General features: G+C 48.2%; 2 non-coding genes across 2 annotated transcripts; both read right to left on the reverse strand.

Annotated features, from left to right (window-relative positions):
* Window positions 1–37,541: 37,541 nt before the first annotated feature.
* TRNAF-GAA (transfer RNA phenylalanine (anticodon GAA)) lies at window positions 37,542–37,614 on the reverse strand. Its single transcript has one exon. It is a non-coding gene; the product is annotated as a tRNA-Phe (tRNA).
* Window positions 37,615–38,029: 415 nt separating this feature from the next.
* Window positions 38,030–38,116, reverse strand: TRNAS-GGA (transfer RNA serine (anticodon GGA)). The gene has a single exon. It is a non-coding gene; the product is annotated as a tRNA-Ser (tRNA).
* Window positions 38,117–72,089: the final 33,973 nt, after the last annotated feature.

The raw sequence follows: 72,089 nt of genomic DNA on the forward strand, positions 1-72,089 counted from the left end.
TAGAACATTCAGCAACAGTAGTAGCATTATCACACTCAATGCATTTAAGACATGGTGGTTCAAATCCTTCCTGAGCGGAGCTGATCTGTTCGGAGCGAAGTGACTCATTTTCCTTTTGAAGATCTTCATGAGCCGCTCTCAATTTCTCAAGATCTTGCTTCCTTTGAAGATAATCATAGGCAAGCTTTTCATGAGTTGTTGAGAGTGTTTCATGATGACTTTCAAGTTCCTCATACTTAACGTGAAGATTTTTTTATGTCTTCAATTAAGGACTCAGAATGAGTCATTTCAGCGCCTAACATATCATCGCTTTTGTCTAACAGTTTTTGAATATGTTCCATGGCTTTTTGTTGTTCAGTTACAATTTTAGCAAGTGTTTTGTAGCTGGGTTTTGAACCACAATCAGAGTCATCGTCACTCGATGTTTGATAGTGAGTAGTGCGTGTGTTTACCTTGGCACCGCGTGCCATGAATCAGTAGGTAGGAGCGGAGTAGTCCTTGTCATTTGCATCGGTGTCGGTGATGAAGTCATTGTCTTCAGTGTTGAAGATGGACTTGGCAACGTATGATGTAGCCAGACTTGTGACGCCAGAATCGGAGTCCTCCTCAGACTCCACCTCCGCCTCCTCAGAAGCGGACTCCTCCTCTGAATCCATTTCCTTGCCAACAAACGCACGTGCCTTGCCAGATGAGCTCTTCTTGTGTGATGAAGACTTTGAGGAAGACTTGGAAGAAGACTTTGAGTATTTCTTCTTCTTTTTGTCGTCGGAGTCATATTCCTTGCTCTTCTTCTTCTTCTTGTTCTCATTGTCCCACCGCGGACACTCAGAGATGAAGTGGCCAGGTTTCTTGCCCTTGTGACATGTTTTCTTCTTGTAGTCATGAGCAGACGCTTCATCATTCCTTGAGCTTGATCGGGAAGACTTTCTGAAACCTTTCTTCTTGGTGAATTTTTGGAACTTCTTCACAAGCATAGCAAGTTCCCTTCCAATGTCTTCAGGATCATCCGAACTGCTGTCAGATTCTTCTTTAGATGAGGAGACAACTTTTGCCTTCAAGGCATGAGTTCGCCCATAGTTTGGACCGTAGATATCTCTTTTCTCAGAAAGCTGAAACTCATGTTTGTTGAGCCTCTCAAGTATGTCAGACGGATCGAGTGTCTTGAAATCAGGACGTTCTTGAATCATCAGGGCTAGGGCGTCAAACGAACTGTCAAGTGATCTCAGTAGTGTCTTGACGACTTCATGCTTGGTGATCTCAGTAGCGCCAAGGGCTTGAAGCTCATTCGTGATGTCAGTGAGTCGATCAAATGTGAGATGGACATTCTCATTGTCATTTCTCTTGAAGCGGTTGAAGAGGTTGCTAAGGACACTGATTCTCTGATCTCTCTGGGTTGAGACGCCTTCGTTGACTTTGGAGAGCCAGTCCCAGACTAGCTTAGATGTTTCCAAAGCACTCACGCGGCCATATTGTCCTTTGGTCAGATGACCACAGATGATATTCTTGGCAGTAGAGTCTAGTTGAATGAACTTCTTGACATCAGCAGCAGTGACACCTTCTCCGGCCTTGGGAACACCGTTCTTGACGACATACCATAGGTCGACGTCAAAGGCTTCAAGATGCATGCACATCTTATTCTTCCAGTAGGGACATTCAGTTCCATCGAAGACGGGGCACGCAGCGGAGACTTTAATTATCCCTGCAGTCGACATAGCTAAAACTCCAGGTGGTTAAACTGAATCACACAGAACAAGGGAGTACCTTGCTCTGATACCAATTGAAAGTGCGTTATATCGATTAGAGGGGGGGGGTGAATAGGCGATTTTTATGAAAGTCTTCAAAACATGGAAGTTATGAAGACAAACGATAGAAATAAACCTATTACCCTGCAGCGGAAGGTAGACTACACTAGGCAAGCCATAGTCAAGTATTCAATGGAGTGAAAGCACAATGGCTAATAGCAGCAATGTAGTAAGGATCAGGTAGGAAGATATTATGAAGCCAAACAGAACACGCAGTCACTCAGTAAAGATAAAAGATAGTGCAATCATACAATGACTTCACAAGGACCAACAGTAAGTATAGGGAAGGAAAGGATGAAACCAGTGACACGTTGAAGACAATGATTTGTTGGACCAGTTCCAGTTGCTGTGACAACTGTACGTCTGGTTAGGGCGGCTAGGTATTTAAACCTGAGGACACACAGTCCCGGACACCCAGTCCTGAACACGCAGCTCAGGACACCCAGTCCTCACCGTATTCCCCTTGAGCTAAGGTCACACAGACCTCGCCCAATCACTCTGGTAAGTCTTCAAGGTAGACTCCCAAACCTTCACAGACTTCATTCACCGGCAATCCACAATGTCTCTTGGATGCTCAGAACGCGACGCCTAACTGGCTGGAGGATTCACAGTCCTCAAGTGTAATAAGTCTTCAGATCACACAGACAAGAAGACTTAAGTGATGCCTAATTCTCTTTGGCTCTGGGTGGTTAGGGCTTTATCCTCGCAAGGAATTCTCTCTCAAAGGCTTTGAGGTGGGTTGCTCTCAAACGACAAAAGCCGTACACTAACTCTGTGCAGCCAACCATTTATGGTTGTAGGGGGTGGGCTATTTATAGCCACTAGGCAACCCGACCTGATTTGTCCGAAATGACCCTGGGTCACTAAGGAACTGACACGTGTTCCAACGGTCAGATTTCAAACTCACACGACAACTTTACTTGGGCTACAATCAAAGCTGACTTGTCCGACTCTGGACAAGATTCGCTCTCATAGTCTTCACTCGAAAACATAGGTTTTGGTTAAGCATCACTTCAGTCATTCTGACTGGTTCTCTTGGACCCCACTTAACAGTACGGTGGTTCCTATGACTCAACAAACAAGAAAAAGAACTACGAAAGATCTAAGTCGTCGAGCTCCATAGGCTTCATGCGATGTCTTCTCTTGTCATAGTCTTCAATGTGAATATCTTCATATACCACCTTTGACATCAATGTCTTCATACATTTTTAGGGGTCATCTCTGGTAGGAAAACCAAATCAATGAGGGACTTCCACCTGTGTTATCCTGCAATTCTCACAAACACATTAGTCCCTCAACTAGGTTTGTCGTCAATACTCCAAAACCAACTAGGGGTGGCACTAGATGCACTTACAGTGCCCAATCAAAAGTTTCCCAAAGCACAGGTTGCTACCCCAACTTGAAGAGGAAGCATTAAAGTCTGCGCTTCCAGCATATGATGCAGCAAACTGGCCACCTCGTGGCCGGGACAAAGTGGCATACAAGCCCGAAGTCCAGCCTGCACCCCGTCGCCAGTCAAACAAAAACAGCAAGGCACGAGGTAACACGCAGGACCTGCGAGACGTATTGGAAAACAAAGCAGAACACAAAAGATCGATCTTCGGATCACGAGGGCGCGCCCCAACACATGACGACGACCGTCATGCCGGATATACCAAAAGCAAATCCGGCCAGGCCGAACGCAGCAGACAAGACTCGTACGATCTGCGTTGTGACATAGAGCGGCACAGAGGCGCCGCACACCCCCTATGCTTCACTGAAGAAGTAATGGATCAGGAATTCCCAGAAGGGTTTAAACCCATGAACATTGAATCATACGATGGTACTACTAACCCCGCAGTATGGATCGAGGATTTCTTCCTCCACATTCACATGGCCCGCGGGGATGATCTACACGCCATCAAGTATCTCCCTTTGAAACTCAAAGGACCGGCTCGGCATTGGCCGAATAGCTTGCCAGAAAGCTCCATCGGAAGTTGGGAGAACCTGGCAGACGCATTCCTGGATAACTTCCAGGGCACATATATGCGACCACCGGATGCTGATGATTTGAGTCACATAACACAATAGCCCGGAGAGTCAGCTAGGAAATTCTGGACCCGGTTCCTAACCAAAAAGAACCAAATTGTGGACTGTCCGGATGCCGAAGCCCCAGCATCCTTTAAACATAACATCCGTGACGAGTGGCTCGCCCGACATCTCGGCCAAGAGAAGCCAAAGTCCATGGCAGCCCTCACGACACTCATGACCCGCTTCTGCGCGGGGAGGATAGCTGGTTGGCTCGTAGCAACAACACAGCAAGCAACACTGGCAAATCAGAGGCCAGAGATAGCAACGGCAAACCCCGGAGCAACAAACACAAACGCCGCAAACATGGTGAAAGTGCCGAAGACACGACAGTCAATGCCTAATTTAATAGCTCTAAGTCCGGTCAGCGGACAGGGCCGCTCAAAAATGACAATTCGGATCCGTCCAGTTTGGACCACATACTCGACCGTCCATGCCAAATTCATGGCAAACCAGGAACACCAGCCAATCATACCAACAGAGAATGTTGGGTCTTCAAACAAGCTGGCAGGTTAGGCGCCAAAAACAAAGATAAGGGTCTCAAAGCGATGACAGCGACAAGGAGCCCAGATCACCGAATAGAGGAGGACAAAAGAAATCTCTCCAAGAAATCCAAACGATGAATATGGTAAACGTCACCCACACTCCCAACCCGGACCGGATGCACACCCTTAGGGTTGTTGACCTAACGAAACCAGTCAGCCCACAATACAAACTAGGGCCGATCACCTTCAACCAAATGGATCATCCGGTCAACACCACACAGCAATCCAGCCGCACTAGTCCTCGACCCAATAATTGACGGGTTTCACCTCACACGAGTCCTTATGGACGGAGGCAGCAGTCTAAATCTGCTTTACCAGGACATAGTGCACAAGATGGGCACCGATCATTCGATGATCAAACCCACTAAAGCCGCCTTTAGAGGTACCAGGCGTGGGGGCCAGCTGTACCAGCTCCATTGCCCTCGAGGTAGTCTTCGAATCACCAGACAATTACCACACCGAAGAGTTAATCTTCGACATCGTCCCCTCTTGCAGTGATTATCAGGCACTGCTCGGGCGAACTGCGTTCGCTCGATTCAACATGGTGCCACATTATGCCTACCGTAAACTCAAGATGCCCGGTCTGCGCGGCTTCATCACGGTTAATGGCGAGGCCAAACTCTCCCTCGGTACCATAGAGTACGCCGCCGCTTTAAACAATAGAAGCAATGGAGGGCGCCTTTTAGTCAAATCTTGAGTCGACGGCCAAACCCCCGGACACATTCAAAGTAGTCCGAACTACTTCATGGTAGGATAGCCCGGTTTGTCCAGGGCTCGACTAAACATTCCGGCGAAGTCCAAAACATGCCACATATCGCGGCTCAACCGCTCTCCGGCACACAAATATTTCTTACATTTCCTTTGCAGGCTCACCTTTGTGCAGACCGGAGCTGGTGACATGGTAACAGCTCGAACGCACCAGGGAATCTTTAGATATTCCTCGCGACGTCCATCTGACTACACTCCGGATCTGCACACAGCTTCTTCCTCCCTGGTCCCAGTAGGTTCCATAGTCATATTCCCCTTTTTATCACATTACCCATACTCATACGCATCGACGCATCATTCAAATACAACATGTGGATTTATATGACGCTTATTTGCTGTTATTTCTCATTGAAACTCTTTTGTTAAGTGGCATCCGTACACCGCGATATGCCTTTGCAAGGGGCTTCATTTTACCCATAAGTCCGAACACCTTCATGGAAGTTCGGCACCCCGAACTTATAGCATTAGCACTAGCTCCGAATCATGTCTTTGGTCAAATGTTGGGTTTGCCCGGCTCCCATGTTTTGCTGCCTTATGTTCCGCTATATCGGCTAAGGCGGCACAGGGAGAACTACTGCGAGTGTGTCCCGGTTCTTCCGGACGAGCACCTCAGTAGAGAAAGCCAAAAACTGACTGTCATGATACGGCGAGAGCTGGTCAGCTATTCGAGAGGTTGTAAAATCTTTAAGGATTTCTCCCGCATAATGCCATAACCAATGCAGCGTGTGATGGATCGGTTCTTCTTCCGATCAGGTGCCTATAGGGCCCCTCGTGCGGTCTTCCGAACACCAGGGGCTATGCCTACCTTCCTAATGCTCCTATGGCTAAGTGAGAATGATAAAGCCCTATAGTCCGATTGCCTGGTTCACTCTGTTGAACACCTCCTTCAAAGGACCCAACACTGGGGTAAAGAGTGATCAGGTTTATCCCGAACACCCCCGTATTTCTTACAAGGGGGCAGAAGCCGATGACTGACCAATTCTCAGGTTTAATATATAAAACGGCCGCGCAGGAGAGTAAACTTTTATAACATGCAATAAATAATAGAAATGACCTTGTTCACACATTACAAAGGACAACATGACTATATTCATGGAAATATAATGTCCTTGGTGCATTGCTCCGCCGCAAGACAGGATCCTTTGAGGACACTTTCATAATACAATTCGGGCTTACGGTGCTCCTTTCCCTCTGGCGGTCCCTCGGTCATCAGCTCTTCAGCATCCATCTTCCCCCAGTGCACCTTTGCATGGGCAAAGGCCATTCGCGCACCTTCTATGCAGACCGACCACTTGATGACGTCAAGTCGAGGGCAGGCACTAACAAGTCGCTTCACGAGCCCGAAGTAGCTACTCGGAATTGGCTCGGTGGGCCATAGCCGGATAATTAAATCCTTCATGGCTAGTTCGGCTGCCTTATGTAGTTCGATCAGCTATTTCAGTTGATCGGTAAAAGGCACCGGATAATTCGGTGCCAGATACTGCGACCAGAAGAGCTTATCCACAGTATTCCTCTCTTCGGCTCGGTAGAATTGGGTGGCATCCGATATGCTGCGAGGAAGTTCCGCAAATACCCCTGGAGAAATCCAAACTTAAAATTATAAAATATAATTTTTTCCTCAAATACTTGCTTTACATGGAAGAAGGCCATACCCGCCGTCATCTCCCTCGCCTCTTGGATCTACTGCAGGGCGTCTTGGGTTTCCCCACGGGCATCGCACACAGCCTGATGAGCCCTGGTGAGTTCGGATTCTTTCTCCGTTAAACTCTGCTCCAGGGTCTCGCATTTTTTCATGGCCTCTTGGAGCTCTCGCTTAGCTTCCACAACCTTGGCCTCGTGCTTCTCACGAAGAGCCTGCTCTGCGGCTGCCTTTTCCTCGGCCTCAGCAACAACCTTCTTCAGAGCCTCTACTTCGGTCGCCACCCCTGGTGCAAATCATGACACATATTCTATCATACTAAAAATTCGTTCGCACTGAACCCAAACAAGATTTGTGCATACCTTGTTGATCTTCCATCTGCCGTTTCAACAGGCCAAGCTCCGCTTCGGCCCGCTCCAGACTTTGATTCAGTCTAGAAACCTCCGCGGTATGAGCGGCAGTAGCCACTACAGACGCGTGCTTACAAAAGAAGAGAGATAGATGTCCTCAAATGAGTCTTCCTGCGAAAAATATAGTTGATCCTTTGTCCAGTTCTTTCGTTCACCGGATAGTGTATCAGGGGCTACTATCCATACTATGACACTCTTTGAAACCGTATAAAACATACCTCAAAACCTCTTATAAGGTCGATACAGGCTTCATTCAGTCCATTTTCAGTGGACTGAATCTTCTCAATCACCGCACCCATAAGGGCACGGTGTTCATCGAGGATGGAGGCGCTCTTCAGCGCCGCCAATAAAGCACCCGGCACCTCTGGTTGGACAGAGGTCACCGGTGGAACAGGGACGCCCTCTCCAGCCGAGGAAGGCCGCCTGCTTGATTCCGGAGCCGTATTGGTCTCTGAAACTGTGTCCGACTGGGGGCCGAATTCAAGATGGTCCCTGTCGTCGACTCCTGCGGGGATCTGCTCCCCCATGTCTCCGGCCCATGAAGTTTGACCTCCAGGCACCGCCTTCATGACTTTCTCTGCCCCTCCTTGGACGGAGTCCCTCTGGGACGAAGCCTCGGTGTTGATCACATGTATGGGGGGAGGGGCCTTCGGAGGCGTCCCGCTCTCCATAGCATCCGAGCTCAGCAAATCCTCGGACGAGGATTGCTTGGAACGGGACCCCGTGGGACTACAAAAAATATGGCTCAGGTTAAAATATTATGCCATGATGGGTCCGGACACATGAACGTGTTCGGATTTTATATACTTACGAGTTCACTAGGGGCTGGTCCCTAGGATCCCACGCCGGGCTGCTATCAGCGACGGTAGTGGACTCTTCCGGAAGAAGAGTTCTTCCCTTTTAGGCGACTCGGCCTCCAAGTGTACAGAGGCCGTCCTCTTCTTTCTTTCCCCTGCTAGGGACTCGTCTTCCTCCTCCTCGTCCTCTTCGGAGGCGGGTCGGGCACGGTGACGAAGGCCGCCTCGGGTCTTTTTGGCCTCCTTTTCGGTCTTCTTTTCGGGCACCTTGTAAGGCGCCGGGTCCAACATCTTCGTCAGAAGTGGGCCGGCCGGTTCTTCGGGCAGTGGGGCCGGACATTGGATCCGCCCCGCCTTCTTCGTCCAGCCCTAGGAGAGTTGTGTAAAACACATTAAGCATTTCCCTTGAGTTATGCGAATAAAACATATGGTAACTTACCGAGCTTGCAGGGCGGGACAGTTGGTACCCGCGGTCCTCGGTCGAGTCCTGCCATGATTTGTCGGGCTTAAAAAGCACCTTCCAGATGTCTTCGTGCGAGGAGCCAAATAGCTCTCACAGGGTATGGTGCTTGGCCAGATCGAGTTCCCATAAATTGCAAGTCCGGTGTTGACAAGGTAGGATCCGACGGACTAACATCACCTGGACTACATTGACAAGTTCGATATTCTTGTCTTCCATACCCTTGACATGCGTCTGGAGAGCCAACAGTTCATTGGACGAAGACCAGTCCATGCCCTTCTTGAGCCAGGACGTGAGCCGCAAAGGGGCTCCGGATCGGAACTCGGGAGCAGCAGCCCACTTCGCGCCGCGTGGCTCAGTAATGTAAAACCACTCCTATTGCCACTCCCTGACAGAATCATTGAAGGTACCTGTTGGCCATGTGACGTTGGGCATCTTGCTCACCATAGCGCCCCCGCACTCAGCGTGCCCACCGCCCACTACCTTGGGCTTCACATTAAAGATCTTCAGCCATAAGCCGAAGTGTGGTGGAATGTGGAGAAAAGTCTCCCACACGACAATGAATGTCGAGATGTTGAGGAAGGAATTGGGGGATAGATCATGAAAACCGATCCCGTAATAATACATGATGCTGCGAACAAATGGGTGGAGGGGAAACCCTAGCCGGCAGATAAAATGAGGGAGGAATACGACCCTTTCGTGGGGTTACGGGGTAGGGACGATCTGTCCCGCCGTCGGGAGACGGTGGCCGATTTTCTGGGCTAGATACCCGGCCTCCCGAAGTATCTTGATGTCCTTCTTCCGGACGGTAGAGGCCATCCACTTTCCTCCCGCTCTGGACATATTTGGAGTGGTTCTTCGGAGAAAATGCAAACTTTGGCGCTAGAGCTCGAGTACGCGAGAATGGATGGGCAGGAGAGAAGAAGGCGTGGGTAAAAAGGTGGAACCCTTACCCCTTTATAAGGGTGGAAGAAACTATGCGCCTCCCCACCTGCCTGGTAAATTCGCTTATTCCCCAAGCGGCGCGGTTGGGTTACCCACACCTGTATTGATGAGAATCCCATGATAAGGGGACACGATCTCTGCTTCGACAAGACATGCCAATAAAACCGCCTCGCAACACGTGCAGTGGCGGGCAGGGAAAAACAGTTCGAATAATGACCGAGGCCATGGCGTGATGTCACATTATGAAAAGTTGTCAGCAGATTAGATTTGTGGAAATATTATACTCTCTATGGTGGTATGTGGAATTTGTTTTGCAGAGCCGGACACTATCCTTGTGTTCAAAATCTTCTATGGAATATTCGGAGGAACCCGCCTTGCAATGCTGAAGACAATTTGCGTGCCGGACTCGTCGTCATTGAACCTGGTTCAGGGGCTACTGAGGGAGTCCTGGATTAGGGGGTCCTCAGACAGCCGGACTATATACTTTGGGCAGACTGTTGGACTATGAAGATACAAGATTGAAGACTTCGTCCCATGTCCGGATGGGACTCTCCTTTGCGTGGAAGGCAGGCTTGGCAATTTGGATATGTAGATCTCCTCCCTTGTAACTGATACGTCTCCAACGTATCTATAATTTTTGATTGCTCCATGCTATATTATCTACTATTTTAGACATTATTGGGCTTTATTTTCCACTTTTATATTATTTTTGGGACTAACCTATTAACCGGAGGCCCATCCCAGAATTGCTATTTTTTGCTTGTTTTAGGGTTTCGAAGAAAAGGAATATCAAACAGAGTCCAAATGGAATGAAACCTTCGGAAACGTGATTTTCTCATCAGATAAGATCCAGGAGACTTGGACCCTCCGTCAAGAAAGCCACGAGGTGGTCACGAGGGTAGGGGCGCCCCCCTAGGGCGCGCCCCCTAGGGCACCCCCTGCCTCATGGGCCCCTCGAAGCTCCACCGACATACTTCTTCCTCCTATATATATCCACGTACCCCGGAACGATCGGGGACGGAGCCAAAAACCTAATTCCACCACCGCAACGTTCTGTATCCACGAGATCCCATCTTGGGGCCTGTTTCGGAGCTCCGCCGGAGGGGCATCGGTCACGGAGGGCTTCTACATCATCATCCAAGCCCTCCGATGAAGTGTGAGTAGTTTACTTCAGACCTACGGGTCCATAGCTAGTAGCTAGATGGCTTCTTATTTCTTTTTGGATCTCAATACAATGTTCTCCCCTCTCTTGTGAAGACCTATTCGATGTAATCTTCTTTTTGCGGTGTGTTTATTGAGACCGATGAATTGTGGGTTTATGATCCAGTCTATCTATGAATAATATTTGAATCTTCTCTGAATTCTTTTATGTATGATTGGTTATCTTTGCAAGTCTCGTAGAATTATCAGTTTGGTTTGGCCTACTAGATTGGTTGTTCTTGCCATGGGAGAAGTGCTTAGCTTTGGGTTCAATCTTGCGGTGTCCTTTCCCAGTGATAGAAGGGACATCAAGGCACGTATTTGTATTGTTGCCATCGAGGATAACAAGATGGTTTTTTTTATCATATTGCATGAAATTATCCCTCTACATCATGTCATCTTGCTTAAGGCGTTACTCTGTTTTTAACTTAATACTCTAGATGCATGCTGGATAGCGGTCGATGAGTGGAGTAATAGTAGTAGATGCAGAATCATTTCGGTACTTGTCTCGGACGTGATGCCTATATACATGATCATACCTAGATATTCTCATAACTATGCTCAATTCTGTCAATTGCTCAACAGTAATTTGTTCACCCACCGTAGAATACTTATGCTCTTGAGGGAAGCCACTAGTGAAACCTATGGCCCCCGGGTCTCTTTCTCATCATATCAATCTCCATCACTTTATTATTGCTTTGGTTTTACTTTATTTACTTTGCATCTTTATACCAAAAATACCAAAAATATTATTTATCATCTCTATCAGATCTCACTTTCGTAAGTGACCGTGAAGGGATTGACAACCCCTAAGCGCGTTGGTTGCATTGAGCTATTGTTTTTGTGTAGGTATGAGGGACTCGAGCGTAGCCTCCTACTGGATTGATACCTTGGTTCTCAAAAAGTGAGGGAAATACTTACGCCACTTTGTTGCATCATCCCTTCCTCTTTGGGGAAATCCAACGCAGTGCTCAAGAGGTAGCATAACCGGCTCTGTGTAACTCTAGCTCCCTCCGATGTCTATATAAACCGGAGGGTTTAGTCCGTAGGAAGACAAAAATCATACCATAGGCTAGCTTCTAGGGTTTAGCCTCTCCGATCTCGTGGTAGATCAACTCTTGTAATACTCATATCATCAAGATCAATCAAGTAGGAAGTAGGGTATTACCTCCATTGAGAGGGCCCAAACCTGGGTAAACATTGTGTCCCCCGCCTCCTGTTACCATCCGCCTTAGACGCACAGTTTGCAACCCCCTACCGGAGATCCGCCGGTTTTGACACCAACAACGGCTCCATGAGGATGGCATGAGATTCTCCCAGCCTATCTCGCGCCTTGATGATGCTTCTAGCATCATTGAAAGGCGTGTGGAGGTTTGTCTTCTTCGGAATTCACATGATTCGGTCGACGTTTGTCTTCTTTTGACTATGTTCGTATGTCCGCATGTTGGATCCAATTTATGCTTCTCTTTATGTGGCGGTTGTTGTTCTGGTGCACTGGTCCTCTGGGGGCTTAGCACGACTAATTCTCGATTGCCTACTACAACAAAATTTGCCCGGCTCGGGTGATGGAGGGGCGATGACGGCGGCGCACCTTCGGCTCGCTTTAGTGCTTGTAGTCGTCGCTAGATGATGTATAGACCTGGATGTATTTTTTACTTCTGGTGTTTGTACTACCTTGATAGTTGATGGATAGATTGGAAGTTTTTCCCAAAGAAAAAGAAAAGAGGACAAAATGATTACCACTTTTTAATGTATAATTAATTGAGAAGAATAAGGGGAACAATGCACTGGCAGCCTCTACATGTGTGTGAGCTTTCCTCTGGTGTGATGACGGGCTCAGACTCTAGACCCCAACAGCCAATGGCACGTCGGCGATCGATTCTGGGACCTAGCGGAGGGCGTCGGAGAGGATGAGGACGAGGAGGACGAGTCCCCGGTTGTAGTCTCGCCAGAGGTTGCATTGCCAACGCCATCGGATGAGATCTGTGAAGCTTTTAAGGTGGGGTATTCGAAGGAAGACACCGCCAGATTGGTCGATGCAGTGATTGTTGGGTTCTACAGTAGGATGCGTCGACTGCAAATTAAAATTTCCTATGCGCAGAACAACCAATAACATGCTACGGGAGATGGATCACAGATCGTTACCACTAGACGCGCAGTGCCGTGCAGCAGAAGAAGAGTTGGGGCAGCGCGTCTGCATGGATCGTCTCCTCGTCCGATCTTCCTCGAACAGCCGGTCGTCGGTTCCCATGTACAGGTTCGCTGGAGTGGCGCAAGTGCACCACCTCTAACGGTATCCGTGTGTGCAGGAGGAGCGTCGTGCGGCGGACTGCTAGGTCCGATGACACAACCAGCGGCGAGTGGAGGTGTCTATTCGCAACACATATATGCAAACCCTAGTGACAATGCCAAAGCGATCAGCCGCATGAGTGTGCTGCACCCCCACTTTATACAGGCATCCGTCGCGGGCTCAACACTTGGAACTCGCACAGACCCTAAAGCCCATAAGTCTACTCAGCCAGAATCCGAACACAGCTCGGATCACATCCGACCAGTGTCCTCAGATCCGACCTCGTGGGTTCCTTCCGTTAAGTGCGTGACCCCTTAGGTTCAAGTCGGCTTGGTCGCAGTTCGGATCACCTCCGAACTACATGGTTGGTAGCGGCCCCTAGCAAGGCATGCCGAACACCAAGCAGACTATGAAGCTGGTTAGGCGAACCTGTACATCATACTTCCATTCCTTTTGCCACATGATATATGTTGTCGGGCTCAAGGTGAGTCTGTCATCCTTGTGTTAGCCCGACCTCTTTCTCATTCCAGTGATGCCGACCATTGTAGCGACCAGACCTCAAACGGTCCAATCTCTGTGCTCAGGTGTCATCCCTGGATCAGTAATGCTGACACCACACAATACTTGAAGGACTTATAACAGAGTAGCAATCACACACTTGTTACATCGAGTGTCTCAATAGAGATCTTATTACAATAAATATGGCTTAAGGCCATCTAATAACGATAACAGCGGAAGGCTTGGAAGATAAGTGAGTCCATCAACTCCAACGGCATCACTGAGTATAGAACCACGACCTACAACTCCTTAATCACCGTCTGAAAAGTCTGCAACATTAACGTTGCAGCCCGAAAACGGGTCAGCACATGGAATATGCTGACAATGTAACACATAGAGAGTAATGGAATGAAACAACTATAGTATATGCATATTTGGCTGGTGGAAAGCTCTATGGTTACAGTTTTGCGTAAAGCCAAATTTTCCCTACTGCAAAGGAATAAATTTATTTAACTATTATGGTGGTTGTTAAACATTGAGAATGGTTGACAGCATCCTCAATCCCAATTAAGTAACATCATTAAACAAACCCGTCAAATTAAATTTTATAGTAACATGTTGAGATTCACATGATAATCCAGGTACTAGATACTGAAGACGTCCATAACCGGGGACACGGCTAATCATGATTAATTTATACACTCTGCAGAGGTTTGCGCACTTTTCCCCACAAGACTCGATCGCCTCCGTTTGGTTTCTCGCACTTCACGGTGTTTGAGAAACGGATGACCGAGACATAGTCTTTCAGAAGCGCTAGCACCTTACGATGGGTAGACCGTACCACCTACATCCCCTACATCTGCTAGTCTACCACTGTAAGAGTTCGCACGACTTAGTCAACTATGCTAGAGCCCATAATAGCTTGTGGCTGCACACGGAAGTTTCTAGCATGAAAAATCTCATGATCCCTTTGAGCCTGGGTGGCGGTCCAAAAGAAAACAGGCAATCCTGGAATACCCAGGTACCTCAATCCACCCAGATGTGTATTTAAGTTGCCACCTTAGATAAACCATTGATTTAAAAATCTCACATCTGTCATGGATATCACTCACCCAATCCACGTCTACTAGCATAGCATAGCAATAATAAGCAAACGTAGAAGTAACTCCCAAAGGTTTGATAATAAACAGGTAATAGGTACTACCTCAACTACTTCCCAAACCCACAATTTAATTAGATCCTAATCATGCAATGTGTAGGGATTGATCTAATGCAATAAAACTGGGTAGTAGAAGGTATGATCAAAGTGTTACTTGCCTTGCTGATGATCCGGGAAACCTAGTGATTCGAAGTAACAAGCGGCGCACTCCGGGTACTCTATCGCAAACAAACAAGCATACAATGAGTACTCAACTAATGCACAGGTAAAACTCAAATAAGAGATCTAACCAGAAAGTTCATCTTAAGAACTCCGGTTGGCAAAAGGAATCAAATCGAACGAAGCAACGAAAGACAAACGACAAAAGAAACATGCTTCGTTTACTATTCTGGATCTAAGGCAATTTTTACAGAGGCAAAAACTTGTTGAAGTTGGTTAAACGGAAAGAGCGTTTCGAGAAGAAATTCCAGGCGCTTGAATCGCCTGATTCCGATAAACGAGCGAAAAGTTATACTAAAACGAAAATCGAATCAGAAATCGCGATCAGAAAAATTGAGGATTTAATCCGAGAAAAAGAAAAACGACGAACAGTTTAACGAACGAACGTTCATTAACTAGATCTAAACGACGAACACGTTCGTTAAAACGAACGAACGAGCGAACGCTTGCTAAATAGAATAAACCGAAAAAACTGTTCTAATAAAAAAACGGATCTAAAATAAACCGCGGCTTTTTAAAAAAAACCGGGCGGTTTTCTAAAGAAAACCGCGGCGACGGCGGCTACCTCGGGCGGCGTGTCCGGCGAGCGGGCGGGCGGCGGCGCGGGCGGCGGCGGCGGATCGGGCGCTAGGGTTTCGGCCCGGGTGGGCTGGCTCGGGCCCCGGGCGGCGGCTTATAAGGGCTGCCCTGGGCGGAGTCCCGCTCGGGTACGGCCCGGAGTCGGTTTGCATTTTTTTAAATAATAACGCGTAGAAAAACAAATAAAAGAAATACTAAACAGACTCCAAAAATCCCGAAATAAATTTTCCCCGGCTTCTAAAATCAAGCCACACAGGATGAACATTTATTTGGGGCCTAAATGCAATTTTGAAAAATGCGCATTTTTGTAAATTCAAATAAAATAGCAAATAAAACCAAATAGAGTCTTATTTGATTTTTTTAAATCCTCAATATTTCTTTATTTTGGGAAAGTCATTTTATTCCCTCTCTCATATTGTTGTAATAGAAAGTATTGAAGATAAAATAAATAAAATCAAATGATCCTATTTTCAAAATTTGAGACAACTCAAATATGAAAATAACGAAATCCCCAACTCTCTCCGAGGGTCCTTGAGTTGCGAAAAATTTCTAGGATCAACCAAAATGCAATAAATATGATATGCAATGATGATCTAGTGTATAACATTCCAAATTGAAAATTTGGGATGTTACAAACCTACCCCCCTTAAGATGAATCTCGCCCTCGAGATTCGGCTTGGCTAGAAAACAGGTGAGGGTGGTCCTTCAGCAAATCTTCCTCTCATTCCCAGGTGGCTTCATCCTCCGTGTGGTGGCTCCACTGAACCTTGCAAAACTTGATAACCTTGCTGCGGGTGACTCGACTAGCATACTCTAGAATCTTAACTGGTTTCTCCTCATAGGTCAAATCATTGTCCAACTGAATTGCTTCCAGTGGTACCGTATCTCTCAATGGTATGTCAGCCATCTCCGCGTGGCACTTCTTCAACTAGGATACATGAAACACGTCGTGAACTCCTAACAGTCCTTCGGGTAATTCTACCTTGTAGGCTACTTCTCCCATGCGTTCCAACACTTTGTATGGGCCCACAAAACGTGGCGCTAGTTTTCCCTTAACTCCAAAGCGCTTAACTCCTTGAAGTGGTGATACTCGAAGATAGACTCGGTCTCCGACTTCGTAACCTGTCTCCTTGCGTTTAGAATCTGCATAACTCTTCTGCCTGGATTGAGCTACCTTTAGCCTGTCGCGAATTAATTTCACTTTCTGTTCAGATTCCTTTATCAGATCCGGTCCAAACAACTGGCGATCTCCAACTTCATCCCAGGACAATGGGGTCCTGCACCTCCTTCCGTACAAGGCTTCGAAAGGGGCCATCTTCAAACTGGATTGATAGCTGTTGTTGTAAGAGAACTCTGCATATGGAAAATTCTCATCCCAACTAGATCCGTAATCTAGCGCACAAGCTCTTAGCATATCCTCCAAGATCTGGTTGACTCTCTCAGTCTGTCCATCTGTCTGCGGGTGGAAAGCTGTGCTAAACTCTAGTCTGGTTCCCAAAGTCTCATGCAACTGATTCCAGAACTTTGAAGTAAACTGGGTTCCTCTATCCGATACAATGCTCCTTGGAACTCCATGCAGACATACGATCCTGGTCATGTATATCTTTGCCAACTTTGCACTGGTATAGGTAGTCTTCACTGGAATGAAATGAGCTACCTTTGTCAAACGATCGACTACAACCCATATCGAGTCATAGCCTGAACGTGTTCTGGGCAATCCTGTAATAAAATCCATGCCTAGCTTATCCCACTTCCATTCGGGTATCGGCAATGGTTGTAGCAATCCTGCTGGCTTCTGATGCTCTGCCTTCACTCTCTGACATACATCACAAACTGCTACGTACTCCGCAATATCCTTCTTCATTCCGGTCCACCAGAAAATATCCTTCAAATCCAAATACATCTTGGTATTTCCTGGGTGAATCGAATATGGTGAATCATGGGCCTCTTGCAGAATTAGCTTTCTAATCTCCGGATCATTTGGTACATAGACACGGTCTTCAAACCATAAGGTATCGTGCTCATCCTCACGAAATCCCTTAGCTTTTCCTTTGCTAATTTTCTCCTTAATAGAAGCAATCTCCTTGTCAGTCCTTTGGGCTTCTCTGATTTTATCCATCAATGTAGACTGAATCTCCAATGCTGCTACATAGCCTCTCGGGACTATTTCTAAACATAACTCTCGAAGATTTTCGGCTAACTCCCTTGGTAATTCTCCCGTCATTAGGGTGTTGACATGGCTCTTACGGCTTAATGCGTCAGCTACTACGTTAGCCTTTCCGGGGTGATAATGCAATTTCATATCATAATCCTTGATGAGCTCCAACCATCTCCTTTGTCTGAGGTTCAACTCCTTCTGTGTGAAAATATACTTCAAACTCTTATGATCCGTGTACACCTCGCAATGGTTTCCAATCAGAAAATGTCTCCAAGTCTTCAGTGCATGCACTACGGCTGCTAACTCCAAATCATGCATAGCATAATTCAACTCATGAGGCTTAAGCTGTCGTGAGGCATATGAAACAACTCTCCCTTCCTGCATAAGCATTGCTCCAAGTCCTCGACGTGAAGCGTCGCAATACACCTCATAATCCTTGGTCTGGTCTGGCAAAATCAACACTGGTGAAGTAACCAAACGTTTCTTCAACTCCTGAAAACTAGCCTCACATTCCTCTGTCCATATGAACTTGGTATCCTTCTTCAACAACTCAGTCATAGGCTTCGCAATCTTTGAGAAATTCTCAATAAACCTCCGGTAGTATCCTGCGAGTCCAAGAAAACTCCGGATCTCTCCCACTGTGGTTGGTGCTTCCCACTTGGTCATGGTATCAACTTTAGTGGGATCTACTGCTATACCTTCTCCGGATATAACGTGTCCGAGAAATCCAACTTCCTTCAACCAAAACTCACATTTGCTAAACTTGGCATATAGTTGATGTTCCCTGAGCTTTCCAAGAACCAAACGCAAATGTTCCTTACGCTCCTCTTCATTCTTTGAGTAAACCAGGATATCATCAATGAACACTACGACGAACTTATCCAAGAACTCCATAAACACCTTGTTCATCATGTTCATAAAATATGCAGGTGCGTTAGTCAGACCAAATGACATAACGGTATACTCGTACAGCCCATACCTGGTGGTAAAAGCCATCTTGGGTATATCCTGTTCCCGAATCTTCAACTGGTGGTATCCTGATCGCAGATCGATCTTGGAAAATACCTTAGCTCCTTGCAATCGATCAAACAGATCATTGATCATCGGTAGTGGGTACTTGTTCTTGATGGTTACTTCATTCAATCCTCGATAATCGACAACCATCCTTAACGATCCATCCTTCTTCTCCACTAGAAGTACTGGCGATCCCCAAGGTGAAGAACTTGGGCGAATATATCCTTTATCCAGTAACTCCTTAATTTGCTTCTTAATTTCCACCAAATCCTTTGCAGGCATCCTATATGGTCTCTTTGATATTGGCCCTGTGCCTGGCAATAGCTCAATCAAAAACTCAATATCTCTATCCGGTGGCATGCCTGGCAACTCTTCTGGAAATACTTCGGGGAAATCCTTCACTACTGGTACTTCCTCCTGCACAACTCCTGTTAAGCAATTTACTTGAGTCCTCTTTGGCACATGTCGGGATACATACTTGATCCTTCTCCCTTCTGGGGTGGTAAGCAAAATTGACTTACTAGCACATTCAATATTCCCTTCATACTTTGATAACCAATCCATGCCTAATATCACATCCAATCCTTGGGATTCCAATACTATTAGGTCTGAGGGAAAAACATAGTTACCAATCCTTAATGGTAACCGATCACACCATAGACTAGCCATATATTCTGCTCCAGGCGAGGTTACTAACATGGGTGACCTAAGGGCTTGGGTTGGCAGTTTATACTTATCCACAAATCCCCTTGATATGTATGAATGCGATGTACCAGTATCGAAAAGAACGAGTGCAGTAATTGACTTAACCAAAAACTTACCGATTACTGCATCCGGCTGCTCTTCAACCTCCTCCACATTAACGTGGTTCACCTGTCCCCTGTTAAAAGGGTTCGGCTTCTTCCCAGAGCTTCCATTGCCATTTCCATTCTGTGATTCAGGACATTCATTGGCATAATGTCCGGTCTTCTGGCACTTAAAGCAAGTGACTTGGCTCAGGTCTTTCTTGGCTGGGGTTGATGGGTTGGTGCGGTTCTGGCCGTTGCTTCCTCCATTCCCATTACCATTCCTGGGGCCATTGTGATTGTGCGAGCTTCCTCCTCCATGGGTATGCTGAAAATGTCCTCCCGGTCTAGGGGTAAATCGTGGCTTCTGCTGAGCTCCTGAATTGTACTTTCCTTGTGCATACTTCCTCTTGCGATTTTCAATTTGCTGCTGCTTCCCTTCAATCATAAGAGCACGATCTACCAACTCCTGGTAGTTGTTGAAGGTTGCTACCATCAACTGCATGCTCAACTCATCATTCAGTCCTTCCAGAAACTTCTCCTGCTTAGCTGCATCCGTAGCAACGTCATCTGGGGCATAACGTGCTAATTTACTAAAGTCCTCCACATACTGGCCAACTGTCCGTCCTCCTTGGCGCAAGTTGTGAAACTCTCGCTTCTTCATGGCCATAGCTCCTGCTGAAACATGGGCAGTTCGAAAAGCCTGCTGAAACTGGTCCCATGTGACAGTATCGACAGGGAAAGTGGCTGTGAAATTCTCCCACCATGATGCTGCGGGTCCTTCAAGCTGATGTGCGGCAAACTTCACCTTCTCCGCATCCGTGCATCCTGCTGTGGTCAACTCTCTAGCTGTCTTGCGGAGCCAATCATCTGCTACTATCGGCTCGGTGCTACTGGAAAACACCGGCGGATTCAGCCTAAGAAAACGGGCTAAGTGATCAACAGGTGGTGGTGGTGGTGGGTTGTTGTTGTTGTTCCCCTGATTCTGATTCTGGACTAGCAACTGCATCAATGTGTTCTGCTGCTGGATCAACTGGGTGAGCTCCGGTGGAAAGGTAAATCCGGGGTCACGTCTCGGAGGCATCTAAGGGTTTAGAAAAGATGAGATTTAAGAATAGAGGGGGTCTAAAGAGAAAACACTACCCATATGCACATGAGGCAAAAGCAAACAATTCACTTCATTCAATCAAACAAGGGCATACAATCGATCTAACTATCGCAAAAGTGCTCGGACTACTATATTTACATGGTGGACTACTACTACTGATGAGGTGGTCTACTAGAAATATTCTTCGGTTGCAGACTCCATGATATCTGCTCCAGCTTCATCAACATAGTCATCATCGCTATCATCTGGATCCGAGTCGGTGTCATCGATGATGATGTAGTCTTCCGGGCGAATCTCCTTGGGTTCTTCGTCTTCTTCTACTAGTGTAGGGCCTCCCATAAATATTCCAATCTTCTTGATCAGATCGTCATTCTTCCCACTAATACTTCGATTTCCTCTTCATAATCTTCACGTGTAGCCTTGAGTTCTTCCTCCAGTTCCTTGATTCTTGTCTTTGCCTTCTTCAGGTCTATCATGTCGGCGCACATCTGGTTCTCCTGACGTCGAATGTGCTGGTTTAACTCCTGGATAAAAGCTGCAATTGATCTATCCTTTCTGGTGCTGATCATCTCCCAGTGCTCATCTCGGTGCCCACAAATCTGGTAGATAGTATCCTTGAGATCATTGCGGTAGGCTTCTCTAATGCGTCCCATGGCGATGTGAGCTGCCATGCTCTTTCCTAGACTCCAAGTTGGTGCATCAAAAGAAAACTCTATGGGCTCAGTGACTGGCATGAACGTCCTTCCTGGAACTTGAACTTGAATCATCCAGCGCTCTTCTTCAGGTAAAGTGGCGTTGTAGGTTCCGGTGAAGCTTGGTACTCCTATGTTCAGGTATCTAGTGACTTCCTTCAAGTGACGTCCAAAGGGTGTATCTTCATCCGGTTGCGTGAACTTGTTCCTTGCATCCGCCATCCTAAAGAGTAGAAAAGATGAGAGGTCAGAAGAGAAGAGAGTGAGTAGTGATCTAGGTCTTTAGCTTAGTGGTCGTGTCCTACAGTCAGCATGTGCTCTGATACCATCTTGTAGCGACCAAACCTCAAACGGTCCAATCTCTGTGCTCAGGTGTCATCCCTGGATCAGTAATGCTGACACCACGCAGTACTTGAAGGATTTATAACAGAGTAGCAATCACACACTTATTACATCGAGTGTCTCAATAGAGATCTTATTACAATAAATATGGCTTAAGGCCATCTAATAATGATAACAGCGGAAGGCTTGGAAGATAAGTGAGTCCATCAACTCCAACGGCATCACTGAGTATAGAACCACAACCTAAAACTCCTTAATCATCGTCTGAAAAGTCTGCAACATTAACGTTGCAGCCCGAAAACGGGTCAGCACATGGAATATGCTGGCAATGTAACACATAGAGAGTAATGGAATGAAACAGCTATACTATATGCATATTTGGCTGGTGGAAAGCTCTATGGTTACAGTTTTGCGTAAAGCCAATTTTTCCCTACTGCAAAGGAATAAATTTATTTAACTATTATGGTGGTTGTTAAACATTGAGAATGGTTGACAGCATCCTCAATCCCAATTAAGTAACATCATTAAACAAACCCATCAAATTAAATTTTATAGTAACATGTTGAGATTCACATGATAATCCAGGTACTAGATACTCAAGACGTCCATAACCGGGGACACGGCTAATCATGATTAGTTTATACACTCTGCAGAGGTTTGCGCACTTTTCCCCACAAGACTCGATCGCCTCCGTTTGGTTTCTCGCACTTCACGGTGTTTGAGAAACGGATGACCGAGACATAGTCTTTCAGAAGCGCTAGCACCTTACGATGGGTAGACCGTACCACCTACATCCCCTACATCTGCTAGTCTACCACTGTAAGAGTTCGCACGACTTAGTCAACTATGCTAGAGCCCATAATAGCTTGTGGCTGCACACGGAAGTTTCTAGCATGAAAAATCTCATGATCCCTTTGAGCCTGGGTGGCGGTCCAAAAGAAAACAGGCAATCCTGGAATACCCAGGTACCTCAATCCACCCAGATGTGTATTTAAGTTGCCACCTTAGATAAACCATTGATTTAAAAATCTCACATCTGTCATGGATATCACTCACCCAATCCACGTCTACTAGCATAGCATAGCAATAATAAGCAAACGTAGAAGTAACTCCCAAAGGTTTGATAGTAAACAGGTAATAGGTACTACCTCAACTACTTCCCAAACCCACAATTTAATTAGATCCTAATCATGCAATGTGTAAGGGTTGATCTAATGCAATAAAACTGGGTAGTAGAAGGTATGATCAAAGTGTTACTTGCCTTGCTGATGATCCGGGAAACCTAGTGATTCGAAGTAACAAGCGGCGCACTCCGGGTACTCTATCGCAAACAAACAAGCATACAATGAGTACTCAACTAATGCACAGGTAAAACTCAAATAAGAGATCTAACCAGAAAGTTCATCTTAAGAACTCCGGTTGGCAAAAGGAATCAAATCGAACGAAGCAACGAAAGACAAACGACAAAAGAAACAGGCTTCGTTTACTATTCTGGATCTAAGGCAATTTTTACAGAGGCAAAAACTTGTTGAACTTGGTTAAACGGAAAGAGTGTTTCGAGCAGAAATTCCAGGCGCTTGAATCGCCTGATTCCGATAAATGAGCGAAAAGTTATACTAAAACGAAAATTGGATCAGAAATCGCGATCAAAAAAATTGCGGATTTAATCCGAGAAAAAGAAAAACGACGAATAGTTTAACGAACGAACGTTCGTTAACTGGATCTAAACGACGAACACATTCGTTAAAACGAACGAATGAGCGAATGCTCGCTAAATAGAAAAAACCGAAAAAAACCGTTCTAATAAAAAACAGATCTAAAATAAACCGCGGCTTTTAAAAAAAACCGGGCAGTTTTCTAAAGAAAACCACCGGCGACGGCGGCTACGTCAGGCGGCGTGTCCGGCGAGCGGGCGGGGCGGCGGCGGGCGGCGGGGCAGCGGGCGGCGGGCGGCGAGGCGGCGGCGGCGGATCGGGCGCTAGGGTTTCGGCCCGGGTGGGCTGGCTCGGGCCCCGGGCGGCGGCTTATAAGGGCTGCCCCGGGCGGAGTCTCGCTCGGGTACGGCCCGGAGTCGGTTCGTGTTTTTTTCTAAATAATAACACGCAGAAAAACAAATAAAAGAAATACTAAACGGACTCCAAAAATCCCGAAATAAATTTTTCCCGGCTTCTAAAATCAAGCAGCACATGATGAACATTTATTTGGGGCCTAAATGCAATTTCAGAAAACACGCATTTTTCCTAAATTCAAATAAAATAGCAAATAAAACCAAATAGAATCTTGTTTGATTTTTTTAAAAATCCTCAATATTTCTTTATTTTGGAAAGTCATTTTATTCCCTCTCTCATATTGTTGTAATAGAAATTATTGAAGATAAAATAAATAAAATCAAATGATCCTATTTTCAAAATTTGAGACAACTCAAATATGAAAATAACGAAATCCCCAACTCTCTCCGAGGGTCCCTGAGTTGCGATAATGTTTAGGATCAACCAAAATGCAATAAATATGATATGCAATGATGATCTACTGTATAACATTCCAAATTGAAAGTTTGGGATGTTAGAACCATAAACCAGATTATCTCATAATCCTTGTCACATGGCCATGCTTATCCTGGTCGGATCACACAAGGGGCCCACAGTATATCTCTCCTGATCGGAGGGGCAAATCCCATCTTGCTCGACCATGTCTCGCAACATGGGTCTGGACAAGCCCGAAACCTACCTTTGTAACTACCCAGTCACGGAGTAGCGTTTGGTTGTCCCAAAGCAAGTCTGTCACCATCCCGAGTACATGCGCCAGCTCAGGTCTTAGGACATAGAACGCATGTTGTACTAGAGACTCACAGATGACATATCGTTGCGTCTCATAGTTGGGTCTGTCTGACTCAGACCTTATCTCAACTCGGATCCGACTACGTCGAATCCGACCAGATCCTTCCGAGTCCATATTATCCGGTTAGCATCCAATGCTCCATGGCTAGTGAAACCAAGCCATCGACTATGTCATATGCTAGTCTAGTCGGCTGCCCGTCCACACAGCCCTTTCGACTAGGGACCTTTTAGGACAGTCATCATACAATGCATAGTCCCACAAACAAGTCACGTACTTGCTGATACATATCATTGATAATGTCCAAGGACTATCTTTATTCATAAACACATAGGAAATATCATCATACATGATTGCATCTAGGGCATATCTCCAACAGTGATCCCGTTGTATGATCCGGCGAGGCAAGGACTACAAGAGGCAGACGAGGTGTGTCGGTGTGAAAACTGGCTGACCTTGGGGTAGGGGTCTCGAGCCATGGAGTTCGGATCGAGAGTAACATGAAAGAAGGAGACGATGTTTACCCAGGTTCGTGTCCTCTCTATGGAGGTAAAACCCTATGTCCTGCTCTTGTTTATATTGTTGAAGATGTATCGATTACAGAGTTGATCTACCTCGAGATCGTAATATGTGGTCTAACTCTAGGGCTAGGTGAATGATACTGCGTTAATGTGTATATCGATGATTGTCTATCAACTAGCCTAGCCTCCGCATATATAATGTACCGGAGGCCTAGCATAACAGGATTCCTAGTCGGCTCCGTCGGTGGAGAGGAGTCCTTATCTTGATCACCAAGTCTTGTAGAATCTTCCTCGTATATGTCATGGGCTGCTCGAAGAAGCCCATTAGTGAACCGCCACAGGGGTCCTCAGCCCGATCCACCTAGTCGGGATACGACGTGGTGAGTACCCCCTAGTCTATGACATTATCAGTAGCCCCTGAACCGGTCTTCAAGTTCGGGACGCTCCTCGAATCTTCCGAACAATTCTTTGTCTTTGGTCGTTGTCTTGAAAAGTGGTTCAACAAATCTTCCCATCTTTGATCTTGAGGATCGCTGAGGTAAATCCGAAGAGTTTATACATTGGGTATCTGAGGAGCCCTTCTATGTTCTTGGTCTCTATAAATGCGTTGTTATTTTTACGCCACACCTTGGGTTTCAAGTTTTTCCCGTGTGGCGGTGTCATCTTGCATCCGAGCTTGAATGCCGGATTGCATCAGATGTATCTTTGTGCAGCCGAGCTCCCATGTCGGTCTGCATCTGAGGTGTCATAGATTACCTCGGTCTTGAAAATGTTGAAGGATCTCAACCAAGCATAACGCCAAAAACGTCCTATATGAATCTAGCCACTTGCATCCAAGCTTTACGTTGGACTGCTTCCGAGGTGGTGCACCACCTCGACCGTGGGCTGATTTTTGCGGAATTTTATGATTGATGCAAGTTATTTTCTGATGAGATGTATAGCCAGTAGCCATCAAGGCGTGTGTCGGTCTACAACCTGAGAGCCACCTAAAGGAAAAAATAAAACCACTGATCCCAATAGCCCATGTGACTCTGGTGGATTCGCGAAAACGGCCTGAGGATCAATTTCTTGCTCGGCAACATACTTCAGGAAGAATAACACGGTGTATGTAGTCCCCGAGACTCCAGTTGGGTGCGGCCGATCAACCCGAGGATAGTAATCTCCTCAAAAACTATTTTGCACTTTGAAATTTACTGCATTGAATCAACAATGCAGTAGCCCCCGAGACTTTAGTTGGGCACATGGTTGATATGTCTCCAATGTATCTATAATTTTTGATTGTTCGATGCTGTTATATTATCATTCTTGGATGTTTTACAATCATTTTATAGCAATTTTATATCATTTTTTGGGACTAACCGATTAACATAGTGCCTAGTGCCAGTTGTTGTTTTTTGCTTGTTTTTTACATCGTAGGAAATCAATGCCAAACAGAGTCCAAATGCAGCGAAACTTTTTGTGGATTTTTTATGGACCAGAAGACACCCAATGGACTGGAGAAGCACCTGGGGGTGCCCCGAGGGGGGCACAACCCACCAGGGCGTGCTTGGGCACCCAGGCGTGCCCAGGTGGGTTGTGCCCACCTTGGTGGCCTCCCGCACCGCCTCTTTGCTCTATAAATACCCCCAATACTCCAGAAACCCTAGGGGAGTCGACGAAAATCAATTCCATCCGCCGCAAGTTCCAGAACCACCAGGTCCAATCTAGACACCATCATGGGGGGGGGGAGGGGGTCATCATCATCATCGGTGCCTCTCTGATGATGCGTGAGTAGTTCATTGTAGACCTACGGGTCCGTAGTTAGTAGCTAGATGGCTCTCTCTCTCTCTCTCTCTTGATTCTCAATACAATGGTGAGGGAGTCTTGGATTAGGGGGTGTTCAGGTAGCCGGACTATACCTTCAGCCGGACTCCTGGACTATGAAGATACAAGATTGAAGACTTCGTCCCGTGTCCGGATGGGACTTTCCTTGGCGTGGAAGGCAAGCTTGGCGATGCGGATATTCAAGATCTCCTACCATTGTAACCGACTCTGTGTAACCCTAACCCTATCCGGTGTCTATATAAACCGGAGGGTTGTAGTCCGTAGGCAATCAACTCCATACACAACAATCATACCATAGGCTAGGTTCTAGGGTTTAGCCTCCTTGATCTCGTGGTAGATCTACTCTTGTACTACCCATATCATCAATATTAATCAAGCAGGAGTAGGGTATTACCTCCATCGAGAGGGCCCGAACCTAGGTAAAACAAAGTGTCCCCTGTCTCCTCTTACCATCTGGCCTAAACGCACAGTTCGGGACCCCCTACCCGAGATCTGCCGGTTTTGACACCGACATTGGTGCTTTCATTGAGAGTTCCTCTGTGTCGTCGCTTTTAGGCCCGATGGCTCCTTCGATCATCAACAACGATGCAGTCCAGGGTGAGACTTTTCTCCCCGGACAGATCTTCGTCTTCGGCGGCTTCGCACTGTGGGCCAATCCGCTTGGCCACCTTGAGCAGATCGAAACCTACGCCCCTGGCCATCAGGTTAGGTTTGGAAGCCTAAACTACACGGCTGACATCCGCGGGGACTTGATCTTCGACGGATTCGAGCCACAGCCAAGTGCGCCGCACTGTCTCGATGGGCATGATATAACTCTGCCACCGAACAGCGCCTTGGAGGCCGCACACGCATCGGTTCCGACCATTGATTCGGAGCCTACTGCACCGATCGAGGATCAGCGGTTAGACGCTGCCTCAGGGGCTGCGATCTCAGAGGTGATTGAGCCGAACTCCAGCCCCGCACTCCGCATGGCCCGTGACTCCGAGGATCCGGATTCCTCTCCAATCTCCGAGCCCCCCGCGCCCCTGCCGATCGAATCCGATTGGGCGCCGATCATGGAGTTCACCGCCGCGGACATCTTTCAGCACTCGCCCTTCGGTGACATCCTGAATTCTCTAAAGTCTCTCTCTTTATTAGGAGAGCCCTGGCCGGACTATGGTCAGCAAGGTTGGGATACGGACGAAGAAAAAATTCAAAGCCCACCCACCACCCACTTCGTAGCCACTGTCGACGACTTAACCGACACGCTGGACTTTGATTCCGAAGACATCGATGGCATGGACGACGATGCAGGAGACGAACAAGAACCAGCACCTGTAGGGCGCTGGAAGGCCACCTCGTCATATGACATATATATGGTGGATACTCCAAAAGATGGAGATGGCGATGGAACAGTGGGGGATGACGCCCCCAAGAAACAGCAAAAGCGCCGACGTCAGCGGCGCCACTCTAAATCCCGCCAAAGCAAAAATGGTGATTCCGACACGGGAGATAATACTACCCCGGATAGCACCGAAGAACACCCACCTCAGCAAAATTAGGCACATGAAGATGGAGAAACCAGCCCTCATGAAAGAGTGGCAGACCGAGAGGTCGAGGATGATAACTATACGCCTCCCTCGAAGACGAGGCTAGCCTCGATGACGACGAATTCGTCATACCATCAGACCCCGCCGAACAAGAGCGTTTTAAACGCAGGCTTTTAGCTACGGCAAGCAGCCTCAAGAAAAAGCAGAAACAACTTAGAGCTGCCCAAGAATTGCTAGCTGACAGATGGACTGAAGACCTTGCGGCCGAAGAGTACGAACTCGAACGCCCCTCCAAGAGTTACCCGAAGCGCAGGCCGCTACCCCGATCAGAGGAGGAAGCACCTACATCACCAGCGCATGACATGGCAGACCGGTCACCTCGCGGCCGCGACAGAGAGGCCTGTCGGCCCTCCACCCAAGCCATGCCCCGACGCCGCTCAACTAAGGCACGGGAAAATGCGCCCGACCTGCGAGACATACTGGAGGATAAGGCAAGACAAACAAGATCAATCTACGGATCGCGCAGGCGCCCTACAACATGTGACAATGATCTTCACTCTGGATACAACAAATCTGGCCGGGCCGAACACAATAGACATAGCTCTTCCGAGCTGCGTCATGATATAGCCCAGTACAGAGGCGCCGCACACCCGCTATGCTTCACGAATGAAGTAATGGATCATAAAATCCCAGAGGGTTTCAAACCCGTAAACATCGAATCATACGATGGCACAACAGACCCGGCGGTATGGATAGAGGATTATCTCCTTCACATCCACATGGCACGCGGCGATGATCTACACGCCATCAAATACCTCCCGCTCAAACTTAAAGGACCAGCCCGACATTGGCTCAACAGCCTGCCAGTAGACTCAATCGGTTCTTGGGAGGACCTGGAAGCCACATTCCTCGACAACTTCCAGGGCACTTACGTGCGACCACCGGATGCCGACGACTTAAGCCACATAATTCAGCAGCCAGAAGAATCGGCCAGACAATTCTGGACACGGTTCCTAACAAAGAAAAACCAGATAGTCGACTGTCCGGACGCAGAGGCCCTAGCAGCCTTCAAACATAACATCCACGATGAGTGGCTTGCCCGGCACCTGGGGCAGGAAAAGCCGAAATCCATGGCAGCCCTCACGACACTCATGACCCTCTTTTGGGCTGGAGAAGACAACTGGCTAGCTCGCAGTAACAACTTATCGAAGAACCCTGGTAATTCGGATACCAAGGACAAAAGTGGCAGGACACGTCGGAATAAGCAAAAGCACCGCGTTAACAGCGACATCAATGAAGACACGGCAGTTAATGCCGGATTCAAAGGCTATAAATCCGGTCAGCGGAAAAAGCTATTCAAAAAGAATACTCAGGGCCCATCCAGTTTGGACCGAATACTCGATCGCTTGTGCCAGATACATGGCACCCCCGAAAGGCTAGCCAATCACACTAACAGGGATTGTTGGGTGTTCAAGCAGGCAGGCAAGTTAAGGGCCGAAAACAGAGACAATGGGCTGCACAACGACGACGAGGAGCCCAAGCCGCCGAACAACAATGGACAGAAGGGCTTTCCCCCACAAGTGCGGACGGAAGCGGAAGCGTGCGCTACGGGACGTATACGCGATGGAGCCAGTCGCCCCAAAGTTCAACCCATGGTCCTCCTGCCCGATCACTTTCGATCGAAGGGACCATCCCACTAGCATCCGTCATGGCAGCTTCGCCGCATTGGTTCTTGACCCAATCTTCGACGGATTTCATCTCACAAGATTCCTCATGGACGGTGGCAGTAGCCTGAACCTGCTTTATCAGGATACAGTGCGGAAAATGGGCATAGATCCCTCAAGGATTAAACCCACAAGAACGACCTTTAAAGGCGTTATACCAGGTGTAGAAGCCAACTGTACAGGCTCAGTAACACTTGACGTGGTCTTCGGATCCCCGGACAATTTCCGAAGCGAAGAGTTAATCTTCGATATAGTCCCGTTTCGCAGTGGCTATCACGCCCTGCTCGGACGAACCGCATTCGCAAAGTTCAATGCGGTGCCGCACTACGCATATCTCAAGCTCAAGATGCCAGGCCCTCGAGGAGTAATTATGGTCAACGGAAACACCGAACGCTCCCTCCGTACGGAGGAGCATACGGCGGCTCTCGCAGCAGAGGTACAAAGTAGACTTCTCAGGCAATTCTCCAGTCTGGCCATTAAAAAGCCACACACTGCCAAGCGCGCCCGGAGTAATCCACATCAGGACCGCCTGGCACGCTCTGAGCAAGTGTAGCAATGCGGCCCCAACCCTAGCTTTCGCAACATAGCGAAACCAGTACCTCGCGTACATAACTACGCCCTGGAAATACCATGGGCACAGGGGAACGGGCACAATAACAGCACGCCCAAAATACGGCTTAAAACGCACTAGGGGCTGCCGGATTCTTTTTTTCCTTACTTTCAGGACTCCATACTTCGGACGACCTGTTCGGCAATTCGACTGCCGCACAAACGATGCAAGATCTAGGGAGGCAGACAAGCCATGCCGCATTATGGAACTCCCAGGTGGTCTCTGTTACGAGCGGTATACCTATTTTAAATACAATTCCGTGGCCTGCCTCTGGTCAGGACATACTAAATAGTCCAATATTTTTTGCTTACCGCACTATTTGTATTGTTCGGCTTTGATAAATAGCCTCTCTATAAACAATGCATAGCTTTTTTTTGCATCACTCTCTTTTATATATGTTCATTTATGACATGTTGCACCCATACACTATGGTACGGCAAGTACGCCAGGGGCTTCAGTACCCTTTACCATGGTGTGAGAAGTCCGTACACTTTCACAAGTGCGGCACCCCGAACTTATAGCACTATATGCATCGGCTCCGAATCATGATATGGGTCAATAGTTGGGTTTGCCCGGCTCCTATGTTTTGGTGCCTTACGTTCTGCTATATCGGCTAAGGTAGCACTAGGAGAACCACTGCGATTGTGCCCCAGTTGAGCTGGGTTAAGCACCTCAGTGGAGAAAGCTAAAACTGACTGTCATGATGAGGCGAGAGACCGGTCGCTGTTCGAGAGGTTTTTCGAGTCCCTAAAGACTTATGCCGCTTTGAGCGAGGAGCTGGATAACCCCAGCCAAGGCGTGGATAGCGCCCCGAACTCAGTCTTCCGAACTAGGGGCTTCGCCGAAATTTAAAATTATAAAGTTCTATGGCTAAGTGAGAGTGTTCAAGCATTATAGTCCGATTGCCTGGTTCGTCGTGCTGAGCGCCTCCCTCGAAGGACCCAAACATGGGAAAAAGAGCGCACATGTTTATCACCGAACACCCCAGCACTAGTGGCATGGGGGCAGAAGCCGACGACTGGCCATCTCTCAATTTTTGATAAACGGCCGCATAGAAAATAATATTTTAAATTCAATAAGCATTGCTTAGCGCATATGGACATGTTTTCAGCGCACAGGATAAAATCGAGCGAGTTCATTCAAAAATTACATCCTTGGTACATTCATCCGCCACAAGGCGGGCACCTGCAAGAACATCCTTGTAATAGTTCTCGGGCTTGCGATGCTCCTTCCCCGACGGCAGCCCGTCCCTCACAAGCTTTTCACCATCTAGTTTACCCCAGTGCACCTTCGCACGGGCAAGGGCCCTACGGGCACCCTCGATGCAGACGGAGCGCTTGATGACCTCGAGCCTTGGACAGGCCTCCACCAGCCGCCGCACCAGCCCGAAGTAGCTCCCAGGCAAGGCCTCTCTGGGGCACAGCCGAACTATGAAGCCTTTCATGGCCTGTTCGGCCGCCTTGTGGAGCTCGACCAGCTGTTTCAGCTGGTCGCTCAAGGGCACAGGGTGTCCGGCCCCAGCATATTGAGACCAGAACACCTTCTCCGTCGAGCTGCCCTCTTCAGCTCGGTAGAATGCGGCAGCGTCGGATACACTGCGGGGAAGATCTGCGAATGCCTCGGGTAAGTAACAAGTAGTTTACTGTTATATTTCTACTTTGCATGAAGAATGCCTTACCCGTTCCTATCTTTTTCACCTCCTCCAACTCTTGGAGGGCCTTTTGGGCTTCAGCCTTGGCAGACTTGGCAGTCTCAAGGGCCGTCGCAAGCTCGGACGCTTGGGTCTTTGACTCAAGCTCCAAACTCTCATGTTTTTTCATGAGAGCTTGAAGCTCTTGCTGCACCTCGCCGACCTGAGCCCCAAGTTTCTCTCACTCGGTGCGCTCCGCGGCCATTTTATTTTCGGCCTCGGACAGCGCCTGCTTGAGGGTCGCCACCTCAGTCGTGGCCCCTACAATAAGCAGTACAATCCTGTTATTTTTTGCAATCACGCCTCTCTATAGGCACCTTTTTTTGTAAGGTATTTCTTACCTTCTTTCTCCTCGAGTTGCCGCTTGGCAAGGCCGAGCTCTTGCTCGGTCCGCTTGAGGTCCTGCTTTAGGACACCCACCTCCATAGTCAGTGCGGCGGTGGATAGCAGCGAAGCCTGCATATGCATATTGACTCTTTATTGTTAGACTCCTGTGAAATTTAATAGATCCTCTATTCGGCTTTTCTTTCCGAACGCCAAACAGAGCATCAGGGGCTATTGTCTATGCGGTAATATTTTTACATATTTTTTACAAATGCAGTTTTCCTGTCCCTCAAGTGGAGTATTTAGGGCATGTTATCTAAGGATAGGGTCTATCTACAGACCCCCACAAAATAGTTGCCATCAAAGAATGGCCAGCACCTAAGACTATCACTCAGTTGAGGAGTTTTCTTGGTATGGCTGCAGAAAAAGAAGATTTGTCAAGAATTATGGGATCAATTCTAGGCCACTTCATGACTGTCTAAAAAAAGATTCATTCCAGTGGTCAGATGCTCAAATTGAGGCCTTCACAACATTGAAGAATTGTCTGGTCACTGCCATTACCTACTTCTGCTTGGACTGACATCTCCCTGGATTTCTTTGAGGGTCTTCCCAAATCATTGGGCAAAGAAGTCATATTGTTGGTGGTGGACAGGTTCACTATATATTCTCATTTCATTCCCCTTGCTCATGCTTATACAGTACAATCAGTCTCTCATGCTTTCATGGATAATGTTTTTAAGTGGAATGGATTGCCAAAGTCAATAGTCTCTGATAGAAACTGGATATTCACAAGTAACATGTGGCAGGCCTTCTTCAAAGCACTGCAAGTGAAATTGAGGTTTAGCTCTGCCTATCACCCACAATCAGATGGCCAGACAGAACGTGTGAATCAGTGTGTGGAAAATTACTTGCGTTGCATGGTTTTTCAGCAACCAAGGAAGTGGGCTAGTTTGGATCAAGCAAATGCCACTTGGGAGGACGCCGACTTCATCAAAGGTCTCTTTCCGGAGTTCTATACAGGTCCTATTCGTGGTTGGTGCCCTAATTCCAACACTTGACAATGCTTTGGGGGAGGTATTGTCATATCTGAAGATTACTGTAACTAACTCTCGATTGAATTCAGAGTGGTGCCTTTACTTCATCTGCCGTGAATGGAGCCAAGAGGCTTGCGTTCATTTCTTCAGTTACTCGCCTGTTTACTTTCCCTAGTAGCCCAGGGTTGGGATCTAGGACTTCTGAGGTGAACAGTCCCTCAAAGTAACCCTGTATTAGAGATGCTAACTAGTCATTACCTTCGATCCTGTTGCCGTTTGAGTCATTCAGAAACTTTATTATGTTCTTCTTTTTTCTCCGTTGCAAAATGATGTGATGAAAGAAGCTCGTATTTCGGTCTCCATGGCGGAGCCAATTAGCCCTTCCTCTTTGCAGCCATTAATCCGAGTACAAACTCTCTCAATTAAGTGTTGGAAGCAGTCGCTCCTATCCACTCCTACCAGGGAGGGGAGCCCCAAGTATTTGTCAGTGAGCGATTCGATGACAATATTCAGCAGGTTGCATACCTCTTGTCTGCCCCCCCTATCTGTCTAAGGGTCCTTGGTAAAACTCTCTTCATTGAAGGCAGTACGTGGGTATCCATCTTATCTACGGTCTATGGGTCATCCACATGACCAAAACAAAGGGTACGAAAGCAGTGAAACCGATATATCTGTTGAAGGCGATCCCACCGGTCCTATTTATTAAGTTGCAATGGCGAGTATCTTTGGACCCCAAAGAGTTGTATAAGTTGGAAAATGAAGATTTGCCTGTGGCATTGGCCGTTCGGCAACTAGCTATTGCATTTGAAGGCTCCACAGAAAGAACCCGCAGGTACTATTACGACAGGTGGCTTCGAATCCAGTTTGTTAGTCGTTTGCATCTCGGTTAACAAAAATAAGCTTGAATCCCTCCATTCGTAGATCAATCAGCTAAAGTTGTTAAAACAATGCCCCGCTAAAAAGGTAGCAGAAGGTCGTTCTTTCTTACTCGAAGTTGCACTTAGGTGCTGCCGTTTTAGAGCTAGGCGATATTCTCTATGTAAACCAGTATCATATCTGTTCGATATGGACCATTCTATAAGTATAGTCATTTCAGTCTTCCTCAAAGGATCTCCGATCTATTGTGCAACCTTCCCTTCGAAACCCACCCCACACGAATACTTCTACCCCTTATCACAGCTCCAATGCCCACAGGCATCTGTCTCTAGCACAAATCTTTTACTGAAATCAGGGAGAACCAACACAGGGGCCTCAATTAAAGCTTGCTTGAGAACATCAAAGGATTGCTTTGGCTTTTCCACACAAATGGTACTCCTTTCTTTAACAAGTTCGTGAGAGGTCTCCTAATTATGTATATACAGGATGAGTCACATCTTGACCGGAGCCATGCGGAGCACAAAAAGTGAAGAGAAAGGATTTGTTCACCACTTTAAGCCAAAAGATAGAAATGAAAGTTGTTCCCATAGAATGAGATTAGATCCCGCAAGTGAGCTATTTATACCGAAGCTTACAAGAAGCAAAGTTGAAACGGGAGCTTTCCCACCACGGCATCCAACTCTTCTCTTTCGTAAGCAAAGGGGCTTTCAACGAGATAGGGAGCTGTACAATTTAACCCGTGGGTGGGGCTGGCTCACAATACAACAACTATCGCTATTGATTCCAGATAGAATGTTGATACCGGTGGAAAAGCACTTCTTTCTATGTATAGGGCAGTGAACTAAAAAAAAGTGTCCTTTCTTGATACATAACATTGTATAAGTCAACCCAAGTCGCTTCTTCATCTCCGGGAATCCGGTAAGGTACTTTTGGAACACCAATGGGCATATTAGATTAATATTATTATATTTCAGTAAGAAAACTACACTTTAATATATAAACATAAGAATGGAAGAGAAAGAAAGAACCTGAGAAGAGCTTAGTTGGAACTCTTTACCGGGATCATAGGGGCTATGCTCCCCTCTCTCTGTCTCAGTCCCAGCCAACGGCATAGCAACACCTACTCTTCCTTCTGATGCAGCCTTCCTGGATCCATAATTTGGCTTCCTCGTTTATTGATTGCTTGCAATCGCCACAACACCATTGAGTGAGCGTCATAGAATCCTCAAGGCGTGAAGTAGAAGTTCTTCGAACCTTGATTGTGTGTGTTCGTGCCCACTCCAATAGAGCATTTGGCCCTGTGAGCTTTGACTACGAAAGCTACCTATGTCAATCAGTATAGCCACTAGAGGGATTGGAACAGGTATATTCCTTCTCAGACAGTACTTTAAGACAAACACGGTTCACAAGGTGGATTTTCTATCTATTAGTTGACTACGGAGCTTCCTCATCCCGACCTATCTATATGTGAAAAGCTCTCCGCCAGAATCTTCGTAGTAGTAAGTCGTGGGTTACAAGCTGTCCCTTCCTCAAACCACCCCGCAATAGATATAGGGTTTACCAACCTCAGGCATGGACATAGACACCAGATCATTTTGATCGAGGACCCATTTTAGGAATAAAAAGGATAGAGACCAGACGTAGTCCAATCGGAAGGTCGTGCTTTAGAGAAAGACTTGTGTTCTATAGGAACAGCTGCCTATGTTCACCCGGCTGCCCTGCCTGTCGCAGAACCGCTGTGAAGCATCCATTCTATTCAATTAGAAATAGCATCTATAACTAGTAGTAGACGGTTGCTTCGAGGTCTCACAGGTCCTGCTTAAGCGAAAATGTAGTTGTGGAAGTAGTCTTGCCCACTTTGCCTTACGCTCATAGAGATCTATAAGTATCCCTCTTGTCTAAGTAGGTAAGTACGCTCGGCCCAGTACTAAACTTTAGCATTAAAGCCAGAGTCCTTCTTTTCATGAATGTTCAGGAAGAAGAGAATCCCTAAGTTAGAATTGAATGCCATCCCATTTCCTAAAGAAAGAGATTTCCAATATACGTGAATCACGAAAGAACCAATGCTGTAACTTGCTTCATCCGGCATTCTAAGTAATCAATGAGATTTTCTTCCTCGAGAACAAAAAGCTACACGAGGAGAGCCTTGTTTACTGATATGTTACTAAAAGACCAGAGGTGATGGCCTCTGAATTGCAGGGTATGGAAAGTGGGTGTTAATCAACAAGATTATCTACATTTGCGGAAACCACTACTGGAATAAAGTTAGATCTTTATTTCATTTCAAGGAAAAGTTTCAGGGTTTAGCCACCACTCAGACAGTAGTGAAAAATAAAACTAACTCTAGGCGAAAGTGCACGGAGGATCTGTGATTCCTCCTACCTTATGAGCCCTTACGAAATGCCATTTTGAATGATGGACAAATCATGGGTGTCGGCGGTCTAGTCAGAGCATTTTGGAGCGCCTGAGCGGGCAAAGTAGGTTGACCCGTCCCGAGGGGGAGGGAACAAACGGGCAATTGAACACCATAGGGCACAAACGAATCGCCAGTAACGACCTGTATATATCAGGCAAGAGGTGCTACTCCGACCCGGAATCCTGCGTGATGGTTGGTCACCTTACCAATAATCTTCTTAATGTTGGAGAAAATGAGGATCATTGACTTAAATTGGAATTGATACCTAGAAAACTTGGTTCTAGCTTGCCACCCCAGAAGGCAACGTATACACAAGTATAGACTATAGGTAACACTGTAGGGTACAGCCTTGGGTAGTCTTAGGGTTTTCCAAGATATGATATGATCGGGTTATTTATTAGAATTGGAAATAGCTAGACGAATAAGTAGGCTTTAAAAGGACGAATAAAGTAGGCCTTCTAACTCAAAGTACTCCAGCTTAAGGAAAGACATGCAACATTGGTGATCAACGTATGGAATTTCCGCTATTCCGTTCCGGGAAAACACTTGTTTTTTCACGTTTTTCCTTCGCTGTTCTTTCCTGGATTTTTTGTTGATGATTCTTCCCCTTAAAAAAAGCTTTTCCCTAAAAAAAATATGTGGCCCTTTTCTTTCCCGAAAAGGCATTCATTGTTCGTTCTGTGCCAGGAACCAGATTTGAACTGGTGACACGAGGATTTTCAATCCTCTGCTCTACCAACTGAGCTATCCTGACTATTTATTGTGCATCATCCTAGTAGAGTACTTGTATCTATGTCAATTAAAGGGACTCAAAAAGAAAAAAGTATTCTCAAATTGGACTTAGTAAATATCAGGATAATGATATGGATTGTGAATGACTTACTTAATAATAGGGATTACTTGCCTATACTATAATATGTTCATTTGTATGAATGGGATAAGATCCAAAGAAGTCAGTTCGGATCCGTTTGTGAAAGAGTAGAATAAGAAAGATAGTGAATCTTGTTTGAACCATTAATGAAAAATAGAGGTTGGTACAATAGTTAGGAAGTAAAATGGGCTTTTTATTGGGGATAGAGGGACTTGACCCTCACGATTTAGAAAGTCGACGGATTTTCCTCTTACTAGAAATTTCATTGTGGTCGGTAACGTTGGTGAATTAACAGAAACGGAAAGAGAGGGATTCGAACCCTCGGTAAACAAAAGCCTACATAGCAGTTCCAATGCTACGCCTTGAACCACTCGGCCATCTCTCCTACATAATCTTATTATTGACCAGAAACTGAGTGAATAGCGAGTTTTCGTATCACTAAAGTACAGGTACAACCGATCACAGGTTCCATAGGGAGTTTGACTTCCTTTCCAATTTCATATTTCTCAACAACAACTTCTCTCATCCCCACGGATCTATTCAAAATTCTGGAATCGTCCCATGTTTCTATTTCGATTGTATGGCGTGGCGTATACACGTTATGCAAACAGAACGTATGGTTACTTTACTCTATTTTCTCATGGCTTGTTAAACCTTTCTTTTTTCTTTTTGGATCATAACCAAATAAAAACTTCTCGAGTTATCAGAATCCATAGTCAAATTCAGTCCTTGGTTATTCAAGTTAGATGAAATAGTAATAGTTTGGCTCACATTGGTATACTACGAAATCCAATCTGATTCAAATATTGAATATCTCTCCTTGTCGGGACAATTTAAGCAGAATAAAATATCTATTATCGATTTTTTAGAATCGAATTAGTCTGTTTTTTTGCTATTTCGTACTGTATAATTCCTTTGTTTATGGGATCATTTTCCCCGAGGGTTTCCAATCAATGGGGGCGTAGTATAGGTAGTTAGAGAGTGTAGGCTCCCCTAGCTTGAATTCTTTTTACCCATTCTTTGAGAGTGATAGGTTTGATTTTTCCGTACCGTAATAGAAGAGCTCAGAAGAAAGACCTAATTATATAAAAACACGACCATTCAAGCTAAAGATCAGAGGATCCGTAATAGGACTCTCATAGACTTGCCGGGAAATAGAAAATTTGGAATCGGCTTTTCTTTTGCGCTAAAAAAAACTGGAGGCCTTTTCCCTTATTATATGGCATATCCATACTTTAATAACCTAGTGCCTGATCGATTGAAAGCAATATTTACTGTCAGATAGAGAGATGCTGATAGGAAAAAGGATGGTATTTACTTATTCTCAAGAATATATAGAAAGGGAAAAGCTTAATAGCCACTATTGATCCCCTGAACAGAGCACATGATTCGGGATCAGGTGCGATGTGAAGAGGTAGCCTAGCCTTTTATGAGAGTCAATTGGGAAGTGGAAAGGCAAAACCATTAGTTTAAGTTCCCGGCTTTAGTCCTCTGTGAAGTTCAGTCAACCATTTGAGTCAATTTTGAGTAAATAGTAAGACTTCGGATCGCACCATTCATAATGTTGCATCTCAATACTTGGCATCTTTTTCCCACTGCTGGCTCAGAAATTCGCCTTGGTTTCACCGGAATTCGTTTATTTCGTTCATTAATTCGTTCTGATAGCTACGCAGAGGTCTTTCCTTACGACTCCCGTGCTTAATACGAAAAGCGGTTCTTGTGTGAAAAGTGCCAACTGACTATCTCCTTATTTTCTGATTGTTCTTCCGATAGGAATATTCCCTTGATCAGCTAACCTGGCCCAAGCATAACAATAGTGCATTTCCCCTTGATGGTACGATTTACATATCTTCTACCTCTGCTACTTCTGTTCAGGAAGGTTAGTTTAGGCACTCCATCCCTGAGGGCTGCATCAGCTTATCTTTCTAGAAATCCCAGCTATAAGCTAGATCGGTATAAATAGGGCATTAAGCAGCAATAACAGAGATAGCATCCATGAGTTTTTTAATCCATCCTTTAGCATCGCTTGACTCGAACAAGGTGTTTCCTTCCTTCGCAATACCCGGCCAGGGCAATGTAGCTATCCCAATAAGATATGAAAGCTGGGCCACACCTGAGCAAGGAACTTATACATAGAAGTAACAGTAAATGTGCAAGATTTGGACCACTGCCATTTCCTTAAACCATCAATCAACAAATTGAAATAGAGATATCGGTATCTTCCAATCTGCCACAAGGATCTAGTCGCCAGTATCTTTGCCTTCTTCCCAACTTATCCCAACATTCCTTGTAAGCGTTGCTATCACTATTTCTCCCTCCGGTGGCCTTGAGGCGTCTCGATCAATCGGTGTATCCGCCACAGGACACACCTCCTTCTCTCAACCATCCGAACAAGAAGATTTTAGCACTAACCCTCCTGCAGCTTTCTTTCCGACCGAAGTACCGCTTTTCTTTGCACTACTTTCGAACCGTATCAGGAACAAGAGCTTATGCGTTGCTTTCTTTTCACAGTACCCGCCCCCAGGGGTCATTACTTGATGAAGAGTGCTTCCCCTTTGAGCACCTTATCTTGGCCATCAATATAATTAATCCTTCCTGCCTGTCTAGATATTGCTGTTAATACACAGGTTGATTGTATGACTATGGCATAGTGAGTTCTGGCTCCTAGCTACATACTGAATACAGCATCGAAGCGGGTCTATCTTATTCCGATGTAATGATTCCATTGAATATTGTGATAGCATCCTTGATTTCAGCTAGCTATTCTCAGTGATATGCTTGCTCCTCTTGGATTTCATTCCATGATAAGTATGTATTGGAAGTTGGAATGCCTAAAGTATTGGTGCATTAGGGTCCTCTTAAGCCTTGTTTCCTTCTTGATCTTACCTTTCCGTTGCTATCACTCGCTCTAGCCTCTCCTGGCCAGAGCTCCCTCTATCAACAACACCCTCACGCGATTGATTCCCTGGATAAGTATGGCTCATATAAGGTATCCTGATCATAGTAATTGTATCATATCTCCTTCTCCTATTGATCTTACCATCCCTCGAGTCCAAGTCTCGGGATGGCGCTTATTAAGGTCCTGTTTCCCCTTGATAGGATCTTCCAGTTCTGGTATCCCTGAAGAGCATTTCCTAGTATGTATTTACTAACCTTAAACGATAGGAGTCGTATTTAGATAGATATCCTATAAATCTATTGATTTTCATTAGCTTGTAAATTCCTTGTGTGAAATAACTCAGAAATTCATTGTGCTAAACTTGTATCTATGCAGTACTGTTTAATGTGGAAGAAGTGTTTTTGTTACTAACAACATAGAAACCATGATACCAGTGCATAAGCATGAAAAACGCACTTTGTGATCAGATTGATCAAGGTTGTAGTCATTCAAATTTACTACTTCGTTAAATGATGGCTGTTTAAAGGTGTCTACCATAGTTTGTTTGGACAATGTCCTTAGTAATCAGGTATGTGACCTTCTTATAACCCACAACATCGGCATGATAGGTGTTAAATACATCCAGTGATGGTGGAGCTAAATCAGCAGGTTTTATATATGGATCCCAAGGTATATACTTATACCAGACAGTACAAAATAACCCTGCGTATACTAGAAAAGCAAAATAACCGTACACATACGACTTAGAATTCTCATCATAAAATGGTATTACTACTTCAACCAACTTGTTTATGATTTCATGTTTCAAAAGGGATTTCAAACCAAGACCGCTATGTGAGAATCGCTGAATAACGTCAAAAGTATCCCTTAAGTAAATATTATCGATAAAAAACAAACCTAGCGAATCATTTATTTCTTTAAACTTATCAAATATATACATTTATATTGTCGCCAGCCTACCTGAGTGTGGAACAAATATTTTATATATACATATTCCATAACTAGAGTTCCATAATTGTGAAACGTGGTATATGGTCGTACGCTAACTCCTATTTGAAAGTCGTGTGGCTCTCTAACAAACATGGATAACAAACCTATCCTCGGCATCCAACTGTTATAAAAGAATGGACGCACAATTGTTGTTGGACCTACAAACCCTATTATTTTGGCAATAAAACCATTTAGACCTCTTTGATCTAAATTGGTAAATGTTTTTCGATTTTTCACAAATCTATCAATAGGTGAATTCAAGTAGGAAGTCCAACCACTGTTGGAACTATCTCCACCGTTTGAACTACCACCACCCCATATAAAATGGTGGATTATACCATGATCGTCGTGCTTAGGTGCACTAGTTTTCACATTTGGATTTGTTCCATCATTAGTGGAACTAGAACCATCATTAGGGTTAGGGGAAGTAGAAGTAGATGCATCATTACTGCCACTAGATGCATCATTGTTGATAGGTTCTTTAGCTCCTTCCTCATCCGTTATATCTTTTTTCTTGGATTTCTTATTATTGTGGAGTTTTTTATCATCATCTTTTTCCCCGTCTCTATTGTATAACGAATTAAGTATCTTCTTAATGGATTGAAAGAATTTCTTCATGATAACAATATTTTCTATTACTCTCTTATTGGTCGATTTCCTCTGCTTAATTTCAAAATTTACCCAACCTTTTGAGTACTAGGATCTCCCCCTTATCCTAGCAGATCAGTACCCAGACCATATCCTTGGGCAGCTCGGATGTAGCTATCTTTTCGTTCAGATCACATCATCTCGAGCGCGGAATCTTATTAGTGGATCAGAAGACTATGGTGACCCGTAGATCTTCAGATGTTGATTTGCAGAGCAGGGCCGGAATGCGGGGATTGCATTCTTCGAAAAGTATCATATCTTCTTTCCCTAGGGAGAAAGCAGAAACCAGAAACGAGTGGAGGTTCGATCTCTCACCCAAAGCAATTGGGGCTGGTGGAATCTTCCCCTATAGACTCCGAAAAATCATCGTGTACCTTTCCCCTATAGACTCCGAAAAAGCAGCGTGTACCTGTCCCTAAATCCTTCTCCCGTGCATGCTATTATCGTGTTCCGTGATTAGAAAAGACCTGTTTCTTGTTTTCTTTGAGGTAATAAACGAGCTGTATCCCGCTTTGCCTATCTTGATGTGGAATCTATCGTTGAGCACCCATGAATGCAGGTAGAAGGTGTTTTTTCTTAACTGTTTCCAGGCCTCAGCTTGATTGGACTTCGTCAGCTCTTGTCGTTCAGCTTCCTCTCTCCTCTCTCATCTTGTCTCTCCGTAGACGGCGTTAAAAAGTAAACAGACTTAAAGCAAAGTAGGTTCGATCCTTGTGTTCTATTATATGAAGTAGAAGAAGAAAGAGCCGGGGGGATGGTCTTGGCACCCATGGGTTAATGGTGAAAGCGCTCAAGGAAATAGGGAATGGAATATTCAAATCGATCAGAAGTGCTATGCTTTATGTAATCAGGCTGAAGGCTAACATCTCGCGAGTAGGCCGAGCTAGGATAAGAATTCCAATCAAAAAAGAAGTATGAATTGGGCCCAAAATCACTACTTTACTACCTATGTCGCGTGTCGCGCCACCTAGTATGATAGACTTTTTGCGGGAAAAGAGCAGGTTTTGCCCCAACTTGGACCCAGGGAAACCAAAGAAGAGCTAGTTTCGCCCTGTTTAGTTAGCGGTGGATGAGCTGATTTCTTTTCACTCCTGTTTTAGAGATACAAAACAAAAGTAAAGTGTAGAACGCAATGTTTGAGCTCCAGGCTTTTACGATTCTTCTGATTGACTTCTCTTCTCTGCTCCTAGCTCCGAATGCCAGTATGTAGAGAAGTGATGGAAAGGGTTGTGCTCTTTCATTTGAGAAACTTCCAACCAAAATAGGAATGTTAGAACAGAATATTTAGATACAGGTCCCTTATGAATACTGTACTGAGTAAGATTCATTGAAGAAATGCTTCTCCGAAGCAATAAGTTTGTGGCACAAGCATAGTCTTCTGCTAACCTAGCCTTTCCCATCTTTCTATTAAAACGAATGTAGCTAACATGAACTAAAAGCAAGCTCTTGTTCGAGGAAGTAGAAATTGTTAGTTGTTGCTAGCTTGAACTGAGTTGTTCCTGTTGGTGCTAGGGTTGCCAAGGGAGTTGTAGCAAGATGCTGCTAATGCAGCTATTTCTGATGTTCGGACGATGCAGCGGAAGTGAAAAGAAAAAGATATGATGCTTAGACCGTTCAGACAGGGATGATGGATTTCTAGATATAGGGTTTATTTGAATGTCTGGCCAAATGCTTACTTTCGTTATGCTTGTCCTGCAAAGCTGGATCTATGGTTCGGTTGCTTTGAATGTCTATTCCGCCTCTGACCCGGCCCTCACCTCTTTCTTGACTCAGTTTTTCACAGGGGCATCGAATTCTTTGACAAAAGAAACGCCAGTTTCAAAAGGAATGGCACCGAAAGGTGTCAGATGATGATTGAACTGAACTATCTGAATCTAAAACCGCCGACCCGACTCGTGCTTTGGACTCCGCTTTTGCAGGATCCTGTGAGGCATCGAATTCTTTGGCAAGTCTCTTCTTGCTAGTGTTGTACGCGTTTTATTCCTTCGCCCGACATGCTTTCGTGATAAAAGAATCATAGCAACATAGCGTGAGGTTCCATAGGTTGATGAGCCTGATCAGTCGTGTAAGCTATTTACTACAGCCGTCTTAGATGGCCCCAGGTATCCTCTTCGGCTTGATCTTTCCTTTGCTTTGGTCACCAACTTGCACTTCCTTATTCCACTATTGCGATATCTTTGTCCTGGACAAAGACTAAGAGCTGGTGCAGGTGAAAGAATAGCTTATGGGGCTGGAGTCAAAGGAGCTTTCATAGACATAGAAATCATAATAGAAAGAGCAGGCCTGCGAGCAGCGAGTGCCCTTTGTAAGTTGCGAGCCTGCTTTACCGCCCCCTTTCTTTTCTGAATTAGAAAGAAGGGGATGAATTAGAAAGAAAGAGATCAGGTTATTTATGATCGGAGAAAAGGAAGGGGCGTGGTTGATGTGTCACTGGGGAACCCGTAGGAAGGGGAGACGACCGGCCTCATTCACATCTGAAATCGCCAACATGAACACAAACGAAATCGTCTGAATTTCGTATAGAAAGAAAAAAAAGGAAACAAGTAAAAAAGCATGGTCCCCGGGGATAGGTACTTCGTCTGGCGCGGTATCATTGCTGAGCGATCGCTCGCTATCTGGAATTGGAGTGTTAGTTTCAAATAGAGATTGTGTGGGTGTGAAGTGTACTGAAGATCGAGGTTTTTCTTCTTACTAACTTTGTCAAAGAGGCTAAAAAACAATAAATGACCAACGAAACTTCGAGTGAGTAGGATAAGGAGGAGTAGTCGGAGGATCTGAGAAGGGAATTAGAGAAAAAAGAGCAGCAGCTCAGTAATAACACCTAGGCTTTTGAATTAACTCTACGATTTGGAAGACGGAGGAAATGATAGTAGAAGAAGTTATCGAAACTCAGAACCACATGTTCAATCTTTTTTTAGCGGTTTCCCCAGAGATCTTTATCATTAACGCAACCTTCATTTTGCTCATTCATGGAGTTGTATTTAGTACCTCTAAGAAAGATGATTATCCACCGTTAGTTAGTAATGTGGGTTGGCTTGGATTACTTAGTGTTGCGCGCCTAGGAGGGCAGCGCGCTTGGGATGCGGAGGAGCTATTATCGCCCAGCTCCCTAACCTAATGCGGCCGGACCACAGGGAACCTTAGCATGGGGGGATGTCCTAATCCTTTTGCCGCCGCAAGGCCGGCTAATCGTACGTAGCAGGAGCAAGGGAACTCCCCTGGTTCAGGAAGGCACATGAGTCCGAATGCTATTATGAATGTGCGACCGACACTACACTACGTAGGTACCTGTGCATGCAGGTGAGGCGTCGGTCGGTCCTAGAAACGGCGGCAGCTAGTGAGGAGTTAACGATCGGACGTGCTACAACCTAGGGATCACCAGGCAGCTCTTTCGCTCTATAGGGATATCGGAGGGGGGCATAGCACAATTCTTCTTGGAGGAGGGATTTGGTTTTCCCAGGTGACTGATCCTGCCATAATATACTCCCGCCAATTCTATTGCACCGGCAACCGAAGTCGAACATACATACGACGATCTTCATGCGTGAAGGGACGGGAGGAAAGAAAGGGCGGTAGATGATAATGCGAAAGGGCACCGCATCTGGCTCCGCTAAATAGAGCATCAGGGGCTATTGTCTATGCGGTAATATTTTTACATATTTTTTACTTACCTCGAAGCCTGTTAGGAGGCTAGCACAAGATTCACTCAGTCCTCTTTTGGCAGATTGAACCTTCTGGATCACCGTACTCATAATAGTACGGTGCTCCTCGTCGATGGAGGCGCCTTCAAGCACCTCCAGCAGATTGTCCGGCACCTCGGTTGGATGGAGGCTGCCGGCTCAGAAGGCTTGGTCCTCTTGGAAGGAGTTCGCCTGCCGCGGTCCGGAATCGTTGAAGATTCTGGCACGGTGTCCGGATCAAAGGCGGACTCGGAGCCCTGGGGGGTCTTGTCCCCTTTACTCCTGGAGTCCGGGAGGTCGCCTTGCGGCTCCTCCAGGACCACCTCCTCCTTCCCCGGAGCTCGTTGCGACGCCACTTCGGCGTCATCCGCAGTGCGGGGGGAGACAACAGGCGGAACTGAGTTCACGTCCGATGAATCCAGGGAGCCGCTCGACGACTCGTTGAGTTCGGCCCGGGGCGGGCTGCATGATTATATTCGACATTAGGGAAAGTTGTGCAACAAAAGGAATATCATGAGTTACTCTGGTATCCAAACACTTACGATTTCGCCGGATGCCTGGCCCTATCTGGCCACTCCTCTTCGTCCTCGTCGGCGTCGGGGGCATAGTCCAGCGGAGGGGTCTTCCTCTTCTTGGACCCTTCGGCCTTCCCCCTTGGGGCGGCCTTCCTTTTCTTTCCTCCCTCCGCTGGGGGGGGAGAGCTTTCTTCTTCCTCCTCCTCGTTTTCATGGGAGGAGGGCGTCTCGGACTCGTCGGATGACGAGTCCAACAACACCATGTTGCGGGTACTCTTTCGAGTCCCCGTGGTTTTCTTCTTCTTGGCCTTCTTTTCCGGCACCACATAAGGCGCCGGAGCCAGCAGCTTCACTAGTAGAGCTGGGGCTGGGTCTTCGGGCAGCGGAGCCGGACAGTTAATCGGTCCGGATACCGCCCGCCAAGCCTGTCAAAGGTAAGGGAGTTTAGATCCCGCATAGAGTTAAACTATGAAAAAAGCTGAACATCCTGTAAAAGGTGAAAATAGCTTACCTCGCTAGCGTGACGCTGCGAGCTGTATCTGCGGTCCTCGGAAGTGGATGCGGGAGCCTCGGCACCTTTGATTAGCACCTTCCAGACGTCTTCATACATCGTGTCGAAGAGCCTGTTAAGGGTTCGGTGCTGTGCCGGGTCGAACTCCCACAGAGTAAAGTCCCATTGTTGACACGGGAGGATTCGGCGAACGAGCATGACCTGGACTACATTTACAAGCCAGATTGACTTGTTTACCAGGGACTGGATGCATGTGTCCAGTCCGGTCACCTCTTTCTCGTTACCCCATGATAGGCCCGTCTCTTTCCAGGACATGAGCCGCGTGGGGGGTCCGGATCGGAACTTGGGGGCTGCGATCCATTTCAGATTGCATGGCTCGGTGATGTAGAACCACCCGGCTTGCCACCCCTTTAGGATCTCTACGAAGGAGCCCTCGAATCACAGGACGTTGGCAATCTTGCCCGCCATGGCGTCTCCGCACTCCGCCTGGTTGCCGCACACCACCTTGGGCTTGACGTTGAAGGTCTTGAGCCAGAGGCCGAAATGGGGGCGGACGCGGAGGAAAGCCTCGCACACGACGATAAACGCCGAGATGTTGAGGATGAAGTTCGGGGCCAGATCGTGAAAATCTAGGCCGTAGTAGAACATGAGCCCCCGGACGAATGGGTGAAGTGGAAAGCCCAGTCCGCAGAGGAAGTGGGGAAGGAATACTACCCTCTCATGGGGCCTTGGGGTGGGGAGAAGCTGCCCCTCCTTGGGGAGCCGGTGCACGATGTCTTTGGACAAGTATCCAGCCTTCCTTAGCTTTTTGACGTCGCCCTCCGTGACGGAGGAGACCTTCCACTTGCCTCCCGCTCCGGACATCACTGGAGAAGGTTGAGGTGGGAAGTGCGGGCTTGGGCGCTGGAGCTCGAGTGCGCAGGAGATGGATAGGCAAAGGAGGAAGAAGGCGCAGGTAAAAAGGTGGATCCTTATCCCCTTATATGGGCGGATGCGGTTGTGCGTCCCCACCTGCCTAATAAAACTCGCTTGCCTCCCAAGCGCCGTGGTAAATGACGCGGTTAGGGTTACCCACGTCCGTATTGATGAGAAACCCGTAAAAAAGGGCACACGATCTCTGCTTTGACAAGACGTGCCAAGGAAACCGCCTCGCATAACATGCTGAGGTGGAAAAGTAAAAACGATTCGAGTAAAGGACTTGGCCGTAGTGTGATGACGCACTGCGGAATACGTCGGCAGATTTGATTTGTGTCAATATTATTCTCTCTATGGCAATATCTGGAAATTTATTTTGTAGAGCCGGACACTACTCTTGGTGTTTACAATCTTCTACGAAGGACTTGGAGGAGGAACCCGCCTTGCAATGCCGAAGACAATTTGCGCGCCAGACTCGTCGTCATTGAAGCCTGGTTCAGGGGCTACTGAGGGAGTCCTGGATTAGGGGGTGTTCGGGTAGCCGGACTATACCTTCAGTCGGACTCCTGGACTATGAAGATACAAGATTGAAGACTTCGTCCCGTGCCCGGATGGGACTTTCCTTGGCGTGGAAGGCAAGCTTGCCGATGCGGATATTCAAGATCTCCTACCATTGTAACCGACCCTGTGTAACCCTAACCCTATCCGGTGTCTATGTAAACCAGAGGGTTGTAGTCCGTAGGCAATCAACTCCATACACAACAATCATACCATAGGCTAGCTTCTAGGGTTTAGCCTCCTTGATCTCGTGGTAGATCTACTCTTGTACTACCCATACCATGAATATTAATCAAGCAGGAGTAGGGTATTACCTCCATCGAGAGGGCCCGAACCTGGGTAAAACAAAGTGTCCCCTATCTCCTGTTACCATCCGGCCTAGGCGCACAGTTCGGGACCCCCTACCTGGGATCCGCCGGTTTTGACACCGACAAATGGTCTCTTGGAGATCCATATGATGTAACTGTTTTTGCAGTGTGTTTGTTGGGATCCGTTGAACTTTGAGTTTATGATCATATCTATGTTTTTATCCATGATAGTTATCTGAGTCTTCTTTGACCTCTTATATGCATGATTGCTTATAGCCTTGTATTTCTTCTTTGATATTTGGGTTTTGTTTGGCCAACTTGATATTATCTTGCAATGAGAAGAGGTGCTTTGTGATGGGTTCAATCTTACTGTGCTTGATCCCAGTGACAGAAGGGGAACCGACACATATGAATCGTTGCTATTAAGGATAACAAGATGGGGTCTATTTCTACATAAATAGATCTTGTCTACATCATGTCATCATTCTTATTGCATTACGCCGTTTCTCCATGAACTTAATACACTAGATGCATGCTGGATAGCGGTCGATGTGTGGAGTAATAGTAGTAGATACAGGCAGGAGTCGGTCTACTAATCTTGGACGTGATGCCTATATAATGATCATTGCCTAGATATTGTCATGATTATTTGAAGTTCTATCAATTTCCCAACAGTAATTCGTTTACCCACCGTATCCTATTTTTTCTCGAGAGAAGCCACTAGTGAAATCTATGGCCCCGGGGTATCTTCTTTATTATATTTGCCTTCGCGATCTATTTTTATTTGCTTTTATTTTCAGATCTATTAAACCAAAAACCGAAAAATACATTGCTGCAATTTTTTTTATTTTACCTGCATTCCCGCGAGATCTATTTATCCAATCTACTACAATTTTATCTATGTTTTAACCCGGGAGGGATTGACAACCCCTCTTTTACGTCGGGTTGCAATATTTGTTCTTTGCGTGCAGGTACCGTTTACATAGTATTGCATGGTTCTCCTACTGGTTCGATAACCTTGGTCACATCATTGAGGGAAATACCTACCGTAGTTGTGTTGCATCATCCCTTCCTCTTTGGGGAAATACTGATGTAGTTCAAGACACATCATGGGAGGGCGTCGGGGTCTCTCCCACGGCGTTGATGAGCTCGATGATGCGGCCAAGCCAGGCGTCATAGCCCTTGTTGGCAGGGTGGTAGCGCAGCAGCTCCCGCACTATGAGGAGCGCCGCCTGCGTGTTTGCCGGACCGCAGCAAGCATGAAAGGACGAAGCCGTGGCCGGGGTTAGAGAAGGAGTGGCGGTGCGGACATCGTGCTGCACAGATGGTGGCTGAGAGGATTCTTGCTGCTCGTGAGCAGCAGGATATGTGGCAGCATTGGCTGCCGGAGAGGCGGAGCTGCGAGGGGCATCACAGCCTACTGCAGCCGTCACGGCGACCTGAGCTGCATAGTGCTCGGCACGGACCCGGCAAGCGTCGGCCATGGAGACTGCAGATCAAGAACAAGGGTAGAGCAAAAGAGCTTCGGTGCACCCCTACCTGGCGCGCCAATTGTCGGAGAATGGGCTCCGCAGATCCAAAGAAAGGTTCGAACCTGGGGGCATGTGCGAAGGATCTTGCCTGGCTATGGCTCGCCTCGCACTATCTCGATGCGATGCTTCGCCGTGATCGAGAGCGAAAGTAAGGAATTGGACACGGTGGTTTACCCAGGTTCGGGCCACCTTGCGGTGTAAACCCCTACTCCTGCTTTTTGGTGGATTGCCTCGCGAGGAGGATGAGTATGAACTGATACAAGGGACGAGCTGCCTCGCGAGGGCTCGGGGGGTGAATGGAGTGGGGGTCCCTTTCTACGGTGGAGGCTAACCAATATTTGTAGTGGGCTTGGTCCTCTTCCCTCATAGCTTAGGCGGGAAGGGATACCACAGGGGCCGATTTTGAAGGGGGACAGGAGTACACTCTGTCCTGACTAAATGTGGTCTTCTCCTGCGAAGCTTCTAGTCGTGATGCGGCGGTGGGCTCGGTGATGACCTCCTTCCTGCTGAGTCAGCGGTTTTGGTCTTGTTACACTGGAATAGAAACGTTTGGGGGATTCCTTGGGAACCCGCGTTCATCCTTGCCTCCTTAGCACCATGCTACTTCTTGAGCTTGCGTTGGTTTTTCCCTTGAAGAGGAAAGGGTGATGCAGCATAGAAGAGATAAGTATTTCCCTCATTTCAGAACCAAGGTATCAATCCAGTAGGAGAAGAAGGCGCAAATCACCAATACCTGCACACACAATCAAACACTTGCACTCAACGCGATAAAGGGGTTGTCAATCCCTTCACGGTCACTTGCAAAGATGAGATCTAATAGAGATCGATAAAACTAAACAAAAGATAACTAAATATTTTGGGTTTTTTTGGTTTATAGATCTGAAAATAAAAGATTGCAAAATAGTAGATCGGAAACTAATATGATGGAAAAGACCCAGGGGCCATAGGTTTCACTAGAGGCTTCTCTCTTGAAGGCAAATAATACGGTGGGTGAACAAATTACTGTCGAGCAATCGATAGAAAAGCGCAAAGTTATGACGATATCCAAGGCAATGATTATGTAATATAGGCACCACGTCCGTGTCAAGTAGCCCGACTCCTGCCTGCATATACTACTATTATTCCACACATCGAACGACTCCTGCTTGCATCTAGAGTATTAACTTCATAAAGAACATAGTAACACTTTAAGTAAGATGACATGATGTAGAGGAATAAACTCAAGCAATATGATGTAAACCCCATCTTTTTATCCTCGATGGAAACAATAACTACATTCCTCGCTACCCCTACTTTGTCACTGGGTGAGGAAACCGCAAGATTGAACCCAAAGCTAAGCATTCTCCCATTGCAAGAAAAACCAATCTAGTTGGCCAAACCAGACCGATAATTCAAAGAGAAATACAAAGATATCAAATCATGCATATAAGAATTCAGAGAAGATTCAAATAATATTCATAGATAATCTGATCATAAATACACAATTCATCGGATCTCGACAAACACACCGCAAAAGAAGATTACATCAGATAGATATCCAAGAACATCAAGCAGAACATGTTATTGAGAAACAAAGGGAGAGAAGAAGCCATCTAGCTACTAGCTATGGACCAGTAGGTCTGAGGTAAAACCACTCATGCTTCATCGAAAGTTCAATAGGGTTGATGTAGATGCCCTCCGTGATCGAATCCCCCTCCAGCAGGATGCCGGAAAAGGCCCCAAGATGGGATCTCACGAGAACAAAAGGTTGCGGCGGTGGAAAAGTGTTTTCGTGGATGCTTCTGGAGGTTCGGGAATATATGTGAATATATAGGAGGAAGAACTAGGTCATGCGGGTCACGAGGTGCCCACAAGGTAGGGGCGCCCCCCTAGGGCGCGCCCTCCACCCTTGCCAGCGCCCCGTGGCTCTTCTGACTTGCACTCCAAGTCTCATGGGTGTCTTTTGGTCCAAGAAAAATCATCGCGAAAGTTTTATTCCGTTTCGACTTCATTCGATATTCCTTCTCTGCGAACCTCAAAAACAAGGAAAAAACAAAAACTGACACTGGGCTCTAGGTTAATAGGTTAGTCCCAAAAATAATATAAAATAGCATATTAATGCATATAAAACATCCAAAATAGATAATCTGATAGCATGTAACAATCAAAAAATTATAGATACGTTGGATACATATCAAGCACCCCCAAGCTTAGTTCCTGCTTGTCCTCGAGTAGGTAAATGATAAAAACATAATTTTTGACGTGGAATGCTACCTAACGTATATATCCATGTAATTTTTCTTTATTGTGGCATGAATATTCAGATCCATAAGATTCAAAACAGAAGTTTAATATTGACATAAAAATGGTAATACTTCAATCATACTAATAAAGCAATCATGTCTTCTCAAAATAACATGGCCAAAGAAAGCTATCCCTAAAAAATCATATACTCTGGCTATGCTCCATCTTCATCACAAAAAATACTCAAATCATGAACAACCCCGATGACAAGCCAATCAATTGTTTCATACTTTTGGTGTTCTCAAACCTTTTCAACTCTCATGCAATACATGAGCTTGAGCCATGGACATAGCACTAAAGGTGGAATAGAATATGGTGGTTGTGGAGAAGACAGAAAGAAAGGATATGTCAAACATCAACTAGGCGTATCAACGGGCTATGGAAATGCCCACCAATAGATATCAATGTGAGTGAGTAGGGATTGCCATGCAACAGATGCACTAGAGCTATAAGTTTATGAAACCTCAAAAAAACTAAGTTGGTGTGCATCCAACTTTCTTGCTCATGAAGACCTAGGGAAATTTGAGGAAGCCCATCGTTGGAATATACAAGCCAAGTTCTATAATGAAAAATTGCCACTAGTATATGAAAGTGACAACATAGGAGAGTCTCTATCATGAAGATCATGGTGCTACTTTGAAGCACAAGTGTGGAAAAAGGATAGTAACATTGCCCCTTCTCTCTTCTCTCCCATTTTCTTGGTGGGCCTCTTTGGCCTATTTTATTTTTCCTCACATGGGACAATGCTCTAATAATGATGATCATCACACTTTTATTTACTTACAACTCAAGAATTAAAACTCGATACTTAGAACAAAATATGACTCTATATGAATGCCTCCGGTGGTGTATCGAGATGTTCAATGACTCAAGAGCGACATGTATAAAAAATGATGAATAGTGGCTTTGCCACAAATATGATATTAACTACATGATTATGCAAAGCAATATGACAATGATGAAGTGTGTCATAATAAATGGAACGGTGGAAGTTGCATGGCAATATATCTCGGAATGGCTATGGAAATGCCATAATAGGTAGGTATGGTGGCTGTTTGAGGAAGCTATATGGTGGGTGTAAGTTACCGGCGAAAGTTGTGCGGTACTAGAGAGGCTAGCAATGGTGGAAGGGTGAGAGTGAGTATAATCCATGGACTCAACATTAGTCACAAAGAACTCACATACTTATTGCAAAAATCTATTAGCCATCGAAGCAAAGTACTACACGCATGCTCCTAGGGGGGTAGATTGGTAGGAAAAGACCATCGCTCGTCCCCGGCCGTAAGCCATCCCAAAGGTCTTACTTGGCACAAACACTAATTAGGACACAAAAACACATCTAACCAGAGGCTAGATGAATTATTTTTTGAAAACAGAACCAAAAAGGCAAGAACAAAAATAAAATTGGGTTGCCTCCCAACAAGCGATATTGTTTAACGCCCTTAGCTAGGCACAAAAACATAGATCTAGGTGTTGGCATAATAGTAAGGGAGATCATCCATACTCATCTCATACTCACTTCTTTCAGCAGCAAGTTTCCTTTGTGGTAAGCAAAAATAATCAAAAGGGCTAAATTTAATAGGATCGAGATCCCTAAGATCGAGTGCGGGAGGAATAAGTTCCTCGTTCGGCCCCTTATAGTTTATAATCAACTCATCGTTATAAGATTTTCTTTGGTGAAATGTCATAAGATTATCTCCTAGTATGAACCCTAGTCCGTTGTTTTGTATAGCAAAATTATCATTAAATTCAGAGATCTTATCAACCAAAACCTCGATATGGACTCTTTTTCTCAAATTTTCATTATAAGCAACAAAATTAGGAGATTACAATCTCATTATTTCCTCTTGGTTGAAAAGATTTAATCTATGGGAGGACAACTGGCATTTATTTTATAATGAGAAAAAAAATTGCTGGCTTCTTTCATGATAAATCTAAACTCATGAGCTAGAAATATAGTGGCGGCACGCTTAACTTGAGAGTGCTAAATATTAGAAAATTCTAGGAAAATCCTTTGTATCCTAGGATGCATATGAGCAAATTGTCTTTCAAGTTCAATTATGAGGAAAGTTATAGCATCCGTAAGACTATTAGTTTTATGTAGAATAGATCCTCCTAGCATAGGTAGCATGCCAGCAAAAGTAAAGAAATCTTGAATAACACCTTTTCCAATAATATTACCGCTATCAATATGGATTCTCTTTGTATGCATAATAGTAGATTCTTCGTGAGGATCATTATTAGCAAAGTCATCAAAATTTTCCTCAAGATTACTACTATCTTTTTCAATGAAAACCTCCGAAGATTCAGACATGGTGGCAACGAACCAATCTAGCGAACGAAAAGCAAGCGAAAAGATGAACGAAAGAAGGGCGAAGAAAAGGGCAAATCTTTTCGAAAATCGTTTTAGAAGTGGGGGAGAGGAAAATGAGAGGCAAATGGCGAATAATGTAATGCAAGAGATGAGAGTTTATGATGGGTACTTGGTAGGCTAGATGTAGATCTCATCGGCAACGTTACCAAAAATTGGCAAGTTGACAGGAGACTAATCTTGACTTGGCGTAGATCTCCCCGGCAACAGCGCTAGAAATTCTTCTTGCTACTTCTTGAGCTTGCATTGGTTTTTCCCTTGAAGAGGAAAGGGTGATGCAGCATAGTAGAGACAAGTATTTCCCTCAGTTAAGAACCAAGGTATCAATCCAGTAGGAGAAGAACGCGCTAATCACCAATACCTGCACACACAATCAAACACTTGCATCCAACGGGATAAAGGGGTTGTCAATCCCTTCATGGTCACTTGCAAAGGTGAGATCTGATAGAGATAGATAAACTAAACAAAAGATAACTAGATACTTTTGGGTTTTTTGATTTATAGATCTGAAAATAAAAGATTGCAAAATAGTAGATTGGAAACTAATATGATGGAAAATAGACCCGAGGGCCATAGATTTCACTAGAGGCTTCTCTCTTGAAGGCAAATAATATGGTGGGTGAATAAATTACTGTCGAGCAACTGATAGAAAAGCGCAAAGTAATGATGATATCCAAGGCAATGATTATTTAATATAGGCATCACGTCCGTGTCAAGTAGACCGACTCCTGCCTGCATCTACTATTATTACTCCACACATCGACCGACTCCTGCCTACATCTAGAGTATTAAGTTCATAAAGAACAGAGTAATGCTTTAAGTAAGATTACATGATGTAGAGGAATAAACTCAAGCAATATGATGTAAACACCATCTTTTTATCCTCGATGGCAAAAATACACTACATTCCTCGCTACCCCTACTTTGTCACTGGGTGAGGAAACCGCAAGATTGAACCCGAAGCTAAGCACTTCTCCCATTGCAAGAAAAACAAATCTAGTTGGCCAAACCAAACCGATAATTCAAATAGAAATACAAAGATATCAAATCATGCATATAAGAATTCAAAGAAGATTCAAATAATATTCATAGATAATCTGATCATAAATCCACAATTCATCGGATCTCGACAAACACACCGCAAAAGAAGATTACATCGGATAGATCTCCAAGAACATCGAGGAGAACATGTTATTGAGAATCAAAGAGAGAGAAGAAGCCATCTAGCTACTAGCTATGGACCAGTAGGTCTAAGGTAAAACCACTCATGCTTCATCGAGAGGGCAATAGGGTTGATGTAGATGCCCTCCGTGATCGAATCCCCCTCCGGCAGGATGCCGGAAAAGGCCCCAACATGGGATCTCACCGGAATAGAAGGTTGCGGTGGTGGAAGTGTTTTCATGGATGCTTCTAGAGGTTCGGGAATATATGTGAATATATAGGAGGAAGAACTAGGTCGGAAGGGTCACGAGGGGCCTACAAGGTAGGGGGCGCCCCCTAGGGCGCGCCCTCCACCCTTGCCGCCGGCTCGTGGCTCTTCTGACTTGCACCCAAGTCTCATGGGTGTCTTTTGGTCCAAGAAAAATCATTGCAAAAGTTTTATTCTGTTTGGACTCTGTTTGATATTCCTTTTTCATGAAGCTCAAAAACAAGGCAAAAACAGAAACTAGCACTAGGCTCTAGGTTAATAGGTTAGTCCCAAAAATAATGTAAAATAGGAAATTATAATGCATATAAAACATCCAAAACAGATAATATAATAGCATGGAACAATAAAAAATTATTGATATGTTGGAGACGTATCACACCAAAGAGGAAAATGTCCTCTCCTGGACCTGCTAGCACCGTCCTGCCCTTGGTAGTCATGGCTCATGTCATCGCGTGCCTCGCGAGGTGGGGCGCTTGCCTAGAGATATGCGATCCTCGGGTGGTGGCCTCGGGAGGCTGCTCCCTCGGGGGTCTTGATGTCGTTCGCCTCATGAGGTGGGGGCCTGTCAGAATCGGGGCTCTACGGACCCAAACAAAGGTTTGAACTCTGGGCGTGTGCGAAGGTCTGAACTAGCTCCAACCTCAAGCTCATCACCCCATGGCCTAGCCTCTTCGAGTTCGTGCGAGCGGGGAAGAAGTTGAACATAGAGATTTACCCAGGTTCGGGCCACCTTGCGGTGTAAAACCCTACTCCTACTTTTGGTGGATTGGCCTCCCGAGGAGGTTGGAGATGAACTAGTACAGAAGAGCTACCTCGCGAGGACTCGGATGGTGTGGATGAACAGGTCCTGGGGTTGGATCCCTTCTATGGTGGTAGCTAGCCCATATTTATAGTGGCCTTGGTCTTCTTCCCTCATAGCTTAGGAGGGAAGGGATTCCACAACGGCCAATTTGAAAGGGGACAAGAAGTACATCTAATCCTGATGAAAGGTGGTCTTCTCCTGCAAAGCTTCTAGTCATGACGTAGAGGTGGGCTCGGCGATGACATCCATCCTGCCGAGCTCGTGGTCTTGGTCTCGTTGCACCGAAACGGAAACCTTTGGGGGATTCCTTGGGAACCCACGTGCGTCCTTGCCCCGTTAGAACCAAAGATGAAAATTTCCTCCTCTGCGCCTGCTGGCGCCTGCCTGGCCTTGGTCATCATGGCTTACGTCATCAAGAGTCTCGTGAGGCTGGGTACCTACATAGAAGTTTCCACTCCTCAGGAGTCAGGCTCAAAGAGATGCCCCTCATGAGGTCCTGGCGTCGTCCGCCTCGTGAGGCCATGGGCCCTCGCGAGGATCTTATCTTGGTTGTCTTGCCGCTGGGCCACACCGGGCCGTTGATGAGGTCACGCGCTGGGGCGCAGGCAGGCAGGTCTGGGTACCCTGATCACTAAACACCGATAGTAGCCCCTGGGCTGGCTTCAAGGTGAAGCCAAGGAGGGAAGGCCGAAGCGCCGCAGGCCCCAATCGCATGTGGGTCAGGCTTGACGCGTGGCACATGACAGGAGGCGGACGCCTTGACTTCCCCATGTTGCCTCAGCAATTGTCCAGGCTGACAGAAGACTGGCACACGCCTACATGGCCATCATTACCCGAGTGCGAAGGGACACTGGTTGGCCTCCGATCGCCTATAAGAGGGTGAGGGAGACGGAGCCCCTATCCCATCTTCATCTTCTCGCTCCCCATTTCGCACTCTTCCTGCAGCATCCATGGCGTTGGTGAGAAGGTTTTCTGTTGTCGAGAAGGGGAAGGCTCCTTGGGAGGAACCAGATTTGCCCCCGCCGAAGAGAGGGCAAGGCTGTCCTCGCAAGATCACCGGAACACCTGCGGCGGCCCCTCTCCGATGCGAGGGTGCTCCGCTGGGGGTCCGTGCTGGCTCCAACACTCGCAGAAGGGGTCCTTGGAAGCCACAAAGGTCGAGGCCGAGGAGGGAGGCACACGACAGTGGCCCGACCTCCGCGCCCACCGATTCACGCGGAGCCCATGACACGCGAGTTCATGGTGTGGGTGGCAAGGCCGCCAAGCACCTGGATCTGGCTCCTGCATTCCCTGGCGGAAGAACTGCCAGTGAGGGGGCGCATCGAGTTGTGGCTGCAGCATGACGGTTGCTAGAAATAGCACTCACAGGCAGAGGTCGACCCTCTCCGACACCGTCTACATGACCAGGGGATGGGGAGAGATCGCCTGCACTTGCCGCGTGAAGGGGAGGCACGCCCTCCACTTCAAGTACGATGTGGCGACGACGCTCTTCTTCAAGGTGTTCGGAGAAGACGGCGAGCTTCCGGAATGCTGCCTGGGGGGGGGCAGCAGTGACCACCCTTCTGACAACAGGGCGGCGAGGCCCTCGAAGGTGAACTTGCCCTTGGCGACGCCCATGACGCCTCCAACAGCGGCGACACCTCCCCCGTGGAAGGCCCAAGCGACGACGACTACGACAAGCTACCGTGTCGCCGTGCCTAGGCTTTTCTCGCGTCTCTCGCTTGGACGCGGGTCCCTTTTTGGTATTACGGTAGTGTGTTGCCCTGTGTCGACAGGACCCAGTCTCTAGGTGAGCCTCAATCGTCGCTGGTATGACAGGTCATGAGGCCGTGTGCAAGACGAGGAGGTGAGCGACCCGAGGTATGGCAGGAGCTCCCGAGGCGCGATGCTCAGGAGGTCCCGTTTGGCACGCAAGCGGCTCCCGAAAGATTAAAGCACTACAAAAAAAGACACATCCATGACATTTTGGGCCGAATGAATTATTTTCTGTCATGCTTATGACACGTGTATGACGATAATTGTGACAAAACCTGGTATCATTATAGATGTGGTGGGCTCCTACTTCCATGACATAAAATGGGCTTTTCTTCCTGGGCGGGCCGAAGACGCTGCTGCATGACATTTTTTGGGCCGTGCATGACGGAAAAAACTGTGGTAGAAGTGAGGGCGAGGAAAATATCGGGGGGTTCCCGGTTACGGTGGGTAGTCGGGGGCCGAGCGATGCGCGTTTCCCTCGTACACGTACGCACGTGGGTGCGAGGTGTTGGGAAGTTGGCTCTAACTGAACCTGAGCGAGGCGCTCGCCTACTGAACCCGAGCGATTGCACTGCAGGCTACGCGTTACTAAACCCGAGCGATCGATCAATGGCTGTTAACTGAACCTGATCGGGCGATTTCTTCGCTACTGCTGCTAACTGAAGCCGATCGATGCAGCTGCCTCTAGATGAACAGTGAGCGTTGTTGGGGGGAGGGGTTGGATGAACAGTTCCCGGTGGGGGTTGGATGAACAGGACCCCGTGGTAGTAGAATCCGTTGTTGCTGGATGAACAGGACCCCGATCGAGCCGGTTGGGGGTGGATGAAAAGGACCCCGTGCAGGGCTGGATGAACAGGACCCCATGGAGGGCTAGATGAACAGTAGCCCATGGAGGGGTGGTTGAACAGGACCCCATGGAGAGGGCTGGTTGAATAGTAGCTGGTGGAGGAGCTGTGGAGGCTGGATGAACAGGAGCCCGTGGATGAACAATCACGGGTGGAGGCTGGAGGAGGTCGACGGTGGATGAACAGTAGCCCATGGAGGCTGGAGGAGGTCATCGATGGAGATGAACAATATCTCGTTGAGTCCCATTTTGCGGTACGCCACACCCCTCCCGATGAACAAGACCCCCATTTCGACCGTAGCACTCCAAAACAAGTCTGTTTCCTCCATTTTGCGGTACACCACAACCCTCCCGATCAACAGGACCCCATTTCAACTGTAGGAGGTCCAAGAGAAGTTCGTTTCCTCCGTTTTGCGGTATGCCAGACCCCTGCCGATGAACAAGATCCCGTTTCGACCGTGGCCGATCGAACATAAGGCTGTTTCCTCCATTCTGCGGTACGCCAAGCCTTGTTTCGAATGGCTATTTCGTCCAAGCTGGTTGGCTCCCGATGAAGACGATGTATCCCATTGTCACGGCAGATGTCCTTAATGTCAGGACTTAGTCATGAGGCCAACGCACCTATGTGGTAGCTTGAGATGGGTTGAGAGGGAGGAGAGACGCGAGGTTTTACCCAGGTTCGGCCCCTCACGGTGGAGGTAAAAGCCTACGTCCTGCTTCATTGATATTGATGATGATGATGATCACAGTTACAAGAGTGCTCTATCTTGAGAGCTATTGTCTAAACCTAACTTGTCCAACTCGTGGAACTTGTGAATCTTGTCCCCTTTTGGGGAGCCCTGCCCCTCCTTATATATGTTGAAGGGGCGGTTTACATGTGGAGTCCTATTAGGATTAGGACTACTATATCTCTAATACAAACCAGATACAAATCCAGGTCTTAGCTCCTTGTAAGATAATGTTCCTCATGCCTTTCCTCTTAAACCGGCCCACCGTTAAACGTGAACCGGCCTTCTGGGCTTTGGGCCTTGTCATCCGTCGATCCCGCACGCCGGATCACCAGTGAGTCATAATGACCAGGTGGGTTGCTTGTAAACCGCCAGGTCAGGGCGGGTCGCCAGTAACTCGCCAAGTGTCAGCGGAGTCTTCAGATAAACCGCCAAGTCCGGCCGGGTTAACTTCTGGCCGGTTTACACCGCGGGGTATATCCCCGACACTCCCTACGAACACAACGCATTCCGTTGCCTCCCCATGAACACGATGATGACGCAGTTTCTCCGTTCCAACCCAGCCATGTACACGAGCCCTGGCCGTACGTATGCACGAGTAGGCGTTCGAGACCCCGCCCGTATGTATGTACGTGGCCGTATTTTTTGGCGTGTTGTTGTATGTACGTGTACATAGTTTAGACAGGACAACCTGAACTGCTACGTGGGGGGCTCTACTATGACATGTGCCGCTACTTACTCGGCCACGGTTCATCGTTGCAGAGCGACCGAACGACCAGTATGTGCGTACATGTTCCCACAAGACAGACAACGGTATGTATGCTTCAACCAGGTGGGTCCCAACTGTTAGGCACTTCCTTGCGTGCGAAGATGTAGCTGGTGGGTCCCAGCAGTCAGGGGGGAAACATTTTTTCACGAAATATGGTGGCCCATCCGATGGGCCCCTGCTGTCAGGTGGAGGAATAATTATTTTGCATGTAATAAGGAGGCACTTCCTTGCTGCTGCCGTGGACCCAGCTGTCAGCCTCTCCACGTACAGTATTCTTCCGATGGAAGTCATTCCTTGACCACATCGTGCCAAGAGCACCAGGGCGGTGGACGACGACGAGGCCTAGGAAGGGGACGACACGGAGCCGGGGAAGACGCGGGAGTGGAAGCCCTTGCGGAGAGGAGTACAAGGGTTCACTGGTTCGGCTGCGGTGTGAGACTACTGTCGCCGTAGAATAATAGGGGGTGTGGGTGAGTGGATTGCCTGGCCAGCGGTGGGAGTAGTAGGGGGCGTTGAGGCCTCCGCGGCATCACAACCGGCCACGGGAGGCAGGAGCACGTGGCACGACCGGCGCTGCTTTGGGCGGCTGGAGCAAGAAGACCAGAGGTTGAAGAAGCACTATGGCTATTGGATGGACATCATATGGTCACTGGAGCAAGAATCATTCATATTGACTAAGTTGACAAAGCCCTTCGTCTCCGTCATCTTAGTAGGCCCACAAGTCAGCCTCCCACTATGGTGGGTCCTAGCTAGCAGGGGGAGTATTCATTTTTTTGTGCGTAATAAGGAGGCACTTCCTTGCGTGCGAAGATATAGCTGGCGGGTCCGACCTGTCAGCGGGGGAACATTTTTTTCGTGAAATACAGAGGCCCTACTGGTGGGTCCTAGCTGTCAGGTGGAGGAATCATTACTTTGCACGTAATAAGGAGGTGTTTCCTTACGTGCGGCCGTGGACCCACCTGTCAGCCTCTCCATGTACAGTCCACTTCCAATGGATGTCGTTCGTTGACCACGTTGACCATGCCGTGTTGAGAGCACCAGAGCGGTGGATGATGGCAAGGCCTAGGAAGGGAACGACACAGATCTAGGGAAGACTCGGCAATTGTTTCCCATGTGGAGGGGTGCACGAGGGTTTACTGGTTCGTCTGCCATCACCGGAGAATAACAGCAGGTGTGGGTGAGTAGAAGGATGGCTAGGACAGCGATGGGAGTACGGTGGGGCGGTGAGGCCTGCACGGCAGCATAGGCGGCCGCGGGAGGAGGGAGCAGGCAGTCCTGTCGGTGTCCTGGGAACGGGGGTCCCCAGACTTGCCTACCTGCGGCCCACGGCATGGCTCCCAAGCGGCCCTGTATGGACCATCTTCATCAACGAACACTCAAGATCCTCGTGAGGGGCCAAGCCTCGCGAGGCGGACGACGCAAGACCTCATCGGAGGCGGCCTCGCCAGGCTGGCTCGCGAGGGGTGGAGAGATCAAGGCGAGAGGCACCTCGCGAGGTCCCTGTGACGCAAGCCATGACGACCAAGGCCAGGTGGGCGCCAGGCGGACGCCAGCACGCGTAGTGTACTCGTTTCTTCTTTGGTGCCAAGGAGGCAAGCACATGCGAGGAGTCCCGAGGCATCAGGCAAAGGTTTCCATATTGGTGCAACAATACCAAGACCGGCAGGACGGCAGGACGGAGGTCATCATGGAGCCTAGGACGGCATCACCACCAGAGCCTTTGGCAGGCGAAGACCACTTTTGTCAGGATAACTTGTACTAGTTGTCTCCCTTCGAATTTGGACATTTTTGGATCCCTTCCCACCAACATTTGGGAAGAGGACCAGGGCCTCTATAAATAGGACTAGCCACCACCGAGGGGAGGCATGATATCTGGAACTGGACCCATTACACCAAGGCCACCATACAAGCTCACTGAGCCCAAGAACACCTCTCCTCAGGAGATTGTTCTTCCCTTGTACTTGTTCATCCTTAGCCTGCAAGGCAATCCACCCCACCACACTGGAGTAGGGTATTACACCAAAACGCTGGCTTGAACCAGTATAAACCCTGTGTCCTTTGTTCTACGAGTTCGACGTCCTGAGCTTTGAGACCATGGTGAGAGCGTGAGCTAGCGGGGGAGAGATCTTCGTGCGCACCCCGGAGTTCGAACCTCAAGGGTTTTTCCAGAACCCGAAATCTGACATTTGGCGCGGCAGGTAGGGGTGCGCTGAAGCTCCGCCTCTCCGCTTGCTTCGTCCAGCTCCATGGCAAACGCCACCCCTCTAGTTAGGCCGGCGGGTGCGTGCGGATGCGCCACGGGTGTCCAGGCCTTCACCCACACCTTGTGGCAGGTGCGGTGGCCATGCAAGTTCAAGCCAGAGATGCCGCCCCGCTATGACGTCGCGGCAGATCCGGCGGCCTTCCTGCAGGCGTATGAGAAGGCCATCCTCGAAGCCGGAGGCGACGACCAGGTCATGGCCAACTGGTTCCCCCTAGCCCTGGCTGGCGTGCCACGCGCCTGGCTGCTCAGCCTGCTAGGATCTTCGGTGGCCTCATGGCAGGAGTTGTGCGGTCTCTTCGTCACGCGCTTCGCGGCACAGATGCCTCGCCGTAGCGGCCCTCCTCGGTGGCTCACAAGAACCACCCTCGGACCGTCACACCAAGCCATTCTTTCGCCATATTGGCACCGCCTCCGTGTGGCAAGGAGCTCCCCCGGGTTGGGCGCGCCCAAGGCCGACCTCACCTTCGACTCGGGGGATCACCCCGTCACCACCGTCGGCTCGGGCATGCTCCCAATGCTTTGCACGCCCACCATCTGCAGCGTAGCTGTCACCAAGACCCTCATCGATGGCGGCGCTGGCCTCAACGTGCTCTCTATGGAGGCTTTTAGCCTTCTTCATGTACCACTCGAAAGGCTCCGCCCCAGCAAGCCCTTCTCCAGGGTCGGCTGCGGCTCCACCAGCCTGCTGGGTCAGATCCACCTTCCTGTGACCTTCAGCACCCATGACAACTACCACACCGAGCTGATCGACTTCGACATCGCCCGCATCGGCCTCTCATACAACGCCATCCTTGGATACCCGGCTCGGGCTCAGTTTATGGTGGTGATCCATCTGGCCTACAACCTCATGAAGATGCCCGGGAGCAAGGATGTCCTCACCGTAGTTGGAGACGCCAAGGCGGCTCTGGCGGCACTCAAGTGTGCCCTCAAAACCGCCGTGACAGCGCGATCGGCCGACGAGGCCACCCCGGGGGTTAAGGAGGCCGCGTCATCAAAGAAGCAGTTCTTCACCCAAGATCGGGCCGAAACCAAGCAGGTGCCAGTCGAGGAAGATGGGTCCTCAGGAGCCACCTTCACCATAGGTGCCAACCTCGACCCGAATCAAGAGGAGGCATTGGTGAGGTTCCTGCACACGAACAAGGATGTATTCACCTGGGAACCCAAGCAGCTAGTAGGGGTCCCCAGAGGGGTGATCGAGCGTCACTTGAGGGTGTGCCCCAATGTGCGCCCTGTGAAGCAGAAGGCGCGGCGCCAGTCCACAGAGAAGCAGTCCTTCATCATCCAGGAAACCCGCAAGCTGAGGCGGCAGGTGTCATTCGCGAGGTTCAGTACCCCGAGTGGCTGGCGAACCCCGTTGTCATACCAAAGAAAGGTGGGAAGGAGCGCATGTGTGTTGACTTCACCAACCTTAACAAGGCCTGTCCCCAAGACCCGTTCCCGCTCTCGCACATCGACCAGATTGTCGACTCCACTGCCAAATGCGACCTGCTGTGTTTCCTGGATGCGTTTTTAGGCTATCACTAGATCAAGATGGCAGTAGAGGATGTGGAGAAGACGACCTTGCTGACCCCATGTGGGGTATACTGCTACACTTGCATGCCGTTCGGGCTGTGCAACACAGGTGCAACCTTCCAACAGCTGATGCACATCGCCCTAGGGCAGCATCTCGGGAGGAACACTGAGGCCTACGTCAACGACATTGTGGTAAAGTCTCGGGAGGCAAGAACTTTGATTCAAGACCTGGAGGAGACCTTTGCAAGCCTGCGCCAGGTAGACCTGCGACACAATCCAGAGAAGTGCGTGTTCGGTGTCCCCTCTGGCAAGCTGTTGGGCTTCCTCGTGTCCCATAGGGGGATCGAGGCTAACCCGGAGAAGGTCAAGGCGATAGAAGACATGAGCCCACCACAAACTCTCAAGGAGATGCAGAAGCTTGCAGGCTGCGTGACCTCGTTAGGGCGCTTCATCTCCAAGCTGGGAGAGTGCGCCCTGCCATTCTTCAAGCTGATGAAGAAGAAGGGCCCGTTCGAGTGGACCCCGGAGGCTGACCAAGCATTTCAAGACCTCAAGAGATACCTGACCAACCCTCCGGTGATGGTGGTGCCTCGCCCTCTCGAGCCCCTGGTGCTTTACCTTGCCGCCACTCCCTACTCCGCTAGATCAGCTCTAGTGGCGGTTCGGGAAGAGCGCCAAGCCAAGGGGCCGCCGTGCCATGCTGCACCACCAGCCGAGGTGATACAGGACCCAGAGGGCACCGCAAAGGCTGTAGCAACACCAACGAGTGACCTATCCCAGCAAGGCGGCATTCGCAGGCCAGCAAAGGCCCCAGTGGGCGACCAGGCTCTTGGGGTCCCGTCACCTCAGGAGACGCCCCAACTTCCGGCAGGCGCAGGCTCTGTTGATGTTCCCGCCCTCATCGAGCACCGAGTGTATTTTGTCATCACAGTACCGCAGGATGCAAGGGCACGGTACCCCATGGCTCAGAAGCTCTTGCTCGCGCTTTTGGTGGCCTCGCGTAAACTGCGGCACTACTTCCAAGGTTACCCAATCAAGTTCGTCTCGGCCTACCCGCTGGAGAGGGTACTCAGGAGCCCCAATGCTGCTGGAAGAGTCGCCGAATGGAACATCGAGCTGCAAGCATTCCAGCTGGAGTTCAGCACAACTAGGGTCATCAAGGGGGCCGCGCTCGCCGACTTCGTGGCAGAATGGACTGACGCCCCGGGGTTTGAAGCAGGCGAGGACCGATCCCTCTCACCAGGAAGTGAAGCACCAGATGGCTAGGTCATCTATTTCGATGGCGTGTTCGCACACCAGGGCGCGGGGGCCGGAGCAGTGCTCATCTCGCCCAGTCAGGACAAGCTCTATTACGCCGTGCAGCTCTGCTTCCAGCAAGGCGAGAAGGTCTCCAACAACATCACAGAGTACGAAGGCCTCATCGCTGGCCTCAAGGCTGCGGCGGCCCTGGGGGTGAAGTGCCTCACCATCAGGGGCGACTCGTAGCTCCTCATCAACTTCTCCAATAAGGTATACGAGCCGAAGGACGAGCACATGGAGGCATACCTCGTGGATGTACGCAAAATGGAAAAGCATTTCCTGGGTCTAGAGTTGCAGCACGTGCCCCATGGCACCAACAAGGAGGCCGACGGCATTGCCAAAAGGGCATCCAAGTGACAACCCTAAGAGCCTGGCGTCTTTGAGGAGCGGCTCTTCAATCCGTCGGCAACACCTCCGCTTTCGAGGTCGGCGCCGCCTTGGGAGGAGCTCCACCAACCACCTGTCTCGGGAGCCCCGGTCTGCGGCCCAACCTCGGGAGCATGCCTACTCCCGGCGCTCGAGCCTCGGGAGGGGTGCTGGACCAAGGAGTTCAACGAATACCTGATGCAAGGGACGCTGCTGGAGAAAGAGGAGGACGCGGAGCGCGTGGCCCGACAGGATACGACATACTCCATCTAGGACAGTGAGTTATACAGGAAGCGGCCAAATGATGTTTCCTTGTGATGCATCTCTCGGGAACAGGGGAGCGAGTTGCTGGCTGACATACACGGCGGAGACTGGGGGCACCACTCGTCATCACGAACCCTCGCCAGCAAGGTGTTTCACAGCGGGTTCTACTGGCTTACGACGCTCAACGACGCAACCAAGCTGGTGAAGTCCTCCGAGGCCTGCCAATTCCACGCCAAGCAGATCCATCAGCCAACTTAGGGCCTCTAGACCATCCCGCTCTTGTGGTAGTTCGTAGTCTGGGGGCTGGATATCTTAGGCCCGTTCCCTCGAGCGCCTAGGGGCTATCGATACCTCTACGTCGCCATCGACAATTTCACCAAATGGGCTGAGGTAGAAGCTGTCCGCACCATCCCGACCGGATATGCGGTCAAGTGTATCAAGGGTCTCGTGAGCCGGTTCGGGGTCCCTAATTGTATCATCACCAACAACGGTTCACAATTCACTAGCAATCTCTTCAAGACATATTGTGCTAACCTTGGAACGCAGATCTGCTATGCTTCGGTGGCACACCCCAGGAGAAATGGTCAAGCCAAACGCGGAGGTCCTCAGAGGCCTCAAGACCAGGACCTTCAAGAAGAAGCTCGAGGCCCGTGGCAAGGGCTGGCACGACGAGTTCCAGTCTGTGCTATGGGCCATCTGCACCACCGCCCCAAGCGAACAGGCGAGACCCCGTTCTTCCTCGTCCACGGAGCAGAAGCGGTTCTCCCTCATGAGGTCAAGCATCGCTCCACGCGGGTCCTGGCGTTTGATGAGACGCAGCAGGATGCCATGTGGGGGATGGACCTTGTGCTGGGGGAGGAACACCGCCGCGAAGCCACGCTCCGAGCGGCAAGATACTAGCAGGCGCTCCGGCGGTATCACTGCCATAGCGTCCACTCCAGGACGCTCAAGGTGGGCGGCCTCGTCCTAAGGCGGGTGCTCTCCAGGGAAGGGCTGCACAAGCTTTCGCCCATGTGGAAGGGCCCGTTTAGGGTCGCCCGCGTCTCCAGGCCTGGCGCCGTGCGCCTGGAGACGCAGGAAGGGGTCCCCATCTAGAATGCCTGGAACATCCAGCACCTCCGGAGGTTCTACCCATGAAGCAAGGCCCAGCGCCTGTGAAGCAAGGCCCCGTGCTTGTGAAGGTCTCCGCTTGTGACACTCTCACATAATAATGAGTGGGGCTGTACATGCCCTGGAGTCTCAGGAGTGCCGCCCTCGCGCCTTGGGGGCTCCCTCCCACGTCCTAGTGGCAGCACTTAGCTCCGCGCTGTTGAGAAGACTAGACTAGGTGCCGGACGCGGCTCTTCATTTGCTTTCCGTAGTTGGCTTGCCCCAATTCTTAATGGAAGTTCGCATTCTAGTTTTTCTTGTCATCTTGGTTCGATCGCCTTTTCCTCTGTTCTTCCCTCGGTTCTTTATTTTGGCCTGTACTCTCCCTCACCTGCCTCGCAAGGGGGCTGGATGGGTGCACTCGTGAGTGCTTTTCCTGTTCTTTGCGAGGCACCCTCGCTTGAGCTCGCAAGATGGCGCTCCTCCCTTAATTTGTGCCCCTCCGGTACCACGATGCGGAGCTCTGGGTCATGGCCGGCCGTGCCTACGACCTGGGCTTGGAAGAACAAGAGGTTCTTAACAAAATTTTGCAGTTCCTCGACGCCTCCCAAGCCAATGGCAAGGAGATCTCACCAGGTACTGGGAGAGGTGCGCCTCATGAGGTGGAAACTACTTCAGACACATCAAGCTAAGTTATCTCTACATGCGCCTACATAAAACGCTGATATTGCAACACGACACAGGAACGATAAACATAACACAGCGACTTGGAAGTCATGGTTCGTTGCACGCCCCTGTAGGGCCCCATACTTGTTTCTTTTTAAATGCAGGAAGGAAAGAACAAAACAAAAGCGGCCCGCACCCCCACGGCGGTTCATGAGGGTAGGCCCTCGGCGCCCCCCTGGACTCAACCAGACCCCTCCTCATGCTTCACTGGGGCGGCGGCGACAAAACGATCCGCTACCGCCTTCGAAGCGGGCGCGGCGGCGTGGTGGCTGGTCATAGCCGCTGCTGCTGGAGCTGTCACCGGAGGAGGAGCCGCTGTAGCTAGACGAGCCGTGGCCAGCGCCGAGGACGAGGCCACCTTCATCCTCTTCATGACTGTTGCCAAGGCCGAGCACCTCATCATGGTCGTTGTCCTCGGGGCACCATCCGACGCGGCGACCATCTTCCCCGAATACCCGCATGTAGAGGGTCGCATCGCCGTCGTACTTGAAGTGGAGGGTACACCGCCTGCCCAGGCCACGCGCACAGGAAAACGTCTGCCAGCCGCAAGCCAGGGCTGTGTTGCCTGCGATGGAGACTACCACCGTGACCCGCAAAGCCTTGCTGCAGGAGCCGTCCGCTTGCAGCCAGAGACCGCCTGGACCTGCTGCCGGCAGTTCGCCGACAAAGAAACATGGGAGCTGAAGCTAGGTGCCGGCCGGGTTCTCTGACCACACGATGAACTCCGGTAGCACCTCCGCCGAGTGGAAGCGCGGCCGGGGAGGCCGCGCAGCCATGGCGCGCCTCACTTCATCGACGGGACTGCCACGACCTGGGTGACTCCCACCGCGCGAGGAGGCGCCGCCGCGGCCGCGAGGGGCCATGGTGGGTGTCGCGGCGTGCTTATGCGGGCAACCACGCCCCATCTTGGGTGGCGGCGAGCCGGGCCCCTCCTGGCGGGCCTTGCCCTTTTCTGCGGCTAAGAACCTCTTCACCGGCGCCATAGGTGTCGCTGCTAGTACTGAAGCAAGGGAGAAGAAGCAGGAGAAGCGAAGGAAGAGATGGGTGATGGGGGCTCCGCGCCCCTTCCCATTTATAGCCAAGAGGAGGCCACCCGCCGGCCTCCATGATCTAAGGTAATAATGACCCTTTTTGCATGCAACAGGGACGCGTCAAGTCGAGCAGTTGCCAATGCAGCATGGGGAAGCAGAGACGCCCACGTCCCATCAATCACCACGCGTCAACTGAGGCCGCAGGATGTTGGGGCCGCGGCGCTCTGCACTGGCCCCTTGGCTTCGCCTCGAAGCCAGGTCCGAGCGCGCCTTGGGCCCGGGGGCTACTGTTGGCGTCCTGGGAACGGGGGTCCCCAGACTTGCCTACCTGTAGTCCACGACGTGGCTCCCCAGCGGCCCTGTATAGCCCATCTTCATCAGCGAAAACTCAACACCCTTGCGAGGGGTCAAGCCTCGCGAGGCGGACGACGCAAGACATCGTCGGGGCGGCCTCGCCAGGCTGGCTCATGAGGGGCGAAGAGATCAAGGCACGGGGCACCTCGCGAGGTCCCTGTGACGCAAGCCATGACGACCAAGGCTAGGCGGGCGCCAGCGCGTGCAGTGTATTCATTTCCTATTTGGTGCCAAGGAGGAAAGCACATGCGAGGAGTCCCGAGGCATCAGGCAAAGGTTTCCATATTGGTGCAACAATACCAAGACCGGCAGGACGGCAGGACGGAGGTCATCATGGAGCCTAGGACGGCATCACCACCAGAGCCTTTGGCAGGCGAAGACCACTTTTGTCAGGATAACTTGTACTAGTTGTCTCCCTTCGAATTTGGACATTTTTGGATCCCTTCCCGCCAACATTTGGGAAGAGGACCAGGGCCTCTATAAATAGGACTAGCCACCACCGAGGGGAGGTATGAGATCTGGAACTGGACCCATTACACCAAGGCCACCATACAAGCTCACTGAGCCCAAGAACACCTCTCCTCAGGAGGTTGTTCTTCCCTTGTACTTGTTCATCCTCAGCCTGCAAGGCAATCCACCCCACCACACTGGAGTAGGGTATTACTCCACAACAATAGCTCGAACCAGTATAAATCATGTGTCCTTTGTTCCGCGAGTTCGACGTGCTGAGCTTTGAGATCATGGTGAGAGTGCGAGCTAGGGGGGGAGATCTTCATATGCACCCTAGAGTTCGAACCTCAAGAGTTTTTCTGGAACTCGAAATCTGACAAGTCCCGCCGGTGCTTGTTTGAGCGGCTGGAGTAGGAAGAGCAGAGATTGAAGAAGCATGACGGCCGTTGGATGGACATCCAACGGTCACTGCTCTCGTGTGTTGACTAAGTTGACACGCGTTGTGTGTGCGTCAAATTTTGTTTAGGAAAGCATACGCGTCAACCTGTAGTAGGCGCACAAGTCAGCCTCAAATCTGTGGAAAACACCATACAACCCATCTGCCATTATTTCAAATAATTTACAACCCATTTGCTAATTCTTAAGATTTTTTTTGGAGTCGATCTTCTTTTTGTTAGCATTACACCCCATATTGTGGCCACGGTTAAAAATTATATGAAATTTTGCATATTTCGGTGTGGTCAACTATTTTTAATCCTGAAATATTGAGTCACATTCAAACTATTTTGAAAATTAATTTATATGAATATAAAATCCAAATAATTGTCCATGCATAAAAATCAATGGAATTTAAAATCTTGTAATGGAAAAAAATGACACTAATTCCCGGTTTGATATGTCTTAAAAATGTACATCCCATTGAAACGTCTTCGTCGTATCTATAATTTTTGATTGTTCCATGCCAATATTATACAACTTTCATATACTTTTTGGCAACTTTTTATACTATTTTTGGGACTAACATATTGATCTAGTGCCCAGTGCTAGTTCCTGTCCGTTGCATGTTTTATGTTTCGCAGAAACCCCATATCAAACAGAATCCAAACGGGATAAAAATGGACGGAGAATATTTTTGGAATATTTGGAGAATTCCGGAAGAAAAAGCCACGCGAGACGATGCCCGAGGTGGCCACGAGGCAGGGGGGCGCGCCTGCCCCCCTAGGCGTGCCCCTGACCCTCGTGGGCCACTCGTAAGGCGGTTGATGCCCTTCTTCGGCTGCAAGAAAGCTATTTTTTGGTAAAAAATCACGGCGAAGGTTTTAGTCCAATCGGAGTTACGGATCTCCATATATATACGAAACGGTGAAAGGGCAGCAGGAGGAGAACACAGAAACAGAGAGAGAGAGGGAGACAGATCCAATCTCGGAGGGGCTCTCGCCCCTCCCACGCCATGGAGGCCAAGGACCA

This window comes from Triticum aestivum, chromosome 4A (assembly GCF_018294505.1).
Source record: "Triticum aestivum cultivar Chinese Spring chromosome 4A, IWGSC CS RefSeq v2.1, whole genome shotgun sequence".
Lineage (NCBI taxonomy): Eukaryota > Viridiplantae > Streptophyta > Magnoliopsida > Poales > Poaceae > Triticum > Triticum aestivum.